At 36.7% G+C, this 72,089-nt stretch overlaps 4 protein-coding genes and 1 pseudogene across 8 annotated transcripts; 4 read left to right on the top strand and 1 right to left on the bottom strand.

The window, feature by feature from the left end:
- Nucleotides 1-1,567: 1,567 nt before the first annotated feature.
- On the bottom strand, nucleotides 1,568-5,541 carry LOC122145296 (melanin-concentrating hormone receptor 1-like). Its single transcript, XM_042758148.1, has 3 exons — nucleotides 5,357-5,541; nucleotides 3,719-3,785; nucleotides 1,568-3,216 (listed from the first exon to the last, which is right to left on the bottom strand). The coding sequence occupies exons 1-3, from the start codon at nucleotides 5,357-5,359 to the stop codon at nucleotides 2,225-2,227; spliced, it is 1,062 nt and encodes a 353-aa protein (XP_042614082.1). The 5' UTR covers nucleotides 5,360-5,541; the 3' UTR covers nucleotides 1,568-2,224.
- Nucleotides 4,742-25,103, top strand: LOC109096902 (growth factor receptor-bound protein 2a). 3 transcript variants are annotated; one of them, XM_042758149.1, is made up of 6 exons: nucleotides 4,742-5,153; nucleotides 6,782-7,020; nucleotides 19,107-19,204; nucleotides 21,535-21,657; nucleotides 22,084-22,252; nucleotides 23,961-25,103. In XM_042758149.1, the coding sequence occupies exons 2-6, from the start codon at nucleotides 6,943-6,945 to the stop codon at nucleotides 24,144-24,146; spliced, it is 654 nt and encodes a 217-aa protein (XP_042614083.1). In that variant the 5' UTR covers nucleotides 4,742-5,153; nucleotides 6,782-6,942; the 3' UTR covers nucleotides 24,147-25,103. The 3 variants fall into 3 exon arrangements, with proteins under 3 accessions (XP_042614083.1, XP_042614085.1, XP_042614084.1); XM_042758151.1 differs by lacking the exon at nucleotides 4,742-5,153 and adding an exon at nucleotides 5,638-5,768; XM_042758150.1 differs by lacking the exon at nucleotides 4,742-5,153 and adding an exon at nucleotides 5,827-6,082.
- A 974-nt stretch (nucleotides 25,104-26,077) lies between these two features.
- On the top strand, nucleotides 26,078-29,531 carry LOC109096901 (MIF4G domain-containing protein A). Of its 2 annotated transcripts, none has more exons than XM_019110578.2 (6): nucleotides 26,078-26,196; nucleotides 26,467-26,531; nucleotides 26,673-26,782; nucleotides 26,956-27,111; nucleotides 27,203-27,295; nucleotides 28,430-29,530. In XM_019110578.2, exons 1-6 carry the CDS (start codon nucleotides 26,123-26,125, stop codon nucleotides 28,655-28,657), a joined length of 726 nt encoding a protein of 241 aa, XP_018966123.1. In that variant the 5' UTR covers nucleotides 26,078-26,122; the 3' UTR covers nucleotides 28,658-29,530. The 2 variants fall into 2 exon arrangements, with proteins under 2 accessions (XP_018966123.1, XP_042614081.1); XM_042758147.1 differs by lacking the exon at nucleotides 26,078-26,196 and adding an exon at nucleotides 26,223-26,384 and having other exon boundaries at nucleotides 28,430-29,531.
- Nucleotides 29,532-35,336: 5,805 nt separating this feature from the next.
- On the top strand, nucleotides 35,337-51,639 carry LOC109084480 (annotated as a pseudogene).
- Nucleotides 51,640-58,763: 7,124 nt separating this feature from the next.
- On the top strand, nucleotides 58,764-63,413 carry LOC109084547 (jupiter microtubule associated homolog 1-like). 2 transcript variants are annotated; one of them, XM_042758146.1, is made up of 6 exons: nucleotides 58,764-58,974; nucleotides 60,033-60,041; nucleotides 60,448-60,587; nucleotides 60,919-61,028; nucleotides 61,143-61,170; nucleotides 61,794-63,413. In XM_042758146.1, the coding sequence occupies exons 1-6, from the start codon at nucleotides 58,919-58,921 to the stop codon at nucleotides 61,937-61,939; spliced, it is 489 nt and encodes a 162-aa protein (XP_042614080.1). In that variant the 5' UTR covers nucleotides 58,764-58,918; the 3' UTR covers nucleotides 61,940-63,413. The 2 variants fall into 2 exon arrangements, with proteins under 2 accessions (XP_042614080.1, XP_018954769.2); XM_019099224.2 differs by lacking the exon at nucleotides 60,033-60,041 and having other exon boundaries at nucleotides 58,766-58,974.
- The last annotated feature ends 8,676 nt before the right edge of the window (nucleotides 63,414-72,089 follow it).

Raw genomic sequence — 72,089 nt, 5'->3', positions numbered from 1 at the left:
GTGCCTCTGTTACCATGAGACTGCTGTTGCTATGACAAAATGTTACGTATTCATACAGTATCTTACACATTACATTGTCATTTATCATTTATTAATTTGGAAGATGTTTTTTCCCAAAGCGACTTACAGTTGTGGAATACAACAAGCAATTTATCATAAGATGGAAATAAATATGAGAAGTGCCTGTTATACAAGGTTTCAATCATCATAGGCTTCTGGAGGGGATGTAGATGCATATGAGAGAGAGGAGGTAGGAGGGTGTGGAGCCCATGGCTGTTCTGTAGGCAAGCACCAATGTCTTGAACTTGATGCGAGCTACTACTGGAAGCCAGTGCAGATAGAGGAGAAGTGGTGTGGCATGGGCTTTCTTGGGCTCATTGAAAACAAGACATGCTGCTGCATTGTGAATCATTTGCAGAGGTCTGACTGCACATGTTGGAAGTCCAGCCAGAAGAGCATTGCAATAGTCCAAAATGACAATGGACTGAACGAGAAGCCGTGTTGCATATTTCCATTAGGAAGGGTCTGATCTTCCTGATGTTGTGTAGTGTGAACTTGCATGAACATGCTGTTTTTGCAATATGGTCTTTAAAGGTCATCTGATCATCGAGGATCACCCAAAGATTCCTGGCTGAACACGATGGGATTATTGTTGATGAGCCCAGTTAGATGGTAAATTGGTGCTGTAGTGAGGTAGTATTTGCCTCCTTGAGCTTCATTTTATGACTCAAGGATCTTTCTATTTACACAAAACACCAGGACACAACTGTCCATACACCTCTCAAGCAGCATTGTCTCCACATACTTTTACCAATTATTTTCTCAATAGAATTTCAAGAAGCCTTGAACCACAACAGACATCTTTAAGATGAATCACAATTTTACAAGATTTAATTTGAAGCTCCAAAAAGACATGCACTTCTTTTTTAAAAATGTGTCTTTTATTAAGGGAATGTGCAACTTATACCAATATAATTCTGAGGGACATAATAAAATCTATCAACAATAATTGTGTGTGTGTGTGTGTGTGTGTGTGTGTGTGTGTGTGTGTGTGTGTGTGTGTGTGTGTGTGTGTGTATGTGTTTTTGGTGGGTTTTTGTTAAATGTGAGCCAAAAATCATCACAATTTAAAAGAACCAAAGACTTAAACTACTTCAGTCTGTGTGCACTGAATTTATTTAATACATGAGTTTCACAATTTAAGTTAAATTAATGAAATAAATTAACTTTTCCACGACATTCTAATTTATTGAGATGCACCTGTATTTATGTTTCATAGATTTCTCAAAGACTGATAAATTGAACACTGATTCTCAATACCACTTTTAAAACCACTGATTAAACTAGCATTTTGTAAATGTTCTCAAGTGATTAAAGATAAGCAAAAAGTCTATACAATATAATAGATCAAAGTATAAACAATAGAAAAAAAAATCTATGTTTGATTGATATTAATGGCATGACAGAGAGTGTCAGTTCTACAGGCTAAATATGTGAACAGGTCTGAAATTTTGATATCCAAAATTAAAGAAAATAAAACACTTAAGACTTAACCAAATGTGCTTAAATTAATTCCTCTGCAAAACAAGCATAGTACCTAGTTGATACTATTGTGTAGAAAGACTTTTTATTAATTTTAGTGTGTAAGTTTAAATTACACTTGACTTGATTATACAGAAGCATACTCATATCAATGCTTAACAACATATGGTAATTTTATTATTTTCTTTATGCGTGATTTAAAAACACTGGCTTTTGACTTTTCTATATACAGTAACTGCGGTAGGGTATCTGCCAAAACAACAGTCACCACAACAAAATTTCAAGCACATTAACAATTCTCAATGCTTACTGCTAAATTGTTTTCTGTTCCACTAAAACACACACAGTTTACATAAATTACATTAATATTTCAAGGGATCAAATAAAAAATAAAAAATAAACATTCAGTTGTACACAATTATATTCACAGTTTTTCCCCTAGTAAACATGGTCAACATAAAGTGATGATGTATAAATACATAATCCAAATGCATAATGCAAATACACGCACAGCACATAGAGATGATAAAATGTTGATCTATTGTTCCATCACTTTGTTTTTTCCTTTTTATTTTTTGAATCCTTCTATTTTATTTTAATCGTGTAAGGTTGATCAATGCTTCAATTAGGTTGTTTTAAGGAAAAAAAAAAAAAAAACAAACAAAAAAAAAACATTAGTGTATTACTCTGAGGTGTTAGCAGGTAAATGTCTTTGGCAGTCTGCGGCCAGACGGAGAGACACAGTGGCCTCCGTGCTACTCGTGTTGACCCGAAAGTTGTTGTGTGCAGGCTGGATGGCCACTATAAACTGCCTTTTAAAGGTCTTACTCAGAATAATATAAAGAAAAGGATTAATGCAGCTGTTAGTGTAACCCATGCTAATGGCAACGTGATAGACATAATAAAACGAGGCACTGGGTTTCTGTATTCCCAGATGGACAAGCTGAAGGATGTAGTACGGAGCCCAACAGATAAAAAAGGCCAAACAGATGGCCACAGCCATCCGAGTCACACTTTTAGTGCGCACTTGTTGGTTCCTCGGGGGAAGAGGTGCCACTGTGGTAGACATGTGCTTCAAAATTTTAGAGAACACCACACAGATAATCATGAGTGGGGCGAACACCAGCACAAACTGATAGATAGTGAACAGGCAGATGTTGATGGATGGATTCGGTAGCAGGAGAGCACATCCCACCTGGCCATTGTGGAGAGGCATCAAGCCAGTGTACATTAAAACAGGAGTAATTGAGATGAGAGAAAGCACCCACACCATCCCCACCACACAACTGGCGACACAGGTTGTCCGGACGTGGTTAAAGCGGAATGGGTGGACAGTAGCCACATAACGGTCCAAGGTCATAACTGTGAGGATGTAGGTGCTCACTGTCTGGCTGTTCGAATCTAGGGCAGAGATGACTTTGCACATAGTGGCTCCGAAACACCAAGATCCGTTTCCCAGGAGCTGATGAATTAGAAAGGGCATGCCGAGGAGGAAAAGCAAATCCACCATAGAGAGATTGAATATGAAAATGTCTGGTACCGTTTGTTTAGCTTGGCATTTGGTCTTTTTAATGATGGTGTAGATGACAATAGAATTTCCAATGATGCCAAAAAAACATATGGTCCCAAAAATACTGGGCAAGATGGCATTTCCATACTGGTCCCCCATGGTCACTAAGCACACAATAAAATCACATATAAAAACAAGATCCAGATGTGATGTGTGCATTTATAATACATAAAATGTATAAAGTACACAAGAGAAAAATGTTGACATAAGGTGTATGGCATCTATGAAAAAGCTATTTCTTATGCTAATTAAATAATTATTATGCAGTTGTTACTGTGATAAACTTGAAATGGTAGCCACAGTGCCTAAAATACATACTTTCTATTGTAAATGCACAAGAAAGAAAGAAAGAAAGAAAGAAAGAAAAAGCTACATATTCATAACATGGAAGCTAACTTATTTCGTTATATATTAATAATAATAATAATAATAACAACAACAACAATAATAATACATTATGTTACCTTTTCTTAAAACAGTTCGTGAACCAGCTTATAACATCAGTTATAAGGTTGTAAAAGATAATAAATAAGTTGATATGCTCTAAAACAAACTGGATTTTCATCTTCACTGCCACAATTCAGATTCCCTGAAATAAATGCCTACCGTGTATATCTCCCGACGAGTTAGAGTGAAGCAGAGATGAGTTTTCTGGGTCTTCAGAAATATCCATGTTAAAAAATTGTTAAAGAAATATAGAAATTTACATCTACCTTTGCATACAAAGCCGCTAATAACTTTAAGTCTCACAGTGAAAGTCAGACCTTTGTCACCGCCTCACATTTGCTACTTATAGCATTATAATTCTACACACAATTTTCACCGTGCTCATACCACACTGATGTAGCCTATGCAATGAATAAAACACAAAATAAAAATTTAATAATAACCCTGGGCTTTACAAATAGACTACCGGTTTCTTTAAGCTAAATGCGCGGAATCTTGTTTGAAGACGCGTGAGATGAAGAGCAGCAGCATCCACAAGTCTCAGTGTCTCTGCAGAGGTTGCTTTAGTCAACACTCACTGTCCTTAGACGCCAGCTGACACCTCCAGTCATAGAATGGCAATTGCACCTCTATCCATCAGGGCATCACTATTTCGTCTGCTTTCTTAAAGGGTTGCAGTTGTTAAAATATTGATGTGAGGCTTGTGTGGGTCTATTTGTGTTTCCTAACCACTGCACAAACCCAAGTAATGCTGTGCCTATTGGTTTCTTGACGCAACAGCGTATTCGACATATTTATACAGCCTAAATCATTATTTCATGTTTATCTCTATAGTTAGACATACCGTTTGGATCAGGTTATTCTGCATATTTATATTAGGCTAACGTTACTTCACTTTAAATGTACAAAAAATTGACATTTGAATAGCACAATATCGCCACACCCACCCACCTTATTTTAAATGTTTTAGCTATGCCTCTGTTAATAATTTACTTTCCACTTTTTTTTTATTTTTTAATGTTAATTATATGACAAACAATAACAAACTTTGCAAATGTACCGTTTGTAAATGTTTTTTTGTTTGTTTGTTTGTTTGCAGCCAGACTTTTCTCTGAATTACGGGGTCCAGCATTTTCACTCTTTAACCACTCGATGTCGCTCCGTTCATCTGTGTGTCATGCTGCATTATTCTCATGGAGAACTGGAACAACCAATCTCTTCTGGTTTGTTCCAATCTGCACTACAATCTTTAATGCGAGGTTAAAGACTTTAGATAAGAGGTTACGCGCGTTTAAATCGAATTTCTGATCTATGGTGCACGAGTTATCGTTTTGTGTAGTTTCACTATTAATTCATTGTGCGAAGTTTTTGTTTGGACCTTTCCATCTTTGCGGACCATAACACGAAGGAAGCGGAAATTAACAGCCCGCTTGCTTGCTTTTCCCGGAGCTACTCCGGAGTCGGGAAAATTAACTGCAACAGTAAGCCGTGTAAAATGATTTTACTGTTGTTAAAATGCAGAATTTTTATTTAGTTCTTCATTTCACTGCGTAAGGGGGATCGGATAGGCAGACTCTACACCTCTGTGCGCTGGGTAAGTTAAGTGATGTTTCTTATCTAATCAGCAGACGGAAAGAGAGTTGCACTGGAATAACTATAATGTTCGACTGGATTCAGTCAGATTGGTAGATTTCTAAATATTTAGATGTACGTGAAAGTAAAAAATCGAAGGAAATACTAGTGGTGTTTGTGTATGATTCACAAGGTTGGAAAGTTTAGTGTCAAAACAAAGGATATCATCTTCACAATCACAGCATATTTATCACTAAACGAATCCGTTCCCTTAATCCTAACTATTTAGGCTACATATACAACCGATTATATTACACCCACTGCAGACAAGAGACGCGAAGCGACAAACTATAATGCTTGTATTATAATCAACGAAGCTGTCTGCAATCGACGTAATGGACGCCCGGGCCCCGCTACAAATTTAGTTCAGCGCGACTCCGAGCTGTCCGCAGGTCAGTACAGTCTATGGTCTGGACTCGAGAACACTTTGCATGTTTGCAGCGTCCTGACAGCATGATTTTAACGGCAAAGTGGTGGAATATCGCATAACTGGCTGTGTCTAATAGCGGAGTGAACGAATCTTTTAAGTGAATCGTTCGTTCATTCCCTTGCACTGACTCGTGTTTTGTTCGTCCAAGTAAGGGCGTGACTACATTGGTATTTTCTGCCGTCAGCAAATAATATTCGAGTGTGGACTGTGGAACGAGATTTTCATTGGTTGGCTCATTTGAACGAACACGCCCCTTTTACTGAACGAGACTCGGATTGACTTCGAATACAATTTGTGGACGATGTGGATGAACGAGGCATATCTCGTTCGTGAGCGAGCGTAAATATGGATCTGCTAACCGACAGAAGGAGCATGTCGTTCACTCTGTTCGTAATGTGTATCAGTCTCGTTGACAAAGAGAGTGGCGAGGAAGATTTATGACCACACACAACTAACATGACGTAATGACGTTTACTGAAACTCATTACTATTTAATAAGGCTGTTTTATTTATATCATTGGTCTTATCAAAATTCTGATTTTTTTTTTGTCAGTTAACAAGTAAAAACTCACTCACTTCTTAGTACACTTGTGGACATATATTTTTATTAAAGGGAGTTTTTTAACGAATCGATTGAGTGAATGATTGACTCAAACACTCGTACTGAAAAGGCATCTGAATGAATCAGTAAGCGAATCGTCTTAGTGAATCGATTCAACTGATCCAACACTGGCATGAATTAATCAAACTCCAACCACTAGCGTAGAAAAGCTTAAACGTGATCTTGCCGTGAATGTCTGTAATGACGCATCTCACTCAGGAACGAAGAATTTGTTTGTACTTGTAATTAGTTAACATGGAAAAGTCCTTTGCTGTGACTTCAGTATTGCAACCAATGCGTCAGATCAGCATGAATCAAGCTCTCACCAGCATCCAGTCTCACCTAGATACCCCACAGTACATCTGATTCCTCTTATTGGATAATAGTCGGTTGCAAGAAAACGTCAGCTCGACCCAGTTATTCCATTCCCTTTATATTTGCGTACATTGCACAGCTCCTTCATACCAGATCTGATTAAAAGGGCGAAAAAAAAGTATTTTTCCTAATGCTTCGTTCATAGATAACTACATTTGGTTCAAATCTTTATGTCTTTCTGCAGGTTGACAGCACCCAGACAAGGAAGCTCTGTCACTCCACGGTCAGCAGTGACAAGGACAGATATTAGGAGACTGAATCAGATCAGTCAGGACTGTTATTCTGCCTGTAGAAGCACTTCCTTCTGGAGCTTTACATCTGTCTCGTGTCCACACAGTCCATGCCATGGAGGCAATAGCTAAATACGATTTCAAAGCTACTGCGGATGATGAATTAAGTTTCAAGCGAGGAGAGATTTTAAAGGTAAGTGCCATTTGTTGCATTTTTTCAGTCCTGTCTTTCTGTATGATCAAGCTATGAGGAACTTGATGACTACAGAAATCTCTAGCTTATCTGTTTGTCCTGTTCCAATAACTGGTTTACAGGTATACAGACCTATTAACTTTAATCAGTGTTGGAAATATAGCATTGGTTTCATAAAGTCTCAATGTCAAGTCAGTTTTATTTGTATATCATTTTTCACATACACATTGTTTCAAAGCAGCTTTACAGAAAATCTTAATTAGAGCAGATTAGAGCTGGATGGTAATATAGTTTACATTTTGGAATGATATAAACAATCACAGAGCGAGATGTGCTATATATTATGTACTGATTTATGTCAGTGTACTGTATGTATGTGGTTAAAGTTGGATGTAATATATTTGCAACTTTAAATATAAAGCTATAATATATGGGCGATAATATATTTCACATTTTGCAATGATATGATCAATCAAGTAGTTGGGATGTGACTGCAACAAGAAATTGTAGCCAGCAGTTTGTCACTGATGTTAGGAACTCAGTATTGTCTTGTTTATCTGCTTAAAACTGAACAAATATTAAATAAATTGAAATTAAGGTATTACAAAATGTTCATTAGGTTTGAGTCCATAAAATATTTTATCTAAGCTCTCATTGCTGCCATATTTTTTACAGTTTGATAAGTTATGCCATAAAATTACACAAGGGTGTTTGCACATATTTCATAATATTCATTGGTTGCTGGGGCACAGGTTTTTTTTTTTTTTTTTTTTTTTTTTTTTGCCCAGTAAAGTGTGAAACAAACTTATATTTTTCCTATGATGTCATAGTGTGGCCTAAATGACATTAAGGTTCAGATGATAGCGTGAAACAACATGACACCCATGAGGAAAAGATGGCAAACATGGGGTTTTGATGCCTGTTCACAACTGCCATTAAAATGAATAAGAATGTTTTCTCTTTATATTATATAGACCTCCTTACCTGCAACTAACTTGCAAGTTGCACTAATCTTCAAATTTTGGGGGTCAGTAAGGATTCTTGTTTATTTTTTCAAAGAAATTAATACTTTTATTCATCAAGACTGCATTAAATTGATCAAAAGTGACAGTGTTCTTTTGAACTTTTATTCATCAGAGAATCCTGAAGAAATTAAGCCATTTTCAACAGTGATAATAATAAGAAATGTTATTTGAGCCCCAGATCAGCATATTAGAAGGGATCTTGTGACACTGAAGACTGAAAATTCAGCTTTGCCATCATAGAAATAAATAATAATTGAATACATTAAAATGAAAAATAGTTATTTTAAATTATAATATTTAACAATTTTCCATTTTTACTGTATTTTTGATCGAATAAATGTAGCCGTGGTGAGCATAAGAGACTTCTTTCAGAGACATTAAAAAACACATCCTGCTTCTGAACCAAGGTCAGTCACCCTAGCAACTCAGACTCCCCCCAACCATCCAGCCCTGAAGGGTTCAGCTCCATCCAAAAGATTTTGGACTGGATTCAGGAGCACTTGCCACCCTGCTGTAATTTAATTTAGGTCATGAATCAGCTATTCTTGCCCCCTGGACCTTTCACCCAGGAAAACGCAAGGCTTCAAAGTTGCACATCATTCTCAGTGTTTTAGACAGCTTTTAATCAGCAGCGTACATGAGTACTCTCTGCTTTTGCATTCTACCAACCATTTCTACCAAATATGATCACACACTGCCCTTTTCACCCACATTTTACTTCGTATTCGGCATGCAAATGAAGGGATACAGATACTGGGCCAAGTTTAACTCCATCAGAGGGTCAATAAAGGACCATCTCTAAAGGAAACCTCTGAGCTATGAGGTCATGAACTGCATATTTTATTATCTTCAAAATCTAAATTTAAAGCTTTTCCAGTGTAACATGACAGATAGAAAAACTATAGAAAAATCTTTAAACTAAGAACTAACTCTACTGGCAAAAATTGTCTGTTAATGAAAAAAAAGCCTATATACATCTGTGTGTGTGTGTGTGTGTGTGTGTGTGTGTGTGTATGGCAATGTGTGTGTGTGTGTGTGTGTGTGTGTGTATGGCAAGAATAATAAAAAAAAAATTGCTATTTATCTTACTAAAAATGCAGCAGTGTAAAGAGAGGGGTGCCAAACCTTCGTCCCTGATCGTCTTTTCTTCGTTGACTTTGTCCCCATTTAGAAAGAAGAAGCTCAGGAGAGTTGGTCTTGGTATTTTTCTTCCCCTGCTCTTTGGCAATGCTAACAATGCCTGCACAAAAAATAAAAATTCCAGTCCTGGGACAGACAAAAAGCAATGATGGAATTTGATGGTATCTCAGGATTTCAGCCATTTCCGAGCAATTTATGGAAGCTACAGTGCTAAGGCAAAATACTCTGTTTTACCAGTAGATTTGTAAGTTTGCAGTCTCAAATTGAGAGAGTTGGTTCTGAATCGCCTTAATGAGTCGTTATATTTTCAAATCTTTTGCCTGTTAACCGGTATACGTCATTGGGTAACACATTTGCATAATCCCTGCCTGCCCGCAAAATACGAACACAGTCTGACCTGCCCACAAGCACTTACAATAGTTAGTTTTTGTTTGCATCATGTCGAGAAGACACTGTGTTCAAGTATTCAACCTTTTTTTTTTGTGTGCTTGTCATTTTAACGAGGACTGCTTCTCTAATCTTGGCTTTTTGTCTTCGTTGGCTTCTAATCTTCTTTATTTGGACTAGCAAGCTCTCCTAACCACAACCTGTAAGTACGATTGATACGTTATGTGTACATTGTCAACTGAGTGCTCAAAATATCAAGTTTTTGTGCTAATATGTGATGTATACCTAGTGCAGCTTTAGGTTTCCAGGTAAAGCACGATATTACTGTCTTACTGAAGTAGTTCTGATAATTCGCTGTGAACCTAAGAATGTGTCGATTAATGTAGATGACGTTGTTCTAATTGGTTCATTTAAAAATAAAGAATGTAGCGCACAGACTTTATAATCATAGTGAAATTGCTGTTTATTTTGCTGCAGTGGCAGATATAGGGTTAACGCAGAAGAGGTTAGGTTAGGCTGGTGCTCGTGATACAGCTGTCCTGCGTTCAGATTAAAACTTAAGACAGAGCATCTTTTGTCTGTCGTTCTTCAAACATTACAGAAGACATATTTTGGTTTACAAACTGTATTGTTTCATCAGTTATGTTAGTCATGTTAGCACTCTGCTAATGTATCCACCATTATTGTTTTAAGTGTTCACAGTTTAGCAGCTAAACTTTAGCTGTGGGCATAAGTGTTTTTGTATTTTATGCCATTATTATAAGAAAGGATTGGAGTAGTATATTATTGTTTTATGTAAAGGTGCTTTGTCAATGGTAGCACTCATTAACTGGCTCAAGGACTCCTCTCTGTGCCAATCACTACAGGCGTGGCCAGCTGACCAATCAGAGCAGAGTAGGCTTATGGAAGGGAGGGGATTGCTCTGACACAATATTAGGACACTTTAAAATACCATATGACCTGTTCTTTAAAATATGTGTGTATACAACTACTTTCTTAGGGTGTATTCACACCTGTCTTGTTTGGTTCGATTGAATCAGACTCAGGTTTGTTTCCCCTCTTGGTGCGGACCTTTTTGGCAGGTGTGAATACAGCAATCGCACTTTGGGTGTGCATCAAACAACTGTACTGAGACTAGGGCTGGTCCGAATACCATCTTTTGAGCTTCGAAGCTTCAGTAGTAATCAGCACCGAATATTCGGAGCTTCGGAGGGAGGGGGCTGAACATATTTTTCTCTGTTATAAAGGCAAGAATCTCTGTGTGTCTGTCTGTCTGTTTGCATTTTTATTATGTCGAGAACCATCAATCCAATCGACTTCACGCGTGGCGGGTGTGTTGCTGCAGACCCAGGGGAGTGCAGTGTCACATTTTGGTGCAATATGGACAATTGACATGTTAAGAATTAAACAATTTTTAAGAAACTACAGAACAGCGCGAGCCAGAAGCAGCATGCCTTAGGCAGGCAGGGCTTATATGCTCCGAGAACGGACACTGCACTAATGATACAAAACACACAGGTCTGTTAAGAGCAATCAGTGGCGTAGCCAGAATTTTATTTTTGGGCAGGCCTGGGCCAAAGTGAGCGGGCACTAGGCTAACTAACAGACGGAGTCCAGTCCAGTTTTATTAATTTAATAATAAAAGTAACTTAATAATAGTAGGCCTAATAGGCTAATAAGAAGAATGTAACAGGTCTATGTTAATTGAAAATGGCAAATTAGATATAACTAAAGTGAAGGCTATAAAAAAAATTTATTCAGAAATGTCATGTTTGTGATTTTTTTTTATTTTTTTTTTTTATTTAAATTACTAGGCCTACAAATTAGGACACAGGTGGAGTTAATAGCCGGCATCAGACACAAAATTTATTTAAAAAAATAAATTAAATACATACATAAAAAAATAGACTAATCTTTGTGAGGACGACTGGCAACAGCTGGTCTTAAATTCTTTAGTCACTGCATACCAAAGAACTTTGAACACTGACTAAAAACACTGACTGAGCTCAAATGACGTTCATAATCGGTCTGACAGTAGTTTGTTCCCGGCTTCACAGAATGAACCACAAATTTATTCAAGACATGCCCGAAACAGCCTGGATAACACTTGTGTAGGGCTGGGCAAAAATTTGAATGCGATTTTCATGCGCATCTCATCAGTAAAGCAGCTCCTGTGATAAGTAGGTAATCTTCTGCACATGCATTCAGATCAGAGTATTACCTACTTATCACAGGAGCGGCTTTACTGATGAGATGTGCATGAAAATCACGTTTGATTTTTTTGCCCAGCCCTACACTTGGGACAATCAAACTCATCAAGAATTATGCAAAAACATTTTATTTATTTTAGTTAATTGAGATGTAATAATAGTTCTCTAGTTGTGTTAAAATAGATGAATCAATAATTATTTATTTAATAATTTAGAAAGAAAAATAAATAAACTGTAATAAATAAAGAACATGGTAACATACTTTCAGTAACAGCATCACACATTTTAATTAACAAACAGTTTAAATAAAATTACATGAATTCCCTTATACAAGTATTTTCCAAGCAAATTAAGTGCACATCTACACATGTGTAAGGGAAACAGGTCAATTTAGCTCAAAGGGAATCATTTAAGATTTTAAAGGGAATTTGAACAGAATCACTGTTTCACGGAATGCAACATGGACCAAATACTTCTAAACGAAACCAAAAACAGGAAGTAATGACAAGATGCAATGCTATGGGACATGATATGACAACACGGTGTGACCAAAACAAAATGAGCAGAGGGCAAACGTGGAGCAACAATGAGGTAAAGTGCCTTTTTATGAGCGCCTTGTGTGTTTTCAGAGAAAATGAGTGTGTTTAGTCCAGCTGATGGCATTAGATGTGTTTGACTCAAAGCCACTTTAAGTCTAATGCACCTTTTGTTTGGGGTGCTCGGTGAGTTCCGTCATGATATATACGTCATTCAAGCCGACCAATCAGGTTGTGAAAGTATCACTATGCCTTTAGGTTCGGTGTCTTTTGGTTCGTTGTTAAAAATGCTAATGTGAACGCTAAGCAGACCAGGACCAAATGTATCATTTTCCTTTTTGGTCCGGACCAAATGAACCAAACGAACCGAACTGCTAGTGTGAACACACCCTTAAACAGCCAAAGACTCTGCAACATTATAGAACTAAATGAAGGCGTGAGCCATTATTTTGCTGAAATAATTTGCCACAGTGATTTTATATGTAAAAAAAGTACAATATTATGTTACCAAAATTGTATTGTTCTGTTGAAACCTGGATCATATAGAGAGAGATGTTCACATTTTGCTGCTCTCTATGAGTTGTGACAAACTGAGAATCCTTTTCAGGGAAAAGGGAGAATAACAGCCTAGACATCTCCCATGGGATAACAGCATTTGCTTCTAATATGTTGAGAATATCCCCAAGCCCCAAGACTCTGTTAGGCTGGCCTAGAAATCCTGGCTAATTACTGTATCAGCCTCCTGACTGTAGGATAAGATTTGATCTCCTCGCTTGGGTTCTGTTTTGAACTTCTGACTCCAGGGAACTCTATTTTTTCCCTGAACTCTACTGTATTTGCATGTTTTTTGTTTTTTTGCCCTACTTTCCTGGTTTCATTTTCAACTTTCAGTTGATTTTGCATTCATGGGAGTTGCATCACAGAATATGTCACCTGCAAAAAAGGATTCCTCACATAAATTTCTCCCGCTTCTTCTCCTCCCTCACTCTTGTGATGTTTCAAATCTTTTTTTTTTTTCACCAAAAAAACACAAAAGGGAACATTTTGAAAAATTTACTGGTGGCTCTTTTTCCTTGTTACTACAATAAAAGTAGTAGTCAGTGAGTTGAACAGTGAGTTCTTTTTCTTATAGTTGCAGCCAAACACCTGGTTCATAAAATTATATGTGAGACTATTAAGACAGCAAAAAGCAAGTTGTGCAAGTCTTTAGGGTTCAAATTTAAATTGTGCATTTAAGAAAATGTTGGGTTCATTGGGATCTCCTGGCATATTGCTTTTGCAGGCTCACTATTCACTGATTCAGTGGTTGAGAGCAAGCTTTTGGGTTGACATCACTGATGTCCTAACTTTACAACACTTAATACTGCCACACACCACATGACTTTAAAGGTCGTCACATGGCTGTTCTTTTCACACTACACAACTGTTGTTGCTGATGTCATTTTCAGTCAAAGCACATTTCATGCTGCATAACTTGGATTGCAGACAGGTCTGGATATTTAACCTGCTAAATATCTCTTGTGCACCTGTGACCCATCTTTGATTCTTATAGTTTCCGTCTTTAAAAATGTACACATGGTGATTGTGATGCCTGCTTTAGTGACACATCTTTCCATCTGTTGCGTTCGTTCAATTAACTTCAGTTATGATCTTGTCTTTGAACCTCATTAACACATCTTGTACAGCCTTCTGTAGATGTCTGTCTGGAGCATTTCAGCCTGTGATTAACTGTTTGGCCTTTAGGGGATGTTTGGACTTGTAATATCATGGCTGATGCCAGTCTGACATCATTGGTGGTGTCATTTATTTATTTCTAGAGTAAGAGTAAGACAAAATACAGATTCATCAAAAACGTGTTGAAGTGAATTAAACCTTTCAGTGTGGAAAAAAAATCTTGATACCAATCTCCAATAATAATGATAAAATTAATGTTGAGTTTGAATCTAGTCTCAGCTGCTGAAGGCTTTTAAATTCCTACCAGTGGCAGCTCTCCATTGCCCCTGAACACAACAATAATCTGTTTATTACAGATATAAAGCTTAGGTAGGCCAGCCTGCTGAGAAGGGTACATGCCAGACATGTGGTAAAAACCTTTGGATTTAGAGGATATTATTATTAGCCCGATATGGTTTGCCTGTATTGTTCATTTAGTAGGCTTCTATGATTATCACCGAATTATAAGATCCTGCAAAATCTCATGCCCTGGCACTATGCTTGATTTTCCATTTTTGTCTCAAGAGCATGCTTCCTTTGTCTTTAGGCACACTGGACCATATTTCCTAGAAAAATTTTAATGGCCAGTAATGTATTGGTTGTGCAGTGTGAACATTTCTTTTTAAAGAAATGTGTACTTTTATTCCGTAAGGATGCATTAAATTAAAAAGCATTAAACAAAAAGAATTCTAATTTAAAAGTATAAGAAAACATTTATTTTACATTTTAGTAATTGTTTACAGTATAATTGATTTACTTTGTCTTTGGTTGAATAAATGCAGCTTTGGTAAGCACAAGAGACTTACTTAAAATATATATATATATATATATATATATATATATATATATATATATATATATATATATATATATATATATATATATATACAGCGATCTGTCACTCCACTTTAAACAGCGCCAAAACGGCATTTATTATTTGAATACTGCAATACAGTGGACATAAATTGAAACCTGAGACTTTGTTTCATATTAAAAGCACCAAAGCACAATGCTTTTTGTAATTCATTAGATGGGAAGTGCCCTTCAACGTTCTGTCCATTAACTGAAGACAGGCTACACTAATCGATTCTTGGGATTTAAGGATCAATATCATTCCATAAAAAGAGAATCGATTAATATCGAGATATCAATATTTTTCACCCAACCCTAGTGCAACATATTAAAGTGTCTTTGGTGTTTCCATGTTTTCTACAAAACAAAACCAGAAATCGAGGGTTATTACGTCATTGGCAGGCAACATAATGTCACTATGGACACGGTCCATGTCACCAGTTTAAAATTGCTTATTTCTCTGGATTTAAACATTCTTCGAAACATTTGGGATAATGTAAGTACACAAGTCAGCAAAATATATAACACCGTTCTAGTGGTTTTGGATATTTTAATAAAATAATCGTATATATTGTGCCTTTAACTTGGAGGCACTGGTGCGATCATTTGCATTTAATTTAACATACTCTGTCATTTTTGGTCATACAGATAAAAGTAATAAATCTTTTGAATATGTAAAAGGTTTTTTACTTGTGTGCACTCGCAATAAAAACAAAATGCTGTGCTTTTGTAAAATGATGAAAGCAAACAGGGTGTGCTTTCTGCCGTCTAGGTCTCTGTGACCTTGAACATGTAAAAAATAAATAAAAAAATAAAACACCCAAAAACTGCAACCGAAACTTTTGTTTGCCTCGCAGACATGAACAATATATCTATAGAAAGCTAAATGTCTACTTTTAAATGAACCATTTCAAATGGAAAACAAATATTTTCAGATTATGTAATCCATTTGAAACGTGCATGTCCACTGTGGAGATGACGAGTCAGTGTCATCGACTTCATCAGTGCAGCTGAAAATTAATTATTATAATGTTAAGTCAGTCTTCTTGCTGTTTTTTTCCAACACATTCATAATCATTACTTCTGATTGCTGTGCGCTGTGGCAAGTTTTATGCATGCAGAAGTGTAAAGAGTACCTGAAAACCATAGTTGAGTCAAAGTACAGGTACCTTACAGTGAAAATGACTCCACTACAACTTCAGTAAAAGTCTTAGAGTATCTGGTTTAACAGTTCTTGGGTGATTCTCACACAATCTTGGTTTAAAAAAAAAAAAAAAAAAAAATGAAAAAAAAAACTTTTTTTCAGACATTAGCAACAAAGTCTGGCATATTTGTGAACATTAATTTAAAAACTTTTACTTACCATTTAACACCTTTTAAAACATAATTTCCAAACTAAGTCCTAAAAAAATCTCATTACCACAACAGTCTGAAAACATCAACACTGTTAGAAAAGTAAATACATTTTCGCATATTTAAAAATGAATTATTAATAGTAATGCACAGTTACTTGAAATTCTGAATTAATATTTATTTTTTATTTAATAGTTTTTATTTTTATCGATGTCTCTCATTACAGCAACACCTCCCACAGTTTGCAAGCATTTTTTTTTTTTTATATTTCAATGAAACCTGACATTTTTTAAAAATGACAAGACAAACCTGAAAGAACATAATTTGTAGATTCTGCACATGCATTTAAAATCAAAGTACTATTTTGCTATTAATTAATGAACATCTGTTGCGGTAATGATATATAGGTTTTGGAAATGAGGTTAATTATTTCGGCAATGATAATAAGTATACTAGTCTGAGATTTATACTGAAACTAGTATACTAGTTTGAGATAATGTAGAAAAAATCTGATAATATTTGCAAAATCATGCATTCAAGTTCAAAACTGTCTTACTGTGTAGTGCTTCAAAAATACAAAAGCCATAACTGGCCCTTTTTTCAAATTTCACCAGATTTGCTATTTATTAAAGTCAAAATTTCATCTTGGTGAAAGAAGCGGCTAACAGTTCTGCGCATTAATCTTCTCTGGTTGTTGGGTAATATTCTCTGGGGACCTCTCTAGATTTTTTTTTTTGGACCCCTCTGCCTTCCGTGTTCACAAGTCCCAGCTTTCTCTCCCTCTTCTCAAGTCTTCTCAGTCTTTTCCTTAGGTTTAAAGGGATACTCCACCCCAAAAAGAAAATTTTGTAATTAATCACTTACATCCGTGTCGTTCCAAACCCATAAAAGCTTCATTCGTCTTAGGTTTTGTATTTAATATATTTTGGATGTGTAGTTGGAGGCTTGTGAATGTAATTTTGGATGTTTTGTATGTTGCACTGTCAAGGTCCAGAAAAGTATAAAAGACATCGTCAGAATAGTCCATCGCCATCAGTGGTTCAACCGTAGCATTATGAAATGACAACAATACTTTTTGTATGCGAAGAAAACCAAAATAAAGACTTTATTCAACATTTTGTCTCCCCTGTGTCTCTCCGCATCACTGTAGCAACATTTTGGAAAATATCTGCTGAACGCAAGTAGCGTATGCTCTTTTATGTCAGCCGCAACACAAGGATATGTTTTCTATGTGTATTTACGCTTTGATTATGAGTTTCAACATGCCTAAACTACATTTGTTCATCATTTTGTAACTGTTTATTATATTGTTATTAGTTTGCACTTTTCATGCAGTCTTCCCTCTAGCAACCTGTAGCTATTAGTATCAGTAAAATCCATTATCGTTTTTTTTTTTCAAGTCAATGGTAACAATAATGGTTTGCCTAACATGGCAGAAATAGCTTTTATTTTTTTAGTTTTGTTTTTGTTTCATTTTTTATCTGTCGTGTTGGACCTCATTATACTCTTTGGGCACAAATGCACCATCAATATCTAAAGTGTTTCTATATTTTGCTACGGTTTTAACCTCTTTTACCACTTTCTTGCTGTTGCTGTGCACTTTCTGCCCAGCAACAGTGCTTTGCTGTGGGCAAGCAGGCTGCTGCTAGTATGATATCCTCTGAATGGGGATTTAGTGGTTGTGGATTGGGGCCAGCTGACATCTCTGAACCACAAACCTGTGTTTTAAAATTTGGACTTGGTTTTGGCATCACATTCAGCTATCTGTCTGCTGTTTTTTTCTCAAGCAAAGCTCTGATTCTGTGTTTTTATGTCTTGTACCAGTTTTCATCCAACCACTGCGAGGGGTTTTACTGGAAAGACACAAAATTGGGGCAATTTTTGCATATGCAAATTCTTCACTGCGCCCACATAGAGATTGCTTGCTATTCACCAAGATGACAAGTGGGAAAAATTATAAATAAAATGATATTTTCCTCTCTTTACTTGTTACTGCTTAGAGTGGGAGTAGATTTTACAAATCTAAAATAAAAGTAAGTCTTTATAACAGAGATTAGCTGTGTTCATTTCTTCCACCCAGAAGTTACCAAGCCCTATTTTCATTCCCCCCTTTTTTATATTTGGAGTTTGACATCTTGGCTTGTTTATAATGTCACTCTATTTTTCTTGAAGGCATAGAAAAGAGGCACCATGGCGCGGTGGGAGTGAGAGCGGATTAATGGTTGTTTGCAGAGAGAAGGGATGGGGAACCATCTTTCAGAACTGTGAGAACGTTCCAGGCTATAGGATAGGATTCCCATTTATCTAAGACGGATGTGTCATAACATACTTGACTAAAGCACAGCTGAGTGTCTGCTGTGAGTCTAAAATAATCACATAAAGTGATGCTTTTTTATATGTATTTGTCCACTTCATCCGTTTCAGCCCGTCACCTCTGAGATTGTACAGATGCTATCATTGTGGGTATGACATTGTACTTCAATTATAAAAAAGAGACATCAAATCCCAGCCATCAGGACCAATGCTAATGGCACACACATATTTTGTCTAATCCATATGGTTCAGTTTTGCATTTCCACAAAACAGACTGTGTGCAATGTATTTCTCATTAGTGCCAGAGAAGTCTTATGTATACAGGATGTTATGTGTAGCTTAAAGCTGAAATGAAGGATATTTCCTGTGTGCTATTTGTAGAGCAAGGCCTTGGGTTTTAAACACCACAGCCAATGATACGATTGGCTCTTTAGGGCCTATGTGTTCTGAGGGAAGTGTCTTCTGTGGGCTGATTGAAAGTTAACGGTGTGAACGCTGGATGCTGTGTAGTGCCACCATGCTGGTCAGGTTTTAAGTGTCTTTTGTTTTCCCATCAGGTTTTAAATGAAGAATGTGACCAGAACTGGTACAAGGCAGAACTCAATGGAAAAGAAGGATTCATCCCTAAAAATTACATAGAAATGAAGCCACACCCGTAAGTATTTGCTCTTTTTAGTCAACAAAAGTCTCCATCTATTTAAATTATTATGAATTACTCACCCTTCTGTCACTCCAAACCCAAGAGATTATGCTCATTTTTGAAACACAAATGAATAACATTTAAATGAAACCTAAGAGATTTCTGGCCCCTTCTTTGAAAGTCAACTGAAAAAAAACAAAACACTGAATCTTTAAAAAGTTCATAAAGATAGCAAAGTAATCTGTATGAATCGAGCGTTTTAATCCAAGTCTTCTGAAAAGAAAATCATGAACAGATTTAATTGAGTTTTTCCCAGAAGCTCACCCGTTTAGCTTGGCCAATGAGGTTTGTACTCACTTGACGCACAAACTACGTAGCCCTGCACATGACATGCAGGAAAAAAATGTAAGTCATGCACACAACATAATAATTTGTTCCCTCAATTTCTTATATTGTGTGCACTATTTTACTTGAAACAAGGGAACGAGTTAGTAAATTTTGCTTATTTTGTAGTGCACACTATTTAATTTTTTTCATGTCATGTGCAGGGCACTGAACAAACACACATGAGCTTCTGCAAGAACCAGTGAGGTTTGTTCTCAGTGCCTCAAGCAATGTCGGGCCAAAAATCTCTTAGGTTTCATGAAAAATATTGAAGAAAAGTCTTCCAAGTTGGTTTGGCACAACAGCATTTTCATGGTTGGGTGAACAGTTCCTTTAATTCATTATTTATATGAAGATACCCTGCATTTGCTCCATGTTAGTAAATGAAGGAAATAATGCAGTAATCTGTATTTAAAATTACATTGTTGAATTTGATCTGTTAAAGGTCTTTAGTTGTTTCTTTTTTGTTGCATAATGTCAATATAATGGCTGATTATTACCAGTTATGAATCCATGTCTCTGTTAGAACAGTACCTTTTTAATATACACAGGGTTGGGGAGTAACAGAATAAATTTAACGACGTGATGTAATCAGGATACAAAAACACTGGTAACTGTAATTTTGTTACACGACGAATATTTTAATAAAGGAAGTCCAAGGAAGTCATTTTAATAAATCCACAGGGAGAACAGAACAGGCACAAAACATCATCATTATCAATACAGGACAACCTGACTGAGGAGAACACAGGGCTTAAATAACTGGAGGAATGTAATCAGTAAGAACAGAAACAGGTGTGGAGTTAATTAAAAACTAACGGAACAGATCAGCAAGGGAACCTGGGGATAATGGGAATACAAAACAGAAACATGTACAACCACCATGACGAAGCAGAATGTCCGATGGTGAAAGTTCTCGGTTACAACAGGTTTTGCCCAAATCTATAGATTTTAACTGAATGAACAGTTTGAATGCACATTTAGTCTTTCATTTTCTTAAATATTTTATATTGTGCATCAAATTATAGTTATATTTTGCATCATATCCATAATAAATGTAAGTCTTTTTTGATGATATTGCTTTTACTTGAATGTATTTACATATGTGACCTTGAAGGAAATTAATCAGATTAATTTACTTTCATTGTAACGTGGGGTTTTGTTTCTTGTACATGGTTTTATTTGTCTTTTATTTTGCCTTGTCATGGTTCCTGTCTAGTCATGTGATTCCCTTGCCCTCATGTTATCCTGCTATTGGTTCCTTTGTCCAATGTGTCATGTTCTCATTGGTTGTCTTAGTCATGTGTCTTGTCTCTCATTTGGTTGGTTTTTATCAGTTGACCCTTATTGTTTGATATATATAGCCTTCATTTTGCCATTGTCTCAGGTTGAGTATTGTCCCTGTACCTCTGTTGGTGAGATCTTGTTCATGCCAAGTCTGTTCATGCCATGCCATGCCATACCATGCCAAGTCAAGTCTGCTCAAGTCAAGACAAGTCTGTTCATGCCAAGTCAAGCCTTTCTTCGTTTGTTTGAATGTTTGGATTTTGGATTTCACCTTGTTTAAATAAAGCTGCACTTGGGTTCTCACTTTGCTCGCCTCCAGTGGAACTTTACATTCATTGGATTACGTTACTGGATACTTTTTTCATTAATTCATTTGTAACTGTAACGGAATATATTTTTAAAGTAACCCCCCCAAGCCTGAATATACAATATACACTAATACCAATCTAATAAACACACTCTGTATTCTAATATTCAAGTTCAACTACTGTCCCTCCAGTAGACCTGGACACATTATATATTATATATTTGATACTGTACATTACAGTTGAGATTTCCTATCTCATAAATGCTTTGCAATCTCTAAATCCGAAACTCATGTATAATGGTATGTCAACGATGTATTCTACAAAGTATCTTTAACTACTGCTTTTGTATTTGTTCTGAACACACAGCTGGTTTTATGGGAAGATTCCTCGTGCAAAAGCAGAAGAAATGTTAAATAAACAGAGACATGATGGAGTATTTCTTATAAGAGAGAGTGAGAGTGCACCTGGAGACTTCTCGCTGTCTGTCAAGTATGTATTGGCCATTCTGTCCGATTCAATTCTAATGTTTTGCCAATTTGTATATTACTGTTCTGAAATCCTAGTAATGAACACTTAGAAACAAAGGCTTCTGCTTTTGAAATTTTGATGCAGCAATTGAATTTATTCTTCTAATAGGGGCATGTCAATGAATAATTGATGCAGTGCAGCACAAAATATGGCCATTCTCAGCACTTTATTTGTGTGTTATTGCAAATTCTTTTTGTGTGGTTTCTAAACTAGGCCAACACTGTCTGAATCATTCAAATGGTTCTCCACAGATAGCAGCAGACCTCAGAGCTCATGATAAACTGAACAGTGCAGAGTTCTTCGCTGTAATTGCAATATCCAAGTGTTGTAAATGCAGCCAGCTATGATGTAATTCTCTATACACTGTGTGTTTTCCCTTTCCTGTAGATTTGGGAATGATGTCCAGCACTTCAAAGTCTTAAGGGATGGAGCAGGAAAATACTTCTTGTGGGTGGTCAAATTTAACTCATTAAACTCTTTAGTGGATTATCATCGCTCCACTTCTGTGTCCAGGAATCAGCCCATTTTCCTCAGGGACATTGAACAGGTGCCACAGGTAGGACTGTTTTGTATGCATCATACATATTATAAATACTTTGAAATACTTACAAATACTTATAACATAAATACATCAAACCAACATTTGCGCCAACTTTCTATCCTCTGAGTAAGAGCTTAATTTTGCCCCCATATAGAAAAAATGTTTCAATAAATATATATTCAGCTTCTTGAGACAATATTTTTCTTAAGGTAAAACACACTCTCACACACACACACACACACACACACACACACACACACACACACACACACACACACACACACACACACACACATATATATATATATATATATATATATATATATATATATATATATATATATATATATACACACACACACACACACACACACTACAGTTCTTTCTGGTCCTCAAATCTTTCCCTCAGAGAGTGTCATGTCGGATGCCCAAATCCACAATAGTTTTAGACATAATACTGTTTTTGTGTCACGGAATGTAATTTTAAGAGGTTTTTAGGTGAGGATGTAGTTGTTTAGACTTCAAATATGTGGTTTGTTAATAAAGATAACGTCTATTTGAAAATTTGCTTTTCGTTTTTACATTTTTGGGCATGTGAGCTCTAGGGCATCAGAGGCTGTTCAGTGCTCAAGAACCCTCTGAGAGCATTCTTATCTCGGCTAGTTGTTCTGGAATTTACTGCTCACTCTGAAGTCTCTATAGTTGTTAAACATGGGTATAATTAATTGTGGGTAAATCTAACGGCCAGTCTTTGGTCTCAGTAATCTATTATTTGTTCCAGAGGAAATAGTTTTGGCCGAGGGCAAAGTCGCATAACGTTATATTTTATATGCATTTTTTATTTTAACTTTTAATGTTGTATATCATAGCGCTTCCTTTGTTCTTTTGACTGAATTGCCTAGCAGCTTTTATGATGGCTGTTGATGTGTTATTAAATATTATTATTCAATAAATAATATTTATATAAATAGTAGTATTTAATTATAGTATTTAGTATTGAGAAATGGTGTGTTCGTGATGGTGATTTTAGTTAAATTTTTCCGCCATTAGATGGCGACAAGAGATTGTTTTTATGAGTGAGTCAGCAGTAAAGGCTTTTTTATTGAAAGACAAGAATTATTTTTACTTTCAACAACAACTTGTAAGATGCAGAGAACAAATGCATGGAGCAGATGAAAGGATAGTGCGACAAAGATATCGCGTTCCTCAGCAGACATTCAAAATGTTTTATTCTGAATATGAGATTGAGCTTTTAATACAGTAATACAATAAGCTTTTAATGAAGCAACTCAACGTTCCTACGTTACTAGTTCTAAAGTGATGATTTCTAATAAAAAATGGAGGCTTGGGCTCAGCTGTTAAACACAAACTTGAGTCTGTGGCAGAAGGAAGTTGTTCCACACAAAACGGGTTTTTTAAAGATGCATTTTATTTACACACTTGTGCAAAGATACAAATAAAATAAACAGTGCTTTTCATGTTTTTTATGTAGGTCTAACATTAGTTTTTAGGTACGTAAATTTAATGAAGTAATCAAATGTAAAATAACATTGCATAAAAATTTATCATTATTATTATTGTGTGTGTGTGTATAAATATATCCCTAAATATTACTTCAGTAAACTAATCCAAGCACAGTCATGATTGCAGTTACAGCCAGGCATTAGACCACATTCAATGCAATATTGTCATAATTCTCAACATTTCTACTTTTGTTCCACAGCATTCCACATATGTTCAAGCTCTGTTTGACTTCGACCCTCAAGAGGATGGAGAGCTGGGTTTCAGGCGTGGAGATTTTATCCATGTCCTGGACAACTCGGATCCTAATTGGTGGAAAGGGGCTTGTCATGAACAGACCGGAATGTTCCCTCGCAATTATGTCACACCTGTCAATCAAAACATGTAACATTCATAGAAAATGTTTGCTTGCTTAAAGCACCTGTGGACTTCCAGCTGGGTTGCCATGGAAACAGAAACCACAGAGTGATGGAGAAAAAAGGCTCAATTGGTGACATGGTTGTTGATTTGCCGGAAAAATAAAGACTGTGCTGTTTTGAGTGGTTGAGTTTAAGAAGCACTGTTGGCTGTGTGAGAAAAATGCTCCAGACTGACATTGTGTTCATGTACTGTGTATCACATCAACTTTGCTTTGTATGCAACTTTATTTCATGTTATAAGACATCAGCTGTATAAACTAAAAATTGTATTTTATGTGAAGGAAATCCACAATGTCACAGTCACAATACTGGTAGAGTTTTGCACCAGGATTCATTTTAAAACACCATGTTATGCTTGATTTGTATTGTTAAAATGCATCGAGCATTTTTCATGCTTGATTTTTGTATTTGTCTTTTGTCATCTTTCCAGAATTAGTGTTACTGTGTTCTTTGGTGTGGGATGATCAAGCATAATTTCATTATGCCATATAATTTCATACTATAGTCAAATAAACTTACATATGATCATATCTTTGTATTAAAGGTGTAATTTACACAAAAATAAAAATTCTGTCATTTACTTACCCTCATTTGTTCCAAATTTTTATGACTTTCTGTAGAAGAAATATCCAAAATGTGCATGGAAGAAAGTCATACAGGTTTGGAACATCAAGAAGGTGATGCAAGAATTGCTGTTTATGGGTAAACTGTCCCTTTAAATCAAAATAGGTTGAAAATCATGTAATGGTGCCAAAGCCTCTGTAGCACAACAGTGATCAAATATAACAAATTTGGAGCATTTAATGAAGCCCTTTAAAATGGCACTAGGTATATAATTCCATTTGGGATTTTCAGTACGTTGGTTACTCTAGATGATTCCTGTATAAATTACACAGAATAAAGATACTTCCAGTGAAACCTTCCAATGCACTTGTACAGATCTTTTTTGTATGAAAAAATAAAGTTTGAATCTCTAATGTTTGATATATCTGCTTAGTAGTGAACAAAATTAAATGATCTGGACTTTGTGCCATCATGAATGATGCCATATAACTGTGTTGACAAAGGGCTGAAGTTGCTCAGATGGATTACTTATTAGTATGCATTTTGTTGTAATGTCATGAAAGTTCCTTATCACAATTTACTGGGGGCATTGGGCGCCTCTTTTTGAAGCTGAGGGTTGTACACTTTTTATGATATAATTTGAGGTTGTTACTTTTGTTTCTGTATTTGAGTTTGTTTATTTTTGATTTTTTTTTCTTTATGTTGCCCTGATTTACTAAAAGAAAAATATCAAGCGTATACATCTGTAAGCCACTTTTATATGGTGAATGATTATTTTTTATCTTTAAAGTGTAAAGCTAATATACATCAAAGGCTTGTAGCCTTTCAGTTTCTTTCTACCTGTCAATGCAATTTTTCCTCAAATGCAGTTATTATTATTTTTTTAAATGTTCAATGTATGATGAGTTGTGTTAATTGGGGTTGGAGCTGAGCTATGCAGGACAGTGGAAATCATGTTGCTGGATTGGGCTAGCATGAGTTATTCCTACTAACTGTGTCCACAAAAAAAAAAGTTTTTGTGAGCCACATGTTAATCATATAAACACACTGTAGCATAAAATGCATGCATTTTCAATTCCATTATAACGTTATCATCACAATTCCGACCTCTTTTCTCTTGTCTCGGTTGGTTGGAGCCACCAACCTCTACATGTTTATACTTGTTATTCTGTCTCCCCCTAGTGACACCTTGCAAAATAAAGTTTTTTAAAATTGCACAATATTGTGGTATTTATATAAACAGTTCACAGAAATTGCTTAAATATTTTATAATACTTGAATACACATTAGTTCATTTTAACAGTATAATGATAAGATGTGTTGGTGATGTATGCATGTCAGTGTTGAAATCCACCAAATTCAGAGACATGGCTAAAAGCGCATGCGCACTGGCGAGTCCCACGACATAAGGAAACGAATCAAACAAACAAGCGCGAGGATTCCCCATCGTTTGAAGTAAGAGTGATATTGAACAATAATGTCTTGACACATGTGTTTTTCAACGAAGCTAGAATCTGTGCTAAATTGAAAACCGCCAAAACATTTACTCAGCGTTTCCAGCAAGATGACCGATATACACGCGAGCGAACCTCGTCATGTTTTGTTTTGTTGTCATGCAGTGCAAATGATTTTATATTTATTTGGTAAATTGATCAATTTGTTTATTGCATGTCTGTGATCGTTGCTCTGTTCTGATTATTTTACATAATTTCTAATCCCGAGCAGCATGGATTCAGCATGGACGGCTCTTGATGTAGTAACTCAGACTATGGTTCAAAAAGCTATTGCCGGTATGTAAACTTTACATGACTTTCTCTGATAGTTCATTTAAATGCATTGGCAAGATTTTGAGGGGAAAAAAAACCCTTCCCATTAGCATAGGTCTGCAGGCTAAGAACTTTATAAATGTATTTTACACCACTTCTTCACAGATCCCAAGACGGTTGATTTGGAGAAGCTGTCTAACGCTATTGTAGAGCAGTCATTGAAAGACCTCTCATTCTGTAAAGATGCTGGCCGCATGTGTTATGTTGTAGTTCAGGTAAGTCTTTCTTATCATGTTCGTTAACGTGACCTAGTCAAAACATAAAGTTGTTTTCATGAACCTACATCTGCTTTTTGTTGCTGCTGTCTTCAAAAACACACAGGATGAAATCAACCTCCATTGAAACCCATTTTTATCACATGGTAAATAATCATTTAATCACTAAATAGGCAGAAGCTCAGAAAGCTGCTACCAGTGCATTCAGGCGAAATCTGTTGATGCGTCTACAGCAGGAGTTCACTGCCAGGGAGGAGACCCGAAACCGCTCCGTGCAGGAGTGGGTGTGTTTGGTCACATTTATCTGCAGCATATTTGATTACATAAAGGTAAAAGATCTCACTCACAAGTTTTTTTTTTTTTTCTTTTTTCTCCCTGCCACAAGGTTTTAGACTTGCTTATATGATGTTTTATTTTTAGGTGAACAATGCACCTCTTGTGGCCCTTGTGGATCCAATATATGACTGCCTCTTTAGGTTGGCTCAGCCAGATGCCTTGATGAATGAGGAAGAGGTAAGATGTATTTCAGCACATGAATATTTGAAAGTAAATTTCACTTTGGGAAGATTTTTTTAATGTCTGCTGCTTTGGAACCTTAACCTTGTTTCAAATGTATGTTGTCAAATGCTTGATAGATTTCATGCTACAGGTTTTAAGAATGTCAGAGGACAAACTAATGTTAGCTTTATACTTGTAAAATAATTTAGTGGAATATTTTATGTGTGAAATTAGGAGTAATCCAAGTTTACATTATTCATAAAACTGTAGTTGAAAAATACCCAGATGAATCATGATTTCTGCCGATATTCTGAAGTGCGTTTCCAATAGTCTCAATATCCCATGAAACAGTGAGAGAGTGTTCATAAATGACTGACACCGTAGGCCACTTGACAACAGAAAAACTGGCCATCTATCACTAAACAACTGAGGATCACACTACTAGACTTTCAAGTGGTTCCAAACAAATGTTCCTGGTAGGCATATGACGCATATGAATTGTTCTGAAGTCAGCTTAAAACATCAAAAAAGTTATTTTCTGATTGGATAGAATCATAGTCTGATGCTAAAGTTTTTGCCTATCATACACTACAAAGTGTGAAAGTGACATGACATGTGGCCAAGTATGGTGTCCCATTTGTGCTTTTCATTTCACTCTGCATTTTCTGCTAAATCTGTTGAAAATCTGCAGACTGAATGTAACTTCAAGCAGCTAGCTTTGACTCCTCCAGACTGTAAAATGGGGCAAAAAATCTGCAAAAGTAGTGTATTCCAGTTTTTAACAAAATACAGTGATTGTTTTCTTCTGATTCCTCAATAACAGCACCCATTTAAACAGGCAATAAAGTGCTAATTATGAATAGAGAGGCAGAGTAACATCACTGTAAATAATTACAAAATAGTTCTTATTGTCTTGTTGTACTTGACCATCTAATCCCAGTTTTGTGCTGAAATTGATGAATCAGCAATAGATAAGCCTAACCGATTACATTATTAAAGGTGATTAATCAATTACTCATTGACATCCCTATGCAAATGTAGTATGTGGATTGTTGAATGTAGCACCTACTCTGTCAGTACATGATTTCGGAAGCAGCAAAAGACCATTTTAACAGCTAAATGCAAGAATTTACTTTGTGTTTCTAACAGGTGGACTGTCTGGTCGTTCAGCTCCATCGTGTCGGCGAGCAGCTGGAGCAAACAAACTCCCAGCGCATGAATCAGCTGTTTTATTCGCTACGGGATGGTTTTCTCCTTCAGGAAGACCTCAGCTCCATGACAAGACTCTTGCTCCTGGAGATCTTGGAGTTCAGGGCCAGTGGCTGGACCCTCACTAACACTGCGCACAAATACTACTACAGTGAAGTAGCTGACTGAGGGGGACTGTGAAGAGAGTGATGTTCCTTGTTAGCATTAGGATTTCAAGCATTCACTGTTCTCAGAAGGTCTAAAGAGTACTTAATGGGAGAAAAAAAAACATGTAATAGTACTATGGAGAATTATGACAGAGCTCATGTTCATGCATTTGCATGTGTTGTGTTCGGAGTTTGAGTTTAGCTCAGAATGTTCATGTTTGGTGTTCTCTTTTGAAGTCAGCATCATGAATCCGCACTGGATATTGATTTGATGCGTTAAAGGAAAAGCAATCACTACCAGATCCAAACCTGTGAGCCACCAACAGTATTATTGAATGGTAGTTGCCTTTTTTTTTTTTTTTTAATTCTTAGAGGTTTGATACAATGTACACTCTTCATATTTTCACAAGCAGAAGGGGTCATATTGCAGACTCAGAGGACGATTGTCTGACCTTTACCTGTGTTGTTAAAAAAAATAGGATACCTTGTAAAAGTTACTTAATTTTATATAAGTTTATAATGGCATACATTGTTAAAGTTTCTGAACGGGCCAATCTGTGTGAAATATGTTCAGTCATGTTGGCTGCTGTAAGGTTATTTTTCCAAATTTGAGAGCGTTTACATTGTCTTGTTTATATACTATAAAGTCCGCTATTTTGATTTTCATAAGTATAAGTTTTGCTTGTTCTCTCTCTCTCTCTCTCTCTCTCTCTCTCTTTCTCTCTCTCTCTCTCTCTCATTATAAGTACATGGTTCTAGAATGGGATTTTAGAGTTAAACAGTATGGCTAGTTTACTAAATTGTAAATTTGTAAGTTACTAAGAATGACTTTAAACAGTGCCATATACAGTGGGTATAGAAAATAATCACCCCTTTTAAAATAATTACGTATTGTTGCTTTGCAGCCTGAAATGAAGATGGACAGCTTTTTGTTTTATCCAGCTGTTTACTCAGTGCAAGTTATAACATCACTTATAACAAGTGAAAGATATAACACCAACCTGTCAGAAAAAACAACAACAACAAAAAAAAAAAAACAATCACTGAGTAGGAAAAAGGATCACCCCTTCCTAAAAATGAGTTAAACTCAATCAGGTGCAGCTAATCACCTTCTCAATGGGACACAAAGCCATCTGACTTTCAACTGTGGGCAGCTGTGCTCATTTTGATTAGCTCAGCATTAAAAAAGCTTTCCTGGAGCATTTCAGTCCTTGGTAGTGCAAGACAAACAATCAACTATGGGTGGCAAGGCACTGTCAATAGATCTCCGGGATAAATTTGTGGACAGGCACAAGTCAGGAGAAAAATACAAAAAAAATTCCAAGGCTTTATGAATGCATAGGAACACAGTGAAGTAGTGATGGGAAACGGAGGCTTTCTGGACCGTTTGAGGCTTTCGAGGCGAAAAAAGGTTTATTAATCGAAGCTTTAACACTATGCGCATTAGCGACATCTGGTGGTCAGACTTCTTTTCACGTGTAGCCTGGTCAATGGATTCTCATATTGATATACATATGCATGCGATTATAGTTAATAATTGACATGGGTACGTTCTGCTTGGGGTATCTGAGACTATAAAGCATAATTCACTTACTGTCTGATGTTGAGGTTACAGTCAGGTGGGGTCGTGAAGCGCCAGTTTTTTTTTTTTTTGTTTGTTTTTTGTTTTTTTTATACCAGCTGTCCAGATCTTTCAAAACTGCATTTCGTTTGAAGTTTAAACGTCATCAATCACATGGTTTTGTCATTTTGATACAAGCATCGCCACAGTGTGTGATACAGTAGTGCTTTGAAAACTGTGTTGGAGAATGGGAGCCACTATCAACCGTCCCATCACTACAGTGAAGTATATTTTATTAAGAAGTGGAAGGTATTTTGTACAACACAGACCCTCCCTGGATCAGGACGCCGAAGAAAAAAAAAAAAAAAAAACTGCATGAAAGAGTCAGGAGGAAACAAAGAGTGGTCATTGTGTGCAGGTGACAAAAATATCACAAATGTGGCTGTACTGTATGGGAAGGTTGCAAGAAAAAAGCCACTCCTCAAGAAAGGCCACATGGAGTCACGACTGAGCTTTGCCAAAACACACCTTAAAGATTCTGAGGCAGATGAGACTAAAATTTAATTATTTGGCCTCAACACCAACTATATGTTACAACAACATTCCTACAACATTTAAAATTTCAGTCATATAATGTTACATATGAGATATATTTTGATTAATTTCTAAAAGCAAATATGAACTCTGGACCTATAGTGCACGTCGCCTGTTTCCAGATCATTTTAACAGCCTTTCCTGATTAATAACATTTTCTTTATCATTCACATAAGAATGTGTAAATGTATAATTATATCCTACACATCTGTATCTTTTTTTTTCATCATGTTTATTGTGATGTTTATTATAGTGTAAGTATATACAGAGCTTTACATTTAAACCATATGCTTTCAGTTATGTTGTTTAATTTTAGTTATTGTATTAATTATAATTGACAGTGAGATATTAGTTTGTTATAGTAATTGTTATTATTTTTTGGGGATACTCCACCCCAAAATGAAAATTTTGTCATTAATCACTTACCCCTATGTCATTCCAAACCCGTAAAAGCTTTGTTCGTCTTCGGAACACAATTTAAGATATTTTGGATGAAAACCGGGAGGCTTGTGACTGTCCCATAGACTGCCAAGTAAGTTACCAGGGTAACAAGGTCCAGAAAAGTTTGAAAGACATCGTCAGAATAGTTCATCTGCCATCAGTGGTTCAGCCGTAATGTTATGAAGCGATGAGAATATTTTCGTAAGCGAAGAAAACAAAAATGATGACTTTATTCAACAATTCCTTTGTTAACAGTCTCCTCTGTGTCTCTCCATATCACCGTATGCTAGTGCGTATGCTCTGTTCTGTATCAGCCGCACCACAAGGATGCGCTATTTCTACATGTATTTAGCTTTGATTTGAAAGAAAACAGCGCATTCTTGTGGCAGTGGCTGATACAGAAGAGCATACAGCATACGGTTGCATGTTTGGTCCAGTTATAAAATCATGCATTTGAGAATCAGAATAGGATGGGAAGAAGTATGTCTACTGTCTGTGAATAAGTGCAAATAATGCAAAGTGTAAAATTATATTTTATAGTTTCTAAACTTTCTCCTTTATGAATCATTAGCTGACAATCTGTTTGTAAAAAGCCTATATTTCACAAAAATATTTGAATTGTTCAAATATTCATTTTCTAATTACTTTTTAATGTATAATATTTTTCTGCTCCTGTTTAATCTTGTCTTCACAAGTAGAGTTAAGGAATGTTTCCATCTCAAGGCTTTTAGCACCATGGGATGATTTTCTGAATGTGAAGCAGTAATTTTCAATTGCCTTTGCTTTGGTATAATAACAATTGTTGAATTGTTGAATCATTTCATCTCCTTCCTGCTACCCCACCTCTTGGGCTGATAGAGGAGCTTACTAGTTTTTGAAATTAGACAAAATTCTATGTTAAATTGTTTAAAATATCTAATGGGATCTGGTAAAGAAACTGGATCAAACATGCAATGTTCTTTGTTTATCTTGTGTTGCCTTGAATGGCAGTTATGTGCATCTAAATGGCACCAGGCCGAAGTCAACACATTTGAAAATCAGTTTGCTAGACGTTAATGTCCTTGGTGACTTTTCTAAGTTCTGAATGAATGGTCTAATTAGTTCCAGAATGATCAAAACAATTGACAAAATCTGCTGGGTAGCCATCAGTAGCACTGCAGTAAAGGTCAGCTGGTCCTCCATCTGTTACACTTTAAGGTCATGTGCTTGTGATGGGATCTTTGTATTTGACTTTATTGGGAGACAACAAAACACTGATGATTGCAAAGTAAGTACTGTGACAGGTATTATATAAAACTACTTTTAAAAACAAAAAGAATTTTAGTCAGGCTCAACTTTAAAAAAAACAGAGCATTGGAAGTTTAACATCTGTGTTTTATATTTGTTGTGAAGGTGTGAGTACTGAATAAAATAAGTTATGTTTTAAAAGAATTGTAGTTGAAGTTGACAAAATATGAACAAAATCTGATCTGTTATACTGATGCTAAGTTGTGTATTTCTTTCACCTTGGTCTTTTAGAACAGTGGTTCCCAACCTTTTTTCAAGGTGACCCCTATTTTAACATTAATTTTTTTTTTTTTACTATGTCTTGGAAAAAGCATCTGATAACTGTGGTCTGAATGATAATTCTTACTGTCCATACAAGTTCAAACATAAAAAGTGTGGTAATTCATGGGAGCAGAACAAATTTCATACAATCTGCATATTTGTAATTAAAGGAATCTTTAATTACAAGCAAAGTTCTATTGCCAGAATCTGTGACATGCTGTCAATAACTACAGAAAACAATGTTGACCATCCCTCAGTTTTGTATTTTTAAAAAGTATGCAATGCACCACAGTAAGTCATGCATTTACACTGGATATATTTAATCAGAAACATTCCTTCATGGTGTTCACATCACAACAAACATCTCAAGGATATAAACAGAAAGGATTCTTTAATTCTATTCTTTAATTCTTCAAGTTCCTTTCAGCAATGAGAACGCTCAGATTACTAACGTAACCTTGGTTCCCTGAGATAAAGGAATGAGCGTTGTGTCACTGATGCTTATGGGGAAACCCCTGTTTACACTGATACTGAAGCCTGATTTGTTCATATTCGTGTAACTGCACGAACCAATGGCACTTCAACCTGCCGAAAGGGGAGGAGCCAACCAATATATAAGCCGGCTTTCAGCGCCATTTCATCAGAATCCTTAGACTGAAGTGATGCAGAATGATTCGTGATTTGCATGCAGCCTTATAGCACGGCAGCCTACGCAACACACGTTCCCTTATCTCAGGGATCTGAGGTAACGTTAGTAACCGGAGCATTCCCTTTTGACCTCTCTCCTGTTGTGTCGCTGATGCTTATGGGAAACACATCCAATAGTGCCGTGCTATAAGCAAGTGCAGAATGAAGCCGCTCTGTGACCCCAGCCCTGGAGTACCCGTACTAAGTGCTCCTGTAAGCATGAGCCAATAATGGGAGCCGCTTAAGGCACCAATATACTCCAAACAAAGTTCTTTTTCGTTCTTCATTTAGGGGTAAAACGAAGTTCGAAATACATGAGCAGTGGTATACTGTTATCGAACATCCCGACGCTGCCCACTCTGATGAAAGCAACATTTATATGAATATGTAAATATGTGCTGCACACTTTCCTCTCAGTAACAAAATAAACGCAACAAAAATGGAGTGAACAGCAAGCATTTTTAACTCTTTCCCCTCCAGCATTTTTTTAAAAAGTCGCCAGCCACCGCCAGCGATTTTGATGATTTTCACTTAAATTTGATGGCCTACAGTATATTTTGCTGTATAAATATTTGAATGTGCAATACACCATAAAAAAGATAAAAGCCTCTACTTAAAAAAACTAAGTTTTATTCTAGCTTAAAACATTCTTTTTTTATCAACACTTGCATACAGGAGGTAGGTTTCATAAAAATGTATAATTTTGAGCCAAAAGGGGAGAAAATCACATTTTTATCAAAAACTACATCTGGATAATATTCAGTATGATTATCAAAGGATAAATACAGTAAATCACTTCCATCAACACCTCCAAAGCTTGCACAGCCATATACCACAACATTATGCATTCTTAATTTTTATGCTGTCTATTGCTGATGATCACGTTACTTTTTAATATGTATCTGTTTACATAAGAGATCACTCGTTTCTCCATCCTGTTTATGTGTGTTTTTGTTCGGGAGGTTTTATACTCGTTCAGAAGATGTGTAAAAGCGCCCCTGAGTGTATAACAGTGAAAACATGCAAAGCTGTAAAAACTCACCAATAGCAGGAATTGTCGTCTTCTAAATCACGAGATAACTATGCTTACAAAAGCTCTGCAAATTAGCACTGCAATGAAGTCACATCACATGTATTTACATGGCACTTTATTCAATATATTGCTTAAAAGCAATCAGCAGTATTAAACATGAAAAACATAGGTAGAATTAAGTGGACTAGTTCCGTGCCTACAAGGCAGGGACATCCAAGTTATACAATCTAGTGAAAGTAGATGGCGATGACTGGCCAGCGGGTCGCACAAATATCACCAATAGAAATCCCGCTGGACCAAGCCCAGGAGGAGGCCATTCCTCTGGTGGAGTAGGCCCTCACACCCATAGGGTACTGCAAGCCCGCTTAGGCATAAGCCAAGGCTTTAGCATCCACTATCCAGCATCGACAGACTCTGTTAAGTCTCTGCCTTGTAATCAGCAATTCTTTAGTGCGGTCTCTGGAGCATACAAAGAGCTGCTCTGAGTGCCTTAATGGGCCAGAGCACTCAACATACACTCTAAGAGCTCGAACAAGGCAGAGTGGATTAGGACCCTCCTCACCTTCTGAATTGGGGAGAGCCAGAAGGGTGATGACTTGTGCTCTGAACGGAGTGGACAGCACTTTTGGCACATAGCTGTGTCTCAGTTTGAGGACAATTCTACAGTCGTTAGGCCTAAATTCTCAATTTTCCTGAAGCCACATTGTCCCTGGACAGCATGTCTGCCCCTTGGTTCAGTCTGCCTGGCAAATTAACTGCCCTCAGCTAGAGGAGTTGAAAATGTCCCAGGCCCCAAGTGTGGGGTGGGATGTGGGTTTTGAGCCAATACTGAAAAGGATGCATGTGAGGCAGGCCCAGAGGAATCACAGAGGAAGCGGCCAACATGAGGCCGAGCATCCTCTGGAAAACCCTGAGGGTATGTGAAGTCCCCAGTTTGAAAGACTATGCCCACATATGGGCAGAATCGGGGCTGAGCAGTATGTGGCTGAGTAACAGCGACCTGTGAGCAATGAGTTCCCCTTCTGAACTGGCTAAGACCAGCCTGTAATAAGAATTCAGATTCCCATCTGTTTCAGAGGGGAAAGAGCCACGTCTATGCACTTTGTAAAAGTGTGTGGGGCCAGAAACAGTCCGAATGGCAGGACTGTATACTGATAGGCCACTCCCTCAAATGCAAATCTCGAGAACAGTCTGTGATGGGGGGGGCTATCTGGATGTGAAAGTAAGCATCTTTCAGATCCATTGACAGAAACCAGTACTCGGGACATATTTGCATGAGGATCTGTTTCAAAGTCAACATCTTAAATGGCCATCTCATTAGCGAGCGTTTCAGATGTCATAGATCCAGAATGGGTCAGAACCCACCATCTTTCTTGGAAATGAGGAAGTAACAGCTGTAAAAAGCCCAACTTACTGTTCACTAGAGGAACCGTTTCCACGGCTCCTTTTGCAAGCAGTGTTTGTACTTTGGACCAGAGAATGTGAGCATCAATGTCTAATTCCAAAGTTTAAATGATACCTCTTGAGCGAGGCAGCCTGTGAGCAAACTGAAGTGAGTAGCCTCATTCTATGGTTTTTAGAACCCAACTTGACACAGCCATAATAGCTTTCCAAGCCTGAAGGTGCGAATGGTAGTTTGCCACATGGGGCAGGGAACTGACATTCGTGGCCTCATTGAGAACTGACCCTCTCCTCTTTCTTTCTATGTTTTGATCAGGATGGTTTCTGAGGCTTCTGTGCCGCTCTAAACTGCTCAGCAAATCCATCCATGGCAGGGACAAACAGTCCCTTGGGAGAGACTGGCGAGTCTAGAAAGGCGACATTGTCAGCGTCCCCGATCTCTGTCAGATTTACCCAAAGGTGGTGCTTCAGTACCACCAAGTTGTTCATGGCCTTGCTGATTGCCTTCAATCTGTACCAGCTCTTTGAAAGAGTCTCTGGCCAAACTCGTCCATGGGAGAAGTTTGGCCTGGAAAACTTGGAGCACCCACTTAGTGTGAAGCGCTGAGCCAGCCGCTGAATAAGCTCTATTTGGAAGGGCTGAAGTAGTCCTGTATGGCTTAGATGGGTGTGCTGCATGGGCTTTCAACCTTAGGGCTGATGGAAGGCATGATGCACAGCGGCTGCCTCTTCCTGAGGGGGGAGCTTGCTATAACCTCGTTCTTCAGTGCCATCAACATTGGTGAAAACAGTAGAAGTAGAGGGATTAATACCAGTGGTGTAGTGGTGCCTGGAAAAGTGGGTATACTCATAATTTTTAAAGTGACCCAGCAAAGGACAAACCCCCTGTGTTATAAACAGTGATGTGTAAAACTAATCTTGTATATTTAGTTCACCCCAAAATGTGCCAATAGTATTTGCATATTGTCACTTAAAGTGCCCCATTATGGGAAATGGAAGGTTCATATTTTGGTTTTGGGAGTCCCCAGCAACAGGTTGACATGCATGCAAGATCAAAAAACATGTTCATCGTTTTATTGTATGCAAGTTGACATGCATGCAAGGTTTTATGATTTGCTTACGATTCGCTCAATGATTCATTTTTCCAAACCCCTCCTTTGCGTGACGCTAATCTGCAGTGATTGGAGCGATTGGTCTCATTTTCATTTTATCATACCTGTAATGCCTGATTAAGCAGCATTTGTGAGCGCAGTGCTGCTTTGTGTACAGCGTTACCGGCAGGGCAGGACTTAGGGGGACGGGGGCCCCTGGGCTTGAGGTTATATTTGGGCCCTATACCTACACTACAAATGCACTCAAATAGGCAAATTCTTTAAATATAAAACATGTACTTACAGGCTGTGAGTCAGAAGCGCCAGACTGTCCTAGCAAAAAACTGCCTCACTTTATAGAACAGCCTTTGAGCACAGACCCATTGTAGGGCGGTCTGCAAGATCAGGATACTGTCCTCCATAAACTGCATCACACAGCGTCACACACTGTGAGCTTGAGTGAGGAACGGCCGGCGGATTCGACGGAGGACATATGATGACCCCAGGCTGGACTCTGCTTTGTCCACAGTGAAAACCGATCTGGCGAAAGTTCTTTCTTTACGACATTTGGGCGGTTTTATGTAAATCTTCCCACACAGTGACATAGACATGTGGTGGCGTGTTTAAACGAGGCAACTTAGGAGGGCGTGTACAAGTCTTAACTTTTATAAAGAATATCTCTTTGGATTTGAGACTTTAGTCTTTACAACTTTACAGATCTTCTTTATGCACCAAGAGCTTGTAACACTCCAAAGAGAAAGGAAAAATTGAAATCGCATCATATGACCCCTTTAACTACTTGCTCTTTGGGTGTGCTGCTTCCCATTTAGTTTGCTGTTTCTGTGATGTGTCGTTCAGGCTAGGCTAATGTGGTTTCCGCTCTGGCTGGCATTACTTGTTCAGTACCATCATGCCTCAAGCAACAGCTTTCCTTTTTTGCTTTGTCGTTTTCCTTTTGTCTGTAATAGATTTTGAATATTCATCATCTCACTTAAGAACTCTGAACTGTCATCTGCTTCTTGATCCAATGATGCATGATTACTGTCGGCGGCTTGGGATTCTCTGATGTCCTCGATATTTACATCGCTCCTCACATATCTTCATACACAGCTCTCGCTCTAAGCCTGATGCTCTTCCATGTATCTGGTCTGACCATCGGAAATCATTCAAACCAAGTGCAACCCCTACCAACCGTTCTTTGCAGCGCTCTCTGTTTCATCTCACTGATAGCAACTGTCAGCTAACCTGGTCATCAAATTCATCTGCCTCGTACTGTCACACTGCTCTTTTGAACTGTCGGTCCATCTCGGATAAAGCCCCTTACTTCAATGAATTCATAACTGACAATATGCTTGACATTTTGTTTCTCACAGAAACTTGGCAAGTCCCTGATGACTTCCTGCAGTTAAACTTACTCACGATGTATGGATATAAGCATTTGTCCAGTCCAAGACTGCACGACAAAGGGGATGGTCTCGCTGTCATCTACTGTGATAACCTCCGAATCACACAACTCGATTTCCACGACACCGATACATTTCAATATATGGTACTGAAGGTTGACTCTCTTATTATCATCTTACTCTATTGTGCTCCTAAATCATTTTCAATCTTTTTTTCTCAACTTCGTGAACTGTGAACCCTTGCCTGTTTCATGTCTTCTCTTGTTCTCCTGCTTGGTGACATTAATATACATACTGATGTTGTTTGCCCTAACACTGCTCAATTACTGTCAGTTTTTGAGTATCATTCTCATGGTCATATCCTTGATTTGATCTGTACCTCAGGGGTTGGTATTTGCTCCATCTCTTCCTCTGACACTGGTATCTCTGATCAGAAACAAATGGACTTTTATTTTAGTTTGCCTATGCATAAGACATTTCTTATCCTACCGTAATTTTAATAATTTAATTATCTTCTCCTTCACTGATTCTTCAAACTTTCACTCTATATTATCTAATATTTAAAATGTACATGCTCCTGTTAAGACTAAAACTCTTCCTTCCACTTCCACTTCTCCCTTGTTTACCCTCAAACTTCATACCCTTAAGAGCGCCGGTCGACGGCTTGAGCATCTCTAGGAAAACTGGCCTCATTGTTCATCACCAAGTCTTTCTTGAACATTTCAAAAATTACAAATCTGCTTTACACCTAGCACATTCTAGTTTAATCTCTGCCATGATTAACAAAGCCAGTAACAGGCCAAAAGCACTATTCAGCACAGTAAATAAACTTACCAAACCTTCACCTTGTGTCTTTACACATCAATGTATCGTCACAAGCCACATGGTTTAATTTGGATTTTTCTGTGCATGTTTTTTTTTTTCTCATAGATTCTGTGACCATTGACAAGCATTGTAGAGTGAGAGACTGCAATGGCTGAAGTTTAAAAAAATCATAATTTGTGTTCGACTGAAGAAACAAAGTCACCTACATCTTGGATGCCCTGGGGGTAAGCAGATAAACATCAAATTTTCATTTTTGGGTGAACTATCCCTTTAACTCTAATTTTCTGAAACTTAATATGAATACAACTGAGATCATCATTATTGGTACCCCATCACTTACCACCAAAGTTCCCACTGACTTTACTTGCAAAATCACTAGCACTGCATCTTGTATCGTTAGAAACCTCTGTTATGTTTGACTCCTCTCTTTTATTTCAGTCTCTTATTAACTCTCTCTCTAAATCAGCATTCTTTTGTTTATGTCGAATTGTCCAGCTCTGTCCTTTCATTAGTGCCAACGATGCAGAAACTCTCATTCATGCTTTTGTTTCATCTCGTCTCTATTACTGTAATGCCCTTTTCATTGGCTTACCAGCTATCTCTATTGCTAAATTACAGTATATTCAAAACTCAGCTGCTTGTATTCTCACTCACGCTAAGCATTCAGCCCACATCACCCCTATTCTAGCTGATCTGCATTGACTACCAGTGGCCTATCGTATTAAGTTTAAAATTATCCTGCTTACTTTTAAAGCTTTGTTTGGCCTGGCTCCTTACCATCTTCACAGTCTGCTCCTTCCCTATTCTCCACCTCGTTCTCGATTCTCGCCTTCTCGCCGTCCCTCAGTACTGCCTTTCTTCCATGGCGGGCAGATCATTCAGTGTTGATGCCCCTAAATTATGGAACTCTCTTCCCAGATCACTCTGTCTTGCCAATAACCTGTCTGAATTCAAGTCGCTGCTCAAAACTCACTTGTTTTCAGAATGTTATCTTTCTTAAAGGGGTCATCAGATGACCATTTTCCACAAGTTGATTTGATTCTTTAGGGTCTTTATGAAAAGTATATAACATACTTTGGTTAAAATTTCTCAATGGTAGTGTAAAAAACACCCTTTTTACCTTGTCAAAATCAGCTCTGGAGAAATCAACCTGTATTTTGCATGTCGCTTTAAATGCTAATGAGCTCTGCTGACCCCACCCCTCTCTTCTGTGGGGTGACGAACCGTGGTCTGAGAGACTGTTTACTTTAGCCGCAAAACTTGCTAACTAGCACGTTTTTAGGAACAGCGATTTAAAAAAAAACATTATTAAAAACCCTTACTCACTTCTGCTGCAAGTGAACCTGGATCACGAATGATTTGCGTGAACATAAACGCATTTAGGTAGATCGGGCACGCATTCCCTTCACAAACAAAAGCAATCCACTGCGTCTTCAGCGGCTCAGAAACAATCACTATGGAGCCATTCTTGTCTACATCTGCTCCGGAAACAATGGCGGTCGGACTGTAACAGCTCCCTCAGGGTGGGTCTAAGTTAAGGTGGCCGTGTCAGTCACCTGTCGTGGGAGCGGCCTTCGTCCATGTGACGACACACAGACAAGAAGCTGAGAACGGCCTTATTTGAAAAAGGGGATATTATTTTTAGGAATTAAATAAAAACCACTGGGTGGATTTTTATCATTATAGGGTAGATTATTGGGTAAAGTGAAATTATCGTCCGATGACCCCTTTAAATTAACTTCTGTTTATTCTGTCTTATATTGTCTTATCTATATATTACTCTCTGGATGTCTGATTTTCTCTTTACTTTCTGTATTATTGTTTGATGTTGTCCTCACATTTCTGATGTTTATTGTAAAGTGTCCTTGAGCTCTGGAAAGGTGCTATATAAATAAAACATATTATAATTATTATCTGCTAAATGCACACATTTAGATTTATTATTACCTTATTTTACATAATATGTTTATTCAATTTTTTGGGGAAACAAAAGTAAAGAATACGAGTAAAAACTGATCATTTTCATTTAGTTTGAAAATTGTGATTTTAGTGGCATTTTACATTTAGTCATTTAGCAGACACTTTTATCCAAAGCAACTTACAAATGAGGACAATGGAAGCAATCAAAATAAAAAAAAAGAGCAATGATATACAAGTGCTTTAACAAGTATCAGTTAGCTTAACACAGTACACATAACAAGTTCTTTTTATTATATAATAAATAAAAAGAAAACCGATAGAATAGAAAAAGAATAGAGCAAGCTAGTGTTAATTGTCTTTTTTGCTTTTTTAAATTGTATAATAAATGAAAAGAAAACATATAGAATACAAAAAGATTAGAAAGCTAGTTAGTTTTTTTTTTAAGAAAATTAGAAAGCTATTTTGTTTTTTTTTTTTAAAATGGACGTTTGTTTTTTTTTTTTTTTAAGAATAGAATTAGAATAGAGAGTGCTAGAGTTAGAGGATCAAATAAAGATGGAAGAGATGTGTTTTTAGCCGATTCTTGAAGATGGCTAAGGACTCGGATTGAGTTGGGCAGGCCATTCCACCAGGAGGGAACATTTCATTTAAAGGTCGGTAAAAGTGACTTTGTGCTTCTTTGGGATGGCACAATCAAGTGACAGTCACTTGCAGAACACAAGCTTCTAGGGGGCATATAAGTCTAAAAGTAATAAATTTAGGTAAAGGGGTGCAGAGCCAGTGTGGTTTTGTAGGCAAACATTAATGCCTTGAATTTTATGCAAGCAGCTATTGGTAGCCAGTGTAAATCGATAAACAGAAGTGTGATGTGCAGTATTTTCGGCTCATTAAAAATTAATCTTGCTGCCGGGTTTTTGGATTAATTGTAAAGGTTTGATAGAACTGGCTGGAAGACCTGCCAAGAGAGCATTGCAATAGTCCAGCCTGGACAGAACAAGAGCTTGAACAAGGAATTGTGAAGCATGTTCCGAAAGAAAGGGCCTGATCTTCTTGATGTTGAATAAAGCAAATCTGCAGGACCGGACAGTTTTAGCAATGTAGTCTAAGAAAGTCAGCTGATCCTCAATCATAACTCCATGGATTTCTGGCTGTTTTTGAAGGAGTTATGGTTGATGTGCTTAATTGAATGGTGAAATTGTGATGAAACGACAGGTTTGCTGGAAACACAAGCAGTTCTGTCTTGGCAAGTTTGAGTTGAAGGTGATGGCCCTTCATCCAGCAAGAAATGTCCGTTAGACAAGCTGAGATGCGAGCAGCTATTGTCGGATCATCAGGATGGAATGAGAGGTAGAGTTGAGTGTCATCAGCATTGCAGTGGTATGAAAAGCCACATTTTTCTTGTTAGACAAAGCCACCAATCCTTCCAACAGACAGAAAGAGTGGGATTACATCACTAGGTTCTGCAACCAAATCAACAAGGAACTTGAGGGTATAACTGGTATATGAATCTTACACATGGGGACTCTATGTTTGAGTAGACAAGCACTAACTGTGAGTTTATCTTCTTCCTTCTCTTAAATTTTTTTTTTTTTTTAATATATATATATATATATATATATATATATATATATATTTAATAAAATGACTAACTAAATTCAGATCTTTATTAGGTTTTAGAAACTTGCATTTAGAACTGTGGGAGAAGATTTCATAATGAAGTTGGAAAATTTTTAAATGAATAGATTTTTAAATGAATTCATTAAAATAGTGTCACCAAAGGTAATGACAATTTTGTTATCATTTACTCATTTCAAACCTGTATGAATTTCTTGCTTTAATTTTGCTTGCTTTTTTCTTTTTTAAAAGTAAACTAACCATTTAATACAGAAAAATCGACACATTAAATGTTTTAATTTCTCTATAATGACACACATACTGTCATGAATCCTGTCCATGGACTTCCGTTCGATCACCACCAGAGGTCACCCTTCCATTACATTGACTCTTGCACTACACTAACTGTTGCACTCAGACTACAGTTCCCATCATTCACTGCACTAATTACACACACACAGCTGAAGGCACTGATTACACACACACAGCTGAATACAATCGACATGCTACATAAGCCATGGACTTCCTCTTTCTCATGGCTGAGTATTGTTTGGTATTTATGTTGTTAAGTGTAGCATCTTTCCTTTTTTTTGGGAAGTCGTGGCCTAGTGGTTAGAGAGTTTAACTCCTAACCCTAAGGTTGTGGGTTTGAGTCTCGGGCCGGCAATACCACGACTGAGGTGCCCTTCAGCAAGGCACCGAACCCCCAACTGCTCCCCGGGCGCCGCAGCATAAATGGCTGCCCAATGTTCCGGGTGTGTGTTCACGGTGTGTGTCTGTTCACTGCTGTGTGCACTTTGGATGGGTTAAATGCAGAGCACGAATTCTGAGTATGGGTCACCATACATGGCTGTATGTCACGTCACTTTACGGAGCCATTTCGTGGTCCTATTTTGAGTTTCTAGTTCTTAGTCCAAGTCTAGTTTAATCCTGCTTTTTGCCTTAGTCATTAGTGTCTTGATCCTAGCCTGTATATATCATTTCTGTATGATCTCTGCCTGCCCTGAAGTATATCGCCTGTCTTGGATTACCCCTCTCGTCTAGCCCTTTTCGGATACTGTTTATTCCTCGCCTGGACCATCACCTGGGTTTCGGATTATTCTTCAGTCTTGCCTGTTTTGACCATGTTTGTGAATAAAGCTTTGCTCATGAATCCACACGTTTCTCGTCTCAGTTGCCCCGTAACACATACCTTATGATATTTTTTTTATCCTACAGTATTTGGGAGACAGACTATCTGAACAAGTGAAGACTAAAGTAATAGAGTTGCTTTACAGCTGGTCAGTTGTGTTACCTGATGAGGCAAAGATCATAGAGGCCTATCAACTGCTAAAGAAGCAAGATTCTTTCATCACAAACAGAAACATTGACTTTTATAGGAATATCACCTACTTCATTTCTGTGTTCCCAATTTGCTAGCCTGTCTTGTTCGAACTTTACCACATTCTTTCTCAGGCATTGTAGCAGAAGACCCTGTGATCCCTGTTGACAAGACCCTCATTCCCTCGCCAAAGCACACGAATCCAGTGTTTGACAATGAGGAAAAGACTAAGGTGAAGAAGCACATTTCAGTATCAGAGATTAAACGAATATTCCAGGTTCAGTAATATTAAAGCTTAATTAGTTTCTTGCTTACAGTTTACAAAGCTACAATGGAACCTACAATTGAAGTGATACAACTTACAACTTCACTGGAATTGAATGACATAAATGCTAAAATAATTGCTGCTTCAAATGTGTAGCCACAAATGTGTGTGAAAATGATTTTAGTCTGACAAAATTATTTACTAACCTGTTCAGGGAGGAGCTATGTCCAATTTCACCATTTTGTTGCTGTGACAACTTAAGGCCATAAAAATAATTAAAAATTGTTTTAGCTCAAATTTCAAATATCAGTAACAATTTTTGCTCAAATTTCAGCAGAAAAGTCAATGTGAGTACTTTTATGAAATAAAATGCCTTACAGTTCTGCTTTTAACCTCTTGCTTAACTTGTACTGAGCCTGGACTATTCTTTTATGGGAAACTGTTTTGACCACAGTGTGAGCAAGTACATGTTTTGTAAAGTTTTTAACCATTGTCTATGTTTAAAAATTGTCCCTGCAGCATCTTGCAGAACTTCTTAAAAGTAAAAATCATAGAGGTTCTTCAAGAAGCCAAACGCATTATCAAAAACATGGTAAATAATTTTATACTTACGCATTAGTATTACTAATTTAAGAGAATATATGTTAGGAAACAAATATTTTGGGATCAGTGACAATTTAAAAATCATTTAAAATCATTAAATCATTTAAAAATCTAGTTCAAATCATATGGATCTGAAGAAGGTTTACATCATTTCCAAGAAATAATAAATACATGTAATTTACATTTTACATTTACATTTAATCATTTAGCAGATGCTTTTTTCCAAAGCGACTTACAAATGAGAACAGTAGAAACAATCAGATCAACGAGAGAACAACAACGGTATACAAGTGCTATGACAAGTCTCAGTTAGTCTAGTACAGTACACGTAGCCAGGGTTTTTTTTTTTTTTTTTTTGAATATGATAGACAAGAAAAAAGAAAAAGGTAAGTACTAGTATTAGTTGGTTAAGTGCAATGTAATGACTTGCATGCAATGACATTTTCTTTTAGTCATTAAACAGACATTAGTGAACACACAACGTGTAATCATTGTTAAATGTTATTAAAATATAAATATACATTTAAATAAAATGTAACTTTGTTTGGGTGAGATGCAGCCCATTACATATTTATAAAATACCGTCATAAAAAAATCTAAATATTGACATTTTAATAGACTTACTGTGCCTGACACACAAACATAATGGTCTGTTATATTTTTATTTTCTTTATTTTATTTATCTTTATATATATATATTATATATATATATATATATATATATATATATATATATATATAAAGATTTTTAATTCACAAAAGAATGTTGCTCATTGTTTTTAAAAGCATGTTTTGTGTGTGTTTTTTCATCATTAATCATTTTGTTTACTCCCTTAATCGTTGTGCTTGAAAGAAGAATAGATTTGTCACATGGCTTTTAGCCCTCTTTCTTTGCTTTCAGGATGTGGCTGTACAGCAGGAAGTTTCCCATCGTGTCAGCATCCTAGAGGAGGTAAACAACAGTGTAACGCTCCTTAATGAAATGCGAAGTCATTTCAAAAGAGATGAGTCAACGCAAGAAGGCAAAGAACTTCTAAATGTAAGACACCTTATATTTAGATGTGGTTTAGATGTGGTCACTGCTGCAATTAAATGCAATTAAATGTATCTGACCATGTGCAACTTGCTTTATTTTCATATCTGTATAATGACTGACAAACTTAGAACTGCTGTCTTCAGACTTGTCACCGAGACAGATGATGATGACAGTGCCTTAGGTAATACACATTAGTAAGCAAAAACCCATTTAGGTCTTCAGCCGATAATATATTAGAAATAACTAAACTTCCACTCTTTTAGAAGTGCTTTTCTATTTTTCTTGGTGCAGGTGATATTTTGCACGCTAGTGATGATCTCTCACGAGTCATCAACTCCTATAAGAGGATTGTTGGAGGACAGACCATTATGATTGACTTACCAGGATCAACAGCTTCAGAATGTATGTACTGTATAATGTACCAGAATTGTTATACTCCATGACTTAAAAATGTATTAATACATTTTTTTTTTTTTTTTTTTGGTATCTGAATCATTAAAAGAGCTTGCATGATTTATCAAACTACTGCCCTGAAAGTGCAATTCAGTGTGAGTTCATGGTTTTAATTTGTTTAGGCACCACTGACAGAACCTCTCCTGAAATTTTGATTAATTTGGCTGATTTGGACTCTGGGACCCCTTCGCCCCTTAAAAATGTTTTGACATCACCTCAGCACTCTGATTCTCTACCAGCTGACCTCCTCACACTTACTCCTTTAGTTGGAGCTTAGCCTTCCTCTTCCAACACGTCCTCTGAGTCATCAAGTTTCCAGATCAGTCCTCCACCAAACCAGTCTCCCAGCAGTTTTTCTCTTCTAGATGACAAACTTGGTTCATTAGGTAAAAATGGCTTTATATGACATTTGCAGTGTATGATCGATATTTTATCCATTTCAAATAAATGCTGTTCTCCAAAATATTTGTTCATCAAAATTCCTGATAAAATTTCATAATATAGAAATGTAAACACTTTATAATATACAATTTTATTCAGAAATTAAAGGCATGTTCATTTTTTTTCTGCTATACAGCAGAAAACTTTATTAGAATACAGCAGAAGGACCATGTGACACTAAAGACTGTATGTAATAGCTGCTGAAAATGGAGCTTTGGCATTGCAGAAAAAATTTTTTTTAGAATATGTTAAAATAGAAAACAGTATTTAGTTTACATTATTTTAAGAGTTTTATATAAGAATGAGTTTAAATTCAATAAGTATCAAACAGTTCCCCAGGCTTCATTTTTTAGTTTAAGACAGTCTTCAAAATGTCTAAAATGAATACTTCAAAATGACTACTTTTCAGACCTTACTAATCTAGACTCAAAGTCAAGCAAGTCAGCATAAAGGAATACAAAAGAAGCTCAAAGTAATCAGTGGATTTCTTCACAAGTAAGAATACAAGAGTGCTGGACATATAAGTTAAACATGCCTAGAAAATCTGCATCTTACGATATTTGATATGTACTCATAAAATAATTTTTTTGACCCACTTCCAAACCAGTGATTGACCTACTCTGCAGCTCTGCTCCCCTAAATCCTGTCATCTCAACAGCACCCACCTGCCTCTGAAGCTACCTCAATCTTTATAAACTCCTTCCAGCAAAGCTGCAAAGATTTTGCCATGCTGAACTTGGACAAGGCTAGGTAGTAAGAGGATTAAATAAAATAAAGTAGAAGTAGTATTGAAGAAAAGAAAGAAAAAGCATTGTGGTTTTCAGAATCAGAAAGATTCATTACACTTTACGAGCAATCATTTTCAACTATGATAATGATAAGAAAGGTTTCTTGAGCATAGCAGTCAGCATATTAAAATTATTTCTGAAGGATGTGACACTGAAGACTGGAGTAATGGCTGCTGAAAATTCTGCTTATCACAGGAATAAATACATTTTAAAATATATTCTAGTGTGTTGGATTGATGTCATTGGTAATTCAATTCATGTATGAACTGTAATTCATACATGGAAGTAAAGGGGCACAGTTTGCACACTCTATTATTAGAGCCTTTAATTATGGATCAAAGCTGGTAGTGCAGTGCCTCATTTCTTTAAACACAACTAATTGTTTTTTTTGTTTTGTTTTTTCTCTGTATGAAGAAGCCAGTCCTGTAATTTTATGCTTGGATAGCAGTGAACTTAGAGCTGCGGAAGAGAACATCCATCCTGCATTAACCGCATTCTGTTTGCCCGCTGGAATAACACCAGTGCCTTCTGCTTTAACCTCTGCCAAACCTCGGAGCTTTGCGCTAGACAGCCCTCTCTTCAGATCCCTCTCTCCAACATTGCCCACCAGTCAGTCACCCTCAGGCTCTGATATCTCCCTGACCAGTGTCTTTGTCCCACTAGAGGCCATTAAACCAAGTAAGGCCAATAAATAAATGTGGATGCTGTTGATAAAAGGTTCTTTTTGTTCTGATATTAGATAACTATATCAGTTATCCAGATAAATTACTTGCCTGTTTGGCTTCGTACTGTGTTTTGTTACTTTTATCTTTTCGTAAGAAGTGTCCATTGACAGCCTAATATATGGACGGTTTTCGCATGTTGTTGCACTTTGATACTGACCACCCGCCTGGTCTCCCTGATGTTCTGGTGATTGTGGTGTCAATGCTGAACACAGCACCTGTGTTGGTGAGGAACGTAGTGCTTCAGGCAGCTGTGCCAAAGGTGAGAGGCACAGAATGTCTTTTTTAATGTTCTGCTGATTTTCTTATTCAATTCAAATCAATTCAAGTTTATTTGTGTAGCGCTTTTTATGATACAAATCGTTGCAAAGCAACTTTACAGAAAATTATGTTTCTACAATATTTAGTATAGAAGCTTATCAGTGGTGACTGTAAGTTTATGTACATATGGCAGAAATGTACAGAAAAATCAATTAAAGATGTAATCAAACAGACTATGAACACTATTAACAGCAATTATTATTTGATGCAATCAAACTTTGGTAGTTCTGTTTGTTGTTTCAGGGTTGGCATCATCTGAGGTCCTCTGAGGTGTTGGCATCATCTTTTCTCAGGTGTTCTGGATCCAGACTGAAGCTTGTTACCTAACATCCTTGATACCACGGGATGTCAATCAGAGAAACAAATAGAGACATAATTAGCATAGCTGCCGTTTCAACCAAGTAAAATTAATTTGTTTAATCCAAGCTAAAGAATAGTAATGGCATTTGAACAGATATAACTACAAGATTATGAGATGCATTATTTGAATGCTTGGCCAAAGACGTGTTTTTAATCTAGATTTAAACAGAGAGAGTGTGTCAGAACACCAAACATTATCAGGAAGGCTATTCCAGAGTTTGGGAACCAAATTTTTAACAATAATACTTTTACATGTATTATTTAAATGGATCCTAACAGTACACCATTACTGTTTTTAAATAAACAAGCATTTTTACTCTATGGATTTTGCAGTTCTGAGTAGCTTTTGGTTTCACATGTTTGCAGGTTTTTGTTTTTTTTTTTCATTCATTTTTGACTTTTAGTTACCTCTCTACTTTGTGATTGACAGTCCATGAGAGTGAAGCTGCAGCTCTCTTTTGGAACCCCTACATGCCCCCAGTTCCATCACTCAGATCGTGCTGCTGGATAACCCACTAAAGGTGAAGAAAGATACACGCATTTACTTATCAAAAAGCTATCAAAAAAAAAAAAAAATAACAAATGAGGACATCCTCAAAGTTGGTTTTTGCCAGATTTGGCTTACTTCTGGGTACAAATTGGTCCTCAAAAAGACACTTGTCTCAGCATTATCAGGACATAAAAGAGTAGTAACTTAATGTCACTGCATTTGTTTTATGTCTGTTGCCTGCTGTAGAAATAAAAATGGGTCATTTTCAAAAAGTATTGCTTTTCTGATATAGTAAGGTTCAGTTTTAATCATGTATTAAAGGCTCCTGTAAGAGGGACTTTTATTATGAAACCGGAATTGTTATAGTACGACGTTAGGGGGCAGTGTAGTTTGATGAGCTGCCGCTGTTTGGTGTGTTCGTGTGATCTGTCCAAGCCATCAGCTGCAAGGATGATGCTTCCAGTTTATTTGTGGAGATTGTTGCAGATTTAATATCAGGGTGTTAGTCACTGACCACAAAGTAAGCCTATTTTATTTATATTTGTGTTAGCAGAGATCGCTATAGTGTTATATGCGTTTGTTCCATATAAACATGCCTAGACATGTCCGGTAACGATTGTTCTTTAGTGTTTTCCAATCGGGAATATTATTTAATGTGTGATTATTCTTTATAAAGATGTAGATCAGTGTTATGATGTCTTAACAACGTGATGTTGTTCTGTTAATCTGCTACAAGACCCAAAACAAGTGATTAGCGTTCTGTTTATGTAAATGTTATTCATATGCACCATGATTCTATCCATATATATGGGAGGTTTATGTTCATATGGACAAATGATCACTCATGACTTATAGTTTTCTGTGAAAATATCTGGTTTCCCTTCATTTAACTGTGTTTTCAGTAGAGAAATGCCAATTATGTGAATATTATGAATGCTTCGGTTTCATTATGTAACAGTAAATGTTACTATTGTGTTATATATATCCTTAGTTTATTCATTTCTTATTGTATTTATTTTTTTTGCAGACTATCTACGCCTTTGATTGTACATCTGTGGGCCTTCCTTTTCTCTACTAATACAACATTGAAAGCTAATCACCTGCCTCCTCATTATTGGTGCTCTGACCGGCACCCAGGGGGGTTTACTCATCCATTACCTGATCAGAACCTAACAGTCCTAAAGTCTCTCCAACAAATCATAATAAACAATTTGACTTTTGTCCTTTTGTTCTTTTGTCCAAATGGTAAGTAAAATAAAATAAGTGTTCTAACACTTATTATATTCTCACTATACAGGGCTCCAGACTGTGACCAAATTGCCGTTTGATGTTTCTCATATGCAACAGAAATGGCAGCATGAATTTCCGTTAATAAATTATATTATTAATTATATTGTTTTCTCTTTTGCAAACGTGTTAGACCTTACACTAATGTCTAACCTAAGAAAACAAAATAAATCAATAAATGAATACAAGGGTTTTATGTAAAACAATAGAGGGTTAATGGAAATGCTTGTCACTATATTTTGAGAAGTAACTAAATTGCTAAACTCAGCAATATTTGGCACTTTTGTTAGTGTTATATACAGTATTAAGCAATTGCTTGTGTGCTTACGTGATACAATTTATAAACTTAATGATTGTTAAATGTATTTATTTATTTATTTTATTTTATTTTTTTGATTTTTTTTTTCAGGAGAAAGTGAGAATGAGGTACAAGTTGACATTCATCCTTGGAGATCGACAGGTCACAGAGTCTGAAGAGATAGACAAGTTCCCTCCAGTGGAAAGATGGGGTTATTTATAGATGTTTAAGCATTAATTATCATGAAGACAAATAAAAAAACAGTGTGTACGTGCATGGATGAACCGTCAGCAGTGTCCCAAAGACATTTTATGTTCAGGACATTACCTTTGACATGCTAGGTGATAAATTTATGAATCCCAATCTCTGAGTAATCCCACAAATGTCTTGATGTATTGGTCTTGGTCATTAGGTACTGTCGTTATTAATATAGATATGTTGCCTATGTTTGAGTCAAAATTTAATTGTTAGCCACCATTAAACTTTTCATCTTATACCTCACTTTGAATGCATTCGAGGTGAAGACGAACAAAGCTTTTATGGGTTTGGAACGACATGGGGGTTAGTGATTAATGAAAAAAAATTCATTTTGGGGGGAGTATCCCTTAAAAAAAAAAAAAATGTCTCCTGGTCTCCTTTCCCACGTCCTGCCACGGTGGTATTAGCTGTTACTGTATGTTTATTTGGCTAAAGGTTGGAGGCTTGCCTTCTAGTGGATTTGTTACTAGGCATGCTAGAAACATTCAGGCAGGTGTGTTGAGGCCAGTTGGAGCACCGGCCCTCCAGGACCGTGCTTGTGGTATTAGGACAAGGATGGTTTTTGGATTATCTTTGGTTTGTGATTGTATTTAGTGGGTGATAGTCATATTATTATTTTAGTAATTGATCCGATCCCCAATCACCTCCTTCAAGCGATTTCTTCTTCAGTCATACCTTCACTTACTCACATTATCAACTCCTCTCTTCACTTTGGAACATTTCCCTCAGCATTTAAGCAGGCTCGTGTAAGCCCACTGCTGAAGAAACCATCTCTAAGTCCAGCACTTCTAGAAAACTACAGACCGGTATCCCTTTTTCCATTCATTGCAAAGACACTTGAACGAGCTGTGTTCAACCAGCTCTCTATGTTTCTTGTACAGAACAACCTCCTGGACAGCAACCAATCTGGCTTCAAAAGCGGGCCACTCAACTGAGACTTGGGGGGGGTGAGACTGCCCTGCTCTCAGTTACTGAAGCCCTGCGACTGGCAAGAGCAGCTTCAAAATCCTCAGTACTCATTTTGCTGGACCTGTCTGCTGCTTTTGGCACCGTTAATCACCAGATTCTCCTGTCCACCCTCAGAAAGATGGACATCTCTGGAACTGCACTCCAGTGGTTTAAGTCCTACTTTTCTGTTAGATCCTTCATGGTGTCTTGGAGGGGTGAAGTTTCTAAGTCGCAACAACTTGCTACTGGGGTTTCTCAAGGCTCATTACTTGGACCACTTCTCTTCTCCATCTACATGACATCATAAGGATCTGTCATTCAGAAGCATGGCTTTTCCTATCACTGCTACGCTGATGACACTCAGCTCTACTTCTCATTCCAACCAGATGACCCAATGGTAGTTGCTTGCATTTCAGCCTGTCTGAGTGACATTTCTAGCTGGATGAATGACCATCACCTTCAGCTCAACCTTACTAAGATTGAACTGCTGGTGGTTCCAGCTAACCCATCGTTTCATCACAACTTCTCTATACAGCTGGGTTCGTCAACCATAACTCCTTCCAGGACAGCCAGAAACCTAGGAGTTGTGATGGATCATCAGTTAAGCTTCACAGACCATATAAAAACACTAACCAATCTGAAACCGTTTAATGAAAATGTGAAACACTGGCTGAAACTAAACCAAATCTGTGATCACTGATTATGTCACTGGGCAGACACACTTATAAATGGACATATACATACGGATAGAGAGATAGATAAACACATACACACGCACACATACACACACACACATACAGATAAATTGATATATTTGTTATGTTTTTGTTGTTTTTGGTGTTTGTTTCTGTTCTTTTGATAATGGTGATGTATGTAGCCTAACCAGGGACAGGGGTTGCAAATTAGCTTCAGCTAGAAACCCTATATGCAACACATCGGTTCAATTTATTGTAACCTGTTACAATGTGTCTCTTTTGCATTGTCCCTGACAAATAAACAAATAAATAAATAAATAAATATTGCTACAATGTCCCGGTCCTGCAGATTTGCCTTATACAACATTAGGAAGATTAGACCCTTCCTGTCAGAGCAAGCCACCCAACTTCTTGTCCAAGCTCTTGCTCTCTCCAGACTGGACTATTGTAATGCTCTCCTGGTGGGCCTTCCTGCATGTACTATCAAGCCTCTACAACTGATCCAGAATGCAGCAGCGAGGGTTGTCTTCAACGAGCCAAAAACTGCTCACGTTACTCCTCTCTTCATCAGGTTACACTGGCTACCAGTAGCCACTCTCATCAAATTCAAGGTACTGATGCTTGCCTACAAGATGCGACGCCTTGTGGTCCCATCCCAAAGAGGTTCAAAATCACTCTCACTGACTTTTTCCTGGACTGCGCCTAGCTGGTGGAATGACCTCCCGATCTCAATTTGAACAGCTGAGTCTTTACTCATTTTGAAAAAACATCTAAAGACTCATCTTTTTCGCCTGCACTTAACCAACTAATACTAGTACTTACCTTTTCTTTTCTTGTCTATCATATTCTTATTAAAAAAAAAAAAAAAAAAAAATAACCTGGCTACGTGTTCTGTACTAGACTAACTGAGACTTGTCATAGCACTTGTATACCGTTGTTGTTCTCTTGTTGATCTGATTGCTTCTATTGTTCTCATTTGTAAGTCGCTTTGGATAAAAGCGTCTGCTAAATGATTAAATGTAAATGTAAATCGCACTTGTTTTGCCACTTGTTGGCTTTATGAAAACACTTTTAGTGAACTAAATTTGTTTATTATTGTTTGGGTACCTTTCTTTGATTCCTATCGCTAAGATGCTATGGTGCACTAAATCAAACAATAACTTAATTTTCCATTGGACAAGAATTATTTATGGTGGCTTTCTTTCACTTTTGTTTCAGGAGGGTGTGAGAACAGAGAATGCCCACATAAATCTGAAAGTAGCCGGGCAGGAGGGCTTAGTTATTCAGTTCATAATCAAGAGGCACACACCCCTCAACAAACTGATGAAAGCATATTGTTAGAGACAGGTAAGTGCTTTTATGCACCTGCAATTTTTAAGGCCCCGATATACTTCAAACGAAATCGAAGAACGAATGGATATGACGTCATTTTGAACAAAATCAGGCCGAGACGAAGTTCGTTTTGAGTTTGTTTCGGCAGTTCGAAACAGCTGACCAAAGCGAACTTTCTGGGGAAGTTCGTTTCGGCTCCTAAACACCTTTGAGTTTCTATTGGTCCATGGCAGTTATGCAATCAGTGGGTGTGTTCTGAAACTCCACTTTCTTTGACGTGCAATTTTTGTTTTTTTTGGTTCGTTTCTCATTCAACGGAGGTCATGCACAATATCTCTGGCCTAGTCACTAGCAACATGAATGCACTGAAGTGTCAAATAGCTAAGCTGGCACAGTTATCTGCACCTGTACGATCGCTTGCAGACAGACTATAAAGAGTCAGAGAAAGCATTAATTCCTAGAAAGAAATTGCAATAAAGCTTGGTGTCGACAACCCGGAGTTATGCAAAAAGCGACGCAGAGAAACATTCAAGACAAGTTTTCCAAACCCATGAAAAGAATGAAAGGAAAGAGTAAAGATATAAGGTAGCAAGTACCAAATACATGTTTCAAATAAATGTTACACCATACTGCTGCTGCTGCTGCTGTTGTTCTTTCAATAAGTGAATTTAAAGGGTATACAATAAATGAAATGCCAAACGAACATACAATAATAAACCTTTGTTTTCATCGAAAGTAAATCATGACACCACATAAAATATAAAAAGGTGTGACAGTTTATCCAGTTTAATATAATAAATGAACACTAATAAAATAAAGTAACAAACTGACTCCAATTTTTTTTAAAAATAATTATAATGATTTCAAAGTCTTGGTAATTTTTTACAGACTGAAAGGACTGATTATGGAAATGGTATGGTTCTTTTGTATTGCAAACATGATACTTGACCCTGAACTGCTGCTAATCATTATTCTTTTGTCTATAATATTCTGACCTTTGGTGCTCGTCTCACACCTAGATTGCCTACATTTCATCGTTGTTGTGTTTAGGGGATACGCGCGAGCGTCGCGATGCATGTTTACATTAATCTACACCCCGCCTCCAGCAGCGCGGGGGTGTCAGAATGTTCGGAAACAGTATACCGTCGCTTGGCCTTTTCGAACTTCTTTTTGCATCTGAACGAAAACGAACATCATTTGAAGGCCTTTACCTTCCCTGACAAAAATAATAATCCTTCATTAAGGTGCCCAGGACTGTGTTTTGCCTACAGGCCAATAAGAGATTGGTAAAGACGACATAAATGGTTGGAAATAATTGGTTATAATTTGGATAAAAATATCAGCTGTATGTATCTGCAGCAAATGAGCTTGGTGGCTCAACATTTAAATAGTCTGTTTTGGTATATGCTGTAATCTAGTCTGGTATTGCATTATCAGAGTGCCTTTGAAACCCTCTACCTCCCCCAGCTCCACCTGTCTAGATGCTCTATGAGAGATATTATGTATGTTGGTGTGTGCAGAAGCATGACTAACATGATCAGCATGTGTAGTACAGGGCTCCAGACTGCACCTAAAAGTATTAATTTGAGAGTGATAATTTTGCAGAGATTGCCACTGGCGACTATATAAATGTATGTTATGACTTATATATTTGCATGTAATGCCTTTTTTCCTGATTGTTTTGCAATCACATCTTTATGTTGACATTATAAACTGGGATGATGTGCATCAAAGTTTTAGTGGGAAAAAAACTTTCAAACAGTCCTCATCTCTGCCAAAGTTGTTAAAGCAGGTTCCAGTTGTGGCAGCATGAGAAAATGATTGAAAAGTGATATAAAAAGCTGTTGTTTTTTTTTTTTTGATTGAAGTGTCATAAATGACTCATGTTATTCTAAAATTTTCCTTCCACTCGTCATCTGTGAAATGGAGCAGAACAACGTCAAAATCAGTCCTCACTTTAATACTCTCATCCACAGATGACTTGTTTTGGCCACAGGAATGGGTAATTTTACGGCTTGATAAATAAAATCAGCATGACCCAAAGTTTCATGTGCTTGTGTCCTAATTAGGCCCTGAAATAGATCAATATTAACTCTGCTCTTTTAAAACAAAGAAAAGCAACTGCAGGAGAATTTTATGTGGTGACAGCGGGAAGCTGTGTATATTTGTGCAGTGTGCAGGATAAAAGAGCAAACCTGATATTGAAGCTAACACAAACGCACATCAACCCGATCACTTTATTTAGCTATCATGTAAACACTCTGTTCGGATTCATCAACAAGAATGATTTAATTCCAGTTTAAAATGGAACTGCACCACAACTATGAAAAGCCATGATCAATGGAGCTTTACACATAAGTGTAAATAATAATTAGATGCTATTTATACTTTATACTGGCGGATACTATTTGCACCTCAGTATTGTTGTACATTAACTGGATGCAATAATAACAGTCTAAATTATATTTATTAAAATTATAAATACTTTTATCATTATTAAACACTCGTTAGGCACTTTACTTCCACTTTTAGAACATTTTCTTCATTTTTATTGAAAATAAATTCAAATGTGATATGTGATGGGAAAAGTGAGAAGATCAAGCTTGGCAAAAGCCGGACTCGAACCCAGTCAGTCGTGTTACAGGCTAGTTCTCCTCGCCCAACACATTACTGCCAACACATTATTGATGCCGTTATACATACTTATCGTATTTAACCTTGTGACATTGGAGGGCGGAGCTACTGTGAATTTGCACTTAGAGGCTCTGAATAATCTTGTTTTCCATTTGCATTAAGATTATTTTTATTACCACACTGGCAGATAATTTTATTTAAGTAAAATGCACTTAAATTAGTAACAAAAGCATTTTTGCAGCTTGCATGAATGAATTAAGTATTTAAACATCGCTTGCGCTTTAAAAAGTGGGAGGAGACCGAAAGAAACTCCTGGGTTTACAGAAGAAAACCTGCTTCCGACCAAGTTAGGTTCATAGAGTAAGTTACCACAGTAACTGAGTCTGAGTATAAGTTACCTCTCTTTCATAAACGACCTTGACCTACCCTTCTTTCTCGGGTTTGACAAACCTCCCATTCTGAAGCGGAAAACCCAGAATTTCCCTCACTTCAGGGTTAACATGCTCAGAGTTTTCACCTAACCTCCTTTCTGAAACAGGCCCCTGGAGAGCTAATGTCCTCCAGATTTGAACCCCAATTAAACACACCTAAACCAGCTAATCAAGGTGTTCAGGGTTACTTCACTTAACTCCCAGGTCCACATTTGATCTGTTTTGAACAGGGGCTAACAATGCAGCATATTCGGTTCCAGTTTGATGGGCAGCCAATTAATGAGACTGACACACCAGCTCAGGTACAGTTCACTGATATGACCAGATCTGCATGTCACAGTGCCTTTAGTATGCTATAAAGTCTGATTATTTATTTATTTATTTATTACTAGTTGGAAGTGGAGGATGAGGATTCAATTGATGTATTTCAGCAACAGACAGAGGGCCTGATGTAAATAACTACCTCTGCCTTCCATCACCGCAGTTCTCAGTTTCCTGTTTGTTTTTTTTTGTTTGTTTTTTTTTTTTTATACGTTTAGGCTGGCCTCCCTTCACATTGCCAAAAGCTTGCCTGAAATGCCCTGAGATGTTGTAAATGTATTGATTTATTTCATCAGATGTGGACAGCATGTCAAGACTAAAATGCTTCTGATCAGTGATCAGATCTTTTTTGGGGGGTTGGTAGATAGAATTTCAGTCAGTGTCAGTACTGAAGTACTGTTTTGTTTGCTTCGAAGTCATTGGGCTTTTTATATATGTTTATATATTTCTCTTTTGTACTCAGGCCAGTTTTATTCAGTATCTTGTGTTGTGAGTTGAAATATGTTTAAGATTTTGTTGGAATAAAACTGTTTTGCAAAACCACTTGAGGCAGATCTTTTGTTGCTTTTGGGTTTATTAATTTGTTAATGGTACTAGCAGTTGTGGTTTACACACATTGCAGAATCTGCAAAATGTAACAAAATAAGAGGGCTCATGAAAAATATTGATTCAGTATTGCAATAAATAAGCTATCACAAAACAAATGTTACATATAGTCCACAAAAAAATAAAAATAAAAATTGATAAAAAAAAATGTTTGCATGTTTTCCAAAGCATTGACTGATTTTGATTCTTCATTACTTAAATAATACCCAAAAGATAAAATGAATACAATTTACCCTGATCATCGTGATCTTGAGCATTAGTGAATGTTTGCTCATTTGTATAGTTTTGTATGTGTCCTTTAGTTGTCGACAGGATTTATCCTAAACTGAGTTACGGCCGCAGCTGTATTTTCACAAAAACAGTTTGCTGTCTGGCGCCGCTCCAGTGGCGAATCTGCAGAAGTGCAGCACTAATCGCGTCTGATGGGCGTGTACGGAGCGCAGATTCAGCACCAAGAGACTGGTGACCTGAGCAGGAGACGCTCTTTGTGGCTTAACAATAATCTGTCGAATATAGTTTGGAAAAAGCCGTGAACAGACGCTTTGAGTGTTCAAGATGACGACCACCACCACTTTTCAAGGCATGGATCCGACCGGGAGGAGCAGCTCCAGGTGCTGATAGATGTCTGTAGGAAGATAACAATGCTCAATCGCTTTAGGTTGCAGCAAACAGCAAATTATTTAATCGTTGTAATGTCTAAAGGTGTTATTTGAGATGCAATATCACTGACAAAATTATATATACTATACTGGTGTAAAAACGGGTGGCGATGCTAATGAGAAATGAGGACTATCTTAGGCACAAATACGTTTTGGGGATGAAATGGTACACTAGATCAAAGGCAAAGTTTATCGGTTTTTCTGGTTTATAAAATGCCAGTTTTATTTTACCAGTATGTACATCCTTCGGCAGTGTCTGAAAATCTTGTTAGCTGCCTATCTAGACGTATTTTGGGGATAAAGCGCGTGCTGCATTTTTTAGGCATCATTGTCGCTTTTCAAGTCTGCTAAATGTATATTAAAATGCTCCAAAGTACTGTCTAAGCAGGCAGCTCGCTAGGCTTTGTGACACGGCCTTTGACTGCAGCTTCTCCAAAAGAACATAATTAATGAAATAATTGATGAGGAATTAATACAGCTTCTTTAATGCATTACATCAATCGTTTGTAAAAATGCAACCGGTCCCTCTCCAGGCTTTCAGAGTACGGGAGGATGATGGAAAGCATGTGTGTGTATCTAAGTTTGGGTGCGGTTCAGTTGTAGTAGAAAATTTTATTACGCTCCCTGTTGTATCCGTCTTATCGTTTCATTAACTTAATGCACTAATGACGTGCAGATTAGAGAATTCGTCATCGTTTATCAGTCGTTTCTTAAATAGACTGGTGGAGGGAGACGTATTTCAGCATGCTGTTTCAGTTCATTGAAGCTTTATTGGCACGATTGTTAAGTATGAGAATTATTTTGATTTACAGAATATAATAAAGCTAATTAAATCAAACAATACATGTGCATGAGGATTTAGGATATTACATTAAAGGCATATTTGTATCTGTTGTGAAACACGTTTTTCTGCACAATTATATTTGGATGAAAAGATGCTTAACCCCCTACCCAAACTAATCTTATTTTCTCTCTACTAAAGCTTTTTTTGTTTGTTTTTGTTTTTAAAGGTGCACTAGGTAATTTTACTCAACATTCTACCCATAAAGGAAATAAAAGGGCCTTTAAGAATTATATGGTCATAAATTAAGGTAAAGTAATATGATGCTCACATGAGATGGAGACTCCAATTTTTTTAATAAAGCTGGGTCATTCTTTTGGATTGATATTGCCCAAAAACCAATGTGATATGTTGCTATGTTAGGTTATGTGTGTATTATATTCTAGTATTGGCTTAAATTATACTACAAATGTGTATATGTTTAGTCCTTAGAAGCCAAACATTAAAGATGACAGGGAATGAACAGGAAACCATCCTCAAAAGCAACAAACTTTTAAAATAAAAGTAAACAAGGTGTATATCTAAACATTTTGTTTTACTACATATTTTGTTGTATCTTAATGTGTCTTTGTTTACCATCCCAGAGTGCTGCGTCCACCAGGTGGAGATTCAAACATCTGCTTTGGCACAGATGAAGTGAAAGCTGTGAAGAAAAACAAAATGGCATCTAGTATATTTGCCGAACCTGAGGACCCTCATGCCCATCGAAGGAACAATCCACCAGGTGCAGATTTAAAAAAAATAAATAATAATAATAATAATAATAATAAATTATGGGGTTTATGTAAATTTTGTAACATAGGTTTACAGGTTGCCATGTGAGATAAGAAATTTAGGTATGCTTTTCTAAAAACACTACCTGACAATAACGTTTGTTATTTGCAACTAAAAAGCATGCAGTTTGCAGTATAGCTGTCCTGTAATAATTACTGAAGTGTATTAGTGTATTTTATGCATAACAGTGAACAAAATACAACTTGTGGTCTGAACATTTGGGCTGTAGGTATTCACTAATGTTCATAACCTCAGTACACAGACATTTATTTGTTTTAAAGGTGGAAAGCCTACAGGTGTGTTGTGTGGAGAGCCATCTGCCCCTCTCAGAAGATGTACTGTTCAACCCGACAACCAAAGTAACTCCACAGTCGAAAATAATGTACCTGTGGTAAGATATGGAGACAATTTCATAACTGAGTGAAAAAACCTTGACCTTGGATAGACTGACTTATGAAATTTTTGTAAAAAATTATTGCTGAAAATGTGCTTTATTTTTGCACAGAATGGTGAGGGAAACTCAATCACTGTTGGTGAGTGTTCTGACTCTTCATATATGAATCAATGACATGACACTTTTTTTCAGTTTGACACATGACACTTTTTGAATCAATGACATGACATAAATATGTCATGATATTTGCAAAAACAACAACAACTTTATATTATATTAAATATATAAATATAGATTTTTTTTTTTTTTTTTTTTAATAATAAAGATGTGTACACCCATGTATTCAAGGTTTAACATGAATACAGTGAGTACATACAATTGGGGACGTGCTAGATGTTTCCAATATTTTTTGGATCATTTTCACTTTAGGCTGGAATACACTACACAACTTTTGCCCTGATTTTCCTCCCATTTAGAGTTTGGGTAAGCTGACGCTAGTTGCTGAAAGTCAGAGCCTGTCTGCCGATTTGAGTTCACAGATCTTATAGAAAATCACGTACTGTGTGATGGTCACAGATTCTGATTTTTTTAAAATCCAGTCGGATGATATCAGTTTGATATTTTCAACCTTGTGACAGATTGATCAGGGGCATACAGTAGTATAAAACAGAAAAAAGAAAATTTTCTTTCCATATATTTTAAATGAAATGTTATTAAATTGTATCTGATAATTGATATTTCTTTTCATTTTTATGTTCACAGATAGCACAGAAGAACCTGAACCTATTCAGGAGCAAGATGACACACCAGCTCCACCTTACCTCTGTGCAAGAGAGCACCCTCCGGCTGAGGTTCCTTATGGTCGTAGAAACCCACCGGGGGGTAAATCCTCTCTCATCTTAGGCTAAGGATTTGCCTCACTTAAGGATAAGATCTGGGCCTATGTGAAATGAGCATCTCAGAGTAAATGTGCTGTTCTGTGGTCAGTGCCCATCCTCTGCATAACTGTATTTATAAAATGATATAAGCCACAAAGAACAGATTAAGATCGGGGCAGTTTAGACAGAGATGTGTGCCACAAATCTCAGAGCTGTGATTTGTTCAAAGAATGTCTTTGAATGTGTAAAGTGTTGGTCTATCAGTCTTGTCTTGACTAAGATCAGACCCTTTAGGAAAAACAGATTCCGGGTGTGCACTGCTACTCTCAGATACTGCAAATCATAGGCCAAAATTTGCCATCAAAGTTCTCCCAGTCAGGGTTTGTCTAAGAAATGTCTCCCTGACTCAGTCTTTGTCTCTCTCTCATTTATGTTACGTTTTTGTCAGCACTTTATGAACTGTGGTGCCCAAATTGTGGTGCCTCAGGCTTGCTGGTTAAAGACACAAGGTTTGAATTATTCCATGTCACATCCATCATTTAAAAAAAAAAAAAATCTGAAATGTTTGTAGATGTAAAGAAAAAAAAGTATAAACCTTGACCTACTGATCGCTGAAGAGGTATTGAGTACAAAATAACAAAACACAATTAAATCAATAAATACAATTAAGAGTTAAAAGTACAACAAACATGAGAGTGCAATGAAATATTATTCTCTAGTCAATAACAGGTGTGCCGGAAAAGATGCATGTGAGCAAGCTCTTATTTGTTTGTTTGTTTGTTTAAAAAAAAAAAAAAAGTTATAAAACATGTACAAAAATACAAACAACAGCCACAGTGGACAGTCATTGCGTCTAATCTGTCATCAAGTATTCCATGTTCAACAAAAAAGTTCTTATTGCCTTGTTACGTTTGACGTATGCCAAAACGGTGCTGTATTATTCTTTGACTCCTTGGAGGAAGTGTGTAACAGAGTCTGTTAATTTTTTTATGTACATGAGCTTTTCTCAAATTAAAAAAAAAAAAAAAAAATTGTGAAAAATATTTGTCTATTGTCCTGAGAATAGAAACACTCTGGCATCCAACAAAAATACATTACCAGTGTTTCTTCTAATTGTCCATGTTCATAATATTGTATCATAAGCTATAGTTAGGCATACTATGAACCGGTGTGTTTAGATGGTAACAGCTATGAAGTCAAAGTGAAAGTAGTTCATATTCACACTGCTTTATACAAAGCCCTCACATCTAAAGGTGGCAGCAGTGACCTGTAACTATTTATGAAACTAATGGTCATCTGTACTGTGGAAATGTAAACATTTAACTTTTTGCCTAACAAAGTTTTTTGTGGTTCACATTAAAAGCAGTCTTTAGACATGACTACTTGTTCTAGAGTTAGCATGTTATATTAGTCCATGTTGTTATTAGTAAACACATCTGAGCTTGAAAGAGATAATTTTGGCAGGTGTATGAAATTAACAAATAAAATATATGCTAGTGGCTCACTTGTGCATTGCATATGGCTGTCCCTTGTGAAAAAGAGTATGCATACATTTACAAATAGCACTTATTATGGAAATAATGCAAATAAATTTGAATGCAAGTCAAATTTAATGTTTTCGGACACTGTTATTTGCAATTAAATGAAAATGTATTAAAGTTCAAATGGTAACACTTTAGATTAGGGAACACATATTCACTATTAATGTTTTCTTTTTCCTCAATAAACTCCTAATTAGCAGCTTATTAAAAGTTAGTAAGGTAGTTGTTAAGTTTAGTTTTGGGGTATAATTAAGGGATTTTAAATATGGTCATGCAGATTGTCATGAATCCGGTCTTCGAACTTCCGTTCACTCACCACCAGAGGTCACCTGCTCACTACATGGACTCTCACATTACACAGACTGTTACACATACCCTGGACTACATTTACCATCATCCATTACACTGATTACACACAGTTGTCATCAATCTCCTGCTCACCTGATAACAATCACACCATGCACCTGAGACCAATTACACACACACACACACACACACACACACACAGCACAATCAATCAGACACGCTTTATAAGCATTGGAATTCCTTTCACATACTGCTGAATATGGTTTTGCACATATCCCTCTCCTAGCGATAGCTGTGGTACCAAGCATTCTGTGTTTGTTTTCATTGTCTTGTTTTGGTTTATAGTTTTCATAGTCTTGTTTTGGTTTATGGTTTTCATAGTCTTGTTTCAGTTTATGGTGTTCATAGTCTTGTTTCAGTTTCTAGTTTTCATAGTCTTGTTTCAGTTTCTAGTTTTCTTAGTCTTATCTTAGTTTCTAGTTTTCATAGTTTAGTCTTTTTCTTGCCTTGCTCTGTTACTCGTGTTTTGACCCTTTGCTCTGGATTCTGGAATATCTCTTTTGCTTAGCCCTCTGTAAATTGTTCGTTCATCGAAGACCAATGCTTGCCCTATGAATATTCTTTGTCCTGCCCTCAATATACCTGTTTGCCAGTGTTTGACCCATGCCCGTTATGACCACGTCTCTGTCCAATAAAAGCTTGCATATGGATCCGCACATCTCACGTCTCATCAGCCTTGTTACACAGAATGTGTTTTTAATATGTGCTTTATGTATGAATACTAAGTACTAGAAGTAATAAGTACTAATAGACAGCCAGCACGCATGCTCCTTAAAGTGTTACAGTTTAAATTTAAATTACATACTTACGTACATGGTTATATGGATAGCACTTTATATTACAGTCCTGTTCCACATGTACATACTATATACTTGTTATAGTAATTACAATAACTGGGTAATAACTAGGTATTAAACTGAACCTACCCTAAACCTATGTAATTGCCTTAAATTATCCAGTAATTATTTTGGTATGCACACTGTAATTACAGGTTAGTTGCATGCACTGTAAAATAAAGTCCAACATTTTTGTAAATTCTGTTGGCTTTGAAATAAGAACTTAAGTTTAATAATGTATTACTATATATCAAAATGATCATTAACTAAAATTAATAAATGCTTTATAAGTATTTAGCGTTCTTAGTTCCTGTTAACTAATGTAGTTAATTAATGTTAACAAATGAAACTTGTTTAATGTTACACAATTAGAATAGTTGCATTAATACACTACTGCCAAAATGGCCCGCTTTGTATTTGGCGTATCTCACTACTATGTACTTATGTCCAAAAAAAATAAATAATAAAAATTACAGTATACGTGTTCATGTTGTATTGTAAAACAATTGTATTGTTAATTTTATATTTTTGCCACTATAGATCCCCTGAGGAACAATTCCACTTATCCACTTACTCCCCGGGCGCCACAGCATAAATGGCTGCCCACTGCTCCGGGTGTGTGTTCACAGTGTGTGTGTGTTCGCTGCTGTGTGTGTGTGTGCACTTGGATGGGTTAAATGCAGAGCACGAATTCTGAGTATGGGTCACCATACTTGGCTGTATGTCACGTCACTTTCACTGTCACTTTATTCTCTGCTATAGGACAGGAAGAATTGTATAAACTTGTCAAATCATCAAAACCTACAACAAGTATGGTAGACCCTATTCCAACTAAGTTCCAAATGACCTGCTCTTATCATCCGATCGTGGTTTCACTATTAGTGCTGAGTTGACACAATTGACCACAACATTCTTTTGAGTAGACTACAAAATTATGTTGGCATTAGTGGAATTGCATTGTCATGGGTCAAATCTTACTTATCTGACCGTCATCAATTCATAGCAGTAAATTATGAGATGATATATTGTTCACAAGTACAGTATGGAGTGCCACAAGGCTCAGTACTAGAACAGTTGCTTTTCACACTTTACATTTTACCTTTGGGAGATATCATCAAGAAACATGGTGCTTTCACGGTTATGCTGATGATACTCAGTTCTATATTTCTTCGCGGTCTGATGAAACCTACAAATTTGCAAAATTTTGCCGAATGCATAGTTGATATAAAAACAGAATGCATATTTGATATAAAAAACTGGATGACTAGTAATTTCCTACTGCTAAATAAAATAATAATGATAATAATAAAAAAAAAGCTTATTGGCTTGGCCTAGGTGACCTAGGTGTGCTATTTGATAGCAATCTTTCCTTTGAAAACCATGTTTCTAGCATTTGTAAAACTGCATTTTTCCATCTTAAAAATATATCTAAAGTATGACCTATGCTTTCAATGTAAATTGCAGAAATGTTACTTCATGTATTCATGACCTATTGTAATGCTTTATTGGGTGGTTGCTCTGCGTGCTTAATAAATAAACTCCAGCTGGTCCAAAATGCAGCAGCTAGAGTTCTTACTAGAACCAGGAAGTACAACTCTATTAGCACAGTTCTGTCAATTCTGCACTTGCTCTCCAATTGAACAACGAATACATTTTAAAATCTTGCTAATTGCTTTTAAAGGCCTGAATGGTTTAGCTCATCAGTACTTGAGCGAGTTCATATCACATCATAGTCCTTCACGTCTGCTGTGATCTCAAAACTCTGGCCATTTGATAATACCTAGAATATCAAAATCAATTGCGGGCAGCAGATCCTTTTCCAATTTAGCACCCAAACTCTGGAACAATCTATCTAGCATTGTTCGGAAGGCAGACACACTCTGTCAGTTTAAATCTAGTTTAAAGACCTATCTCTTTAACTTGGCATACACATAATACACTATCGCATTTCTATAATTCAAATCCATTAAAGGATTGTTAGGCTGCATTAATTAGGTTAAACGGAACTGGGAACACTTCCTATAACACCCGATGTATTTGCTACATCGTAAGAAGAATGGCATCTACGCTAATATTAGTCTCTTTCATTCTTATTCCGAGGTCACCGTAGCAATACGGATCCAGTCTGAATCCAGATCAAATGGTGGATCAGCACCTAGAGATGACCTCTACAGCCCTTAATGTCAGCAGAGACCATGTCAACTAGATGTACCCCAGAGACAGATCCCCTGCGAAGACCTCATTACCTCGACAACCATTGGCAGAAGAACACAGGAACCAGACAAGTCCTCTTCAACAGTGTTGCAGGCTGGAATTAAACCACACCATCCTGGTTTCATCTGGTCAGAGGAGAACTGGCCCCCGACTGAGCATGGTTTTTCCAAGGTTTTTTCTCCATTTCTGTCACCGATGAAGTTTTGGTTCTTTGCCACTGTCGCCTTTGGCTTGCTTAGTTGGAGACGCTTGACTGATTGCACAGACACTATTGCAAGAGAGCTGAACTGGATGATGACATGACTAAATAATTGATTAACTGATTTAGCTGAAAAACGACTCCGTTATAGTCTTCTTGTATTATTGACAATCTGTTTTCCTGTTTAACACTGTAAAGCTGCTTTGACACGACCAGTATTGGATAAAGCACTATACAAATAAAGGTGACTTGACTTTTTATTCCACAATGTGCATGAAAAAAGAAAAAACTTATCTGAACAATAAAAAAATACACGAAAAAAAACAACAAAAAAAACGGTTCAGCACTTTAGTTCAATTGACCATATGCACAGAGCGCTATTTCAGATAAACTTCCAGATAAAGAAAAGCCAGCTTTTAATCTTCCAGTGAAGCTCATTTTATATGTGCATATAAGTAGAAACTCTGACAGAAACATCTCCTGCCTCATTCTTATCAGAAACAGAGAAACAAAATGACTGCAACACCGTAAATGATGATAGCGGAATTAATATACAGTTTCATGTTATTAAAGAACATATAATTTTATATGCAGGTCTGGTAATCAAGTACCCAGACACGTAATTTGAATGCTGACAAATAAACACTATCCAACTGTTTAGGCAGTTAGGCTAATCTCTTAAACAACATTGTAATGGTATTCTCGATAATCAATATCTTACCTAGTTCATAGCCATGAAGTTCTTGAACACATTTTTAAAATCTTATAAAATTTTAAAGCAATTATTATTTACATTATTAAAGGTTCTTTCTAATTCATGAAGATGACATGAAGAATTGTGCCAAAAACGTGTCTCAGCGAAAAATAAAGACTTTACCGTTAAATTAACGTTAAAGAAATTACCGTTATAACCAGGAGATGACAGCTGAGGATCACTCATTGGCTGCAGCTGCCATTTCAACACCCTAGTTTTTTTATGTCTTTTGATTTATTATAAAATAAATATTATAACAAGTTTAGTACTTTATCGCACTTAAGTATAAAGTATAGCAAATGCAGTAAGTCACAAAGTAACTTGTCATTTAAAGAAAGAAATAAATAGACAACAGCCTATAATGCTGAATTAAAATTAAATAATTGGTTGTTGGTATAACAAGTAATGCATTCAATATTTTGAAATGTTTAGATTTAATTTAATAACTACATCGTTTAAAGGGGTCATATGATGCGATTTCAATGTTTCCTTTCTCTTTGGAATGTTACAAGCTCTTGGTGCATAAAGAAGTTCTGTAAAGTTGCAAAGACTAAAGTCTCAAATCCAAAGAGATATTCTTTATCAAAGTTAAGACTCTGCCATGCCCCCCTAAAACGGCTCGTTCTAACATGCCCCCACATCTCTACGTCAATATGTGGAAATATTTTTAATGCCGCCCAAATGTTCACGCAAAGAAAGAAGGCGTGGTTTCAGTTACTGCAGTTAGTGTTGAAGCAGCCATGTCAGGGAGATGCTGTGTGTATCTAGGCGAAAGCAAAAGCACTTTATTTGGCCTTCTGAAAGTAGATGCATTTAGGAATCTTTAAGATTACTTACAACAGAACAGCAGCACACCATGGACGACCGTTTCGTGAACCTAGGAGATGAGGAACCTGACTTTGCTACAACTGGCGCTTCTGAATCAGCTACTATAAGTATGTTTTGTTATTAGTTTAAGTATTTGCTGTTGATTGTTAAAATGAAAGTGAAAGTCGTGACATTTGCCAAGTATGGTAACCCATACTCGGAATTGGTGCACTGCATTTAACCCATCCAAGTGCACACACGCAGCAGTGAGAAGTGAACACACACCCGGAGCAGTGGGCAGCTATATATCCAGCGCCCGGGGAGCAACTGGATGTTCAGTGCCTTGCTCAAGGGTACTTCAGCCATGGGTATTGAGGGTGGAAGAGAGCACTGTTCATTCACTCCCTCCCACCTACAACTCCTGCCAGCACCAAGACTCAAACCTGCGACCTTCAGGTTACAAGTCCAAATCTCTAACCATTAGGCCACAGCTGCCCCCATGTGGAGTTTTGTGCGTTGTGTGTGTGTGGTATGTTTGTGCGAGCACGTGTGTGTGTGTGTGCTTGTGAGAGAGAGAGAAAGAGACAACCAGTATTGGCCAATCACAATGCACTGTTTCGGTTGGCCAATCAGAGCAGACTGTGCTTGTTGGAAGGAGGGACTTTGTAGAAAATGAGGCGTTTGAGAGAGGCGGGTCATAGAGGACCTATAATAATGTACAGTATTTGAAAAATAAGGTGTTTTTTTAACATTAAAGCATGTCAGCATATTCTGTTACACCAAATACACAAAATAACGATCTTTAAAAAAGCATCATATGACCCCTTTAAGTTTTATCCAACACATACTCGCTGCTGTAGATTTGTTAGTCTGAATTTAGTCTGAATCACTCAATGCACAGCTGTATTTTGACATCAGCTCATCAGAAGATTAATTCCATTGCCACTGTCAATCATAGCAATGACTGGCAGCATGATTTAACGGATTCCTTCACGTAAATTTAACATTTGCGCTTGTCATTCCTGAAACGGTATACATGGACGTTTAGTCATCTTAAAACTTTTCTCCAAATTGTGAATGAATTATGTGGAGAAACCGAGCAAACCGAGCGCACCACTTATGGCACAGTACAGTTGACCGGAAATGACTGAGCTAGCTTATCTAAAATCAGGAAGTAATCGTGCATACTGTATGGTCAAATTGACAACATCAAAAAACAATCTTCAATATGCCACAATATTCAATATGCATAAGCACACTTCTTCACAAGATTAATGCAAAAAAAAAATAAAAATACAGCGGTCAAATTTGTTAACATCACAAAGCAACTATAATGTAATATAAATATTATCATTATTAAAGTCATACTTGTATATTTAAATTTTTATTTAATACATTTCGGTATGAGGGGATAATGATATGACACATTCATTTTTTTTTTTTTTTTTACTTTCTTAAAATTCTGGACAGGTGACATTTTGAACTCAAGTCCAAGTTTCAAGACAGCTCCCTGTCTGGTTTATTTGCAGTTTCTTTGCCTTTTCTTCCTACCTCGTGTCAAGACTTGTCTCAACGCAAGTCATGACATGAGGCAAAACTGGGAGAACAAGAACAAATGTAAACACTATCAACAAAGACCTTTATAATAATGAAGATAAAAAAAAAGTAACACATAACCTAGAGATGAAACATAACTATGACAAATGGAACATTTAGCTGAATGTTCAGTTAACTGTAACTTTGATTGTATATATGTTTTATGTATTTTTTCATCTTTTAATAATTGGTGAACTCTTCAGTGTCTCTATATAAGGGTCCCTAAGCAAATGTTTCAAATACACAGTAATTTTCCCCCTGCCTTTTTGCTGTTAAAATTATCAGAAACAGGCACATTTATGTTTTCACTTAAATATACTGTCAAAAATATGTTTGTTCATCTAAAAGCAGTTAAATAACTTAATTTGGTTTATTTAAAGCATATGTTCTGGCTTTGCCAAAGAACAAAACTCCAGCTTTGAATGGTTACTCAACAAACATTTGTAAGCTTGAATGCTAACCTACAGTAGGAAACACTGATCGGAAATGTTAGATGGCTTACCAAAAACATCCTTACAACAACCTTATTTAAATAGAGACAGATCACATTACAGTTAAACAGGAAAAGCTATTTTAACACCCACTTTGTACTGTACAAGATTTAGTCTCTGAAATTATCTTTGTAGTTATATATGGCCCTGGACCACAAAACCAATCTTAAGTCGCTGGTGTAGATTTGTAGCAATAGCCAAAAATACATTGTATGGTTCGAAATTATAGATTTTTCGTTTATGCCAAAAATTATTAGGATATTAGGTAAAGATCATGTTCCATGAAGAATATGTTCCATATTTTGTAAGTTTCCTACTTTAAATATATTAAAACTTACTTTTTTATTAGTAATATGCATAGCTTAGAACTTAATTTGGACAAATTTAAAGGTGATTTTCTTACTATTTAAATTTTTTTCCACCCTCAGATTCCAGATTTTCAAACTGTTGTATATCAGCCAAATCATCCTATCAAATGTCCTATCATAACAAAACGTACATCAATGGAAAGCGTATTTATTCAGCATTCAGATGATGTATAAATATCAGTTAAAAACAAAACAAAAAAATGACCCTTATGACTGGTTTTGTTTTCCAGGGTCACATATTTATTAGTTACACCCTCACATCACTAAAATGTCCATCTCCAAGGCTCAGTTTTACTTTCCATCTGACTGGAACACTGTGCAATTTTATTATTTTCTTGTCTTTTTTTTTACATTTATTTTTACTTATATGTATTTATTTATTTATTTTTTATTTTATCAACAAAGCCAGCCAAAATCCCTTAACAAAGTTACATAACAAGATCATGTACAGCAGTTTCCCAAACTTTTTTAAGCCACGGCTCAGTTTTGATCAGTGTCAAAGTATCAGTATCAGATCCTTCAGAAGTTCTGGGCCAGATCCGCGTAACAGACTTGGGCTGGTGTCTTTTGGCCAATACCAGCACAAAACCTTTTTTTTTTTTTTTTTTTTTTTTTTTTGCATCTGGACCAGCTCATTTTGTAGCTATAGCTATATATAGGCCTACACACACACACACACATACACACACACACACACACACACAAATAAGTAGAATACACATCTAGAATTCAAATACAATTCAATTCACGTTTATTTGTAGAGTGCTTTTCACAATACATATTTTAATGCAGCTTTACAGAAAATGCATGGTTCTGTTATAATTAAAAAAAAAGGAAGGTGACTGTGTCAGAGTAATCTATATGCCACAGTATCTGTACAGTTTTTGGATAATAAAAATCAAACAAGTAGATAATGACAATTTAAGCAGAAATGATGAATAAAGCAATGCAATGATTAAAGCAATGATTTCAAGTATCTTACATAACACATAATTAAACACCTTATTG

This window comes from Cyprinus carpio, chromosome A6 (genome assembly GCF_018340385.1).
Source record: "Cyprinus carpio isolate SPL01 chromosome A6, ASM1834038v1, whole genome shotgun sequence".
Lineage (NCBI taxonomy): Eukaryota > Metazoa > Chordata > Actinopteri > Cypriniformes > Cyprinidae > Cyprinus > Cyprinus carpio.
This window is presented reverse-complemented; position numbering and strand designations above follow the sequence as displayed.

What these genes read in the sequence shown, in the direction of transcription:
- LOC109096901 (XM_019110578.2), top strand. Translation starts at nt 26,123, where the DNA reads ATGCGCACTGGCGAGTCCCACGACATAAGGAAACGAATCAAACAAACA. An exon ending in TGTGTTATGTTGTAGTTCAG is followed by an intron (nt 26,783 to 26,955) that starts GTAAGTCTTTCT and finishes ATCACTAAATAG; the next exon opens with GCAGAAGCTCAGAAAGCTGC. An exon ending in GCATATTTGATTACATAAAG is followed by an intron (nt 27,112 to 27,202) that starts GTAAAAGATCTC and finishes TTTTATTTTTAG; the next exon opens with GTGAACAATGCACCTCTTGT.
- LOC109096902 (XM_042758149.1), top strand. Translation starts at nt 6,943, where the DNA reads ATGGAGGCAATAGCTAAATACGATTTCAAAGCTACTGCGGATGATGAA. An exon ending in ATAGAAATGAAGCCACACCC is followed by an intron (nt 19,205 to 21,534) that starts GTAAGTATTTGC and finishes CTGAACACACAG; the next exon opens with CTGGTTTTATGGGAAGATTC. An exon ending in ACATTGAACAGGTGCCACAG is followed by an intron (nt 22,253 to 23,960) that starts GTAGGACTGTTT and finishes TTTGTTCCACAG; the next exon opens with CATTCCACATATGTTCAAGC.
- LOC109084547 (XM_042758146.1), top strand. Translation starts at nt 58,919, where the DNA reads ATGACGACCACCACCACTTTTCAAGGCATGGATCCGACCGGGAGGAGC. An exon ending in TCGAAGGAACAATCCACCAG is followed by an intron (nt 60,588 to 60,918) that starts GTGCAGATTTAA and finishes TTTGTTTTAAAG; the next exon opens with GTGGAAAGCCTACAGGTGTG. An exon ending in GGGAAACTCAATCACTGTTG is followed by an intron (nt 61,171 to 61,793) that starts GTGAGTGTTCTG and finishes TTATGTTCACAG; the next exon opens with ATAGCACAGAAGAACCTGAA.
- LOC122145296 (XM_042758148.1), bottom strand. An exon ending in CTCGTCGGGAGATATACACG is followed by an intron (nt 3,217 to 3,718) that starts GTAGGCATTTAT and finishes TTGTGTGCTTAG; the next exon opens with TGACCATGGGGGACCAGTAT.